Source organism: Platalea leucorodia (assembly GCF_965183815.1).
Source record: "Platalea leucorodia genome assembly, chromosome: 1".
NCBI lineage: Eukaryota > Metazoa > Chordata > Aves > Pelecaniformes > Threskiornithidae > Platalea > Platalea leucorodia.
The window spans coordinates 79360632-79431915 of record NC_138823.1 but is presented as its reverse complement, the minus strand read 5'-3'; the positions used below and the strand labels follow the sequence as shown (position 1 = coordinate 79431915).

Sequence of the window (71284 nt, the reverse complement as noted above, 5' to 3'; positions counted from 1 at the left end):
AAGCCTGAGAACGTGCTGCTTTTCGATCCTGAGTGTCGGCGCATCAAGCTGACTGACTTCGGGCTTACGCGGCCCAAGGGTACCAAGCTCAAGCTGGTGGCCGGGGTAATCCCCTACACCGCCCCTGAGCTGAGCAACACTGCTGATGCCCAGGGGGTGCCCATCGACACCAGCTTGGACGCCTGGGCCTTCGGCGTGCTGCTTTTCTGCCTGCTGACTGGCTATTTCCCCTGGGAGCAGAGCCTGCCAAACGACCCTTTCTTTGAGGACTTCATGCAGTGGCAGGAGACAGGCCTGGAGGAGGACCTGCCCCGCCACTGGAAACGCCTGACGGCCGAGGCCGCCCTGATGTTGCGGAGCCTGCTGGCCCTAGATCCCGCCAAGCGTGGCCCCGTCAGCGGGGCGCTGCGCTACGTTGATTGCCCTTGGCGGCTGGAGGACAGGCACAGCGAGGAGGCTGCAGTGAAGCCCTAGAGCCCGCTCCCCGTGGAGGGAGGGAAGGCAGGTCTCACCCTGCAAGGGACTTCGGGGTCTGGGACACTACGGTGGTCCGGGTGTGAGAGGCCATGGTGACCCAGATCGCAACTTCTCTGCTGCACTGTCCCTGCCACCATGGAGCCAGGCTCCTTCCCCAGCTGATGGTCCTCACCCCATGTCTCAGTGCTGCCCAATGTCACCTCCTTGTGCTTCGTTGGGGCTTGAAAACATCTCCTTTCTCTTGGAAACGACTGTCTGCGTGTGAAGCACCCACTCGCTTCCTGGCCACACAGACTCCAGGGTGTTATCTAGGGGCTGCAGCACCTGTCTTGTCTCAAAATAGAGCAAAATATGTACTTTTGTGTTTCTGTATGTGGCTCTTTTTCCCTCATAATAAAATGCCTGTGGGGGCCTGCTTGCTGTGGGAGAGCAGGGGCATGACAGACCCTGCAGCCATCTCAGGACAACCTGTGGAAGGCAGTGGCCACCCCGGATGCTGCCTGGACCTCCACCAGGACCCTTGAAGGGTGGCTTCAGGCCAGTGGGGTGGAGGTGCTGGGGACCCCCCAGCATGTGGCTCTGGATGGTAGCTGGGTACTGATGATGGCGTTGAGAAGGTGTTGGGAGCCATGGAGCTGGGGTGTTGGAGAAAGCCACAGGGAACTGCATGTTGTAACCTGCCCACTGCCATGCATTTCTTCCTGTTTCCTTGTGACCAGGTGACAGATGGGCTCTTCTGTGCAGAGGGTTGTTAGCAGCAGGAGTCTCAGTGTCTCAGTGTCAGTTTGCACAAGTGTCCCCCTCTAGTTCCCATCACTCAGGAAAATGGCCTTCTGCAAACACTGACAGCCCTGCTGAAGCACAATTCACCCCTCTCCCTCCTCAAGTGGCTTAGGTGCAAGTGGAAAGGTGAGCTCACTGCCACGAACGTCCACATGTATCATTCAGCGGAGAAGACAGTAGCACTGTGAGGGTGGTTGGCCTGGGCGTCACCGGGAAAGGTTGCATAAATTTATCCGTATGAATAATCCCTGCAAAATTCCCCTAGTGATACCTCCCAGCAGTCCTACAGCATTGCCTTGCTCTCACTCCTCATCCTCTTCCAGACTGACTGCTCCCTCCTCACAGAGCCAGCCCCTCTCTTTACAAAGCTCCACTACCACTTCTTCCCTGCTCCTATTCTCCTGAATCCTTAAGTCCCAAAGAAAGCATTTCCAAGACTATCCAACGCCATCCCAAGCATACCTCCTCCCTTGTACCGCCTTCAGGTCCTAAGAGAATGTCCTTCACACTCTTTTAGATGCCTGCTTACCCCTCTAGGAGACCTTCCTTCTCCCATTTCCTATCACCACTTTAATTTTAACCCTTCCCCAGCAACACACTACCCCTCCCCCCCCAAGTCTTCCAATGTCATTCTAGGTGCACATTTTAATCCTCAAAAGAGGTAGCAAGGAGAGAATTAGGAGTTAGAAGCTCTTCTTACTTTGCTACCTCTTTCCAGTCCCCAGGATTATGCTGTTGGTAATCCCTTCCAGCTCTTAGCCTGCCCCTATTGCTGGAAACATCCCCAGCTCACTTTCCATTCTCAGTGGCTTCGTAACTTCTAAAAATGCACTGTTCCAGCACCATACTTTCTAGCATCCCAGCTTTTCTTTCACCTCAGATCCTTTCCCACACACACTCTTCTGTAGTCCCCCAGCCTCCAGCTCTCTTTTTCCAGCTTCTTCTCACCCACTGGCATTTTACCATTACTTACCTTCCCTACTAACATTCCTTTTCTTCTACCCATCACCTGGTAAACACCTCATACTCTCATACTACTCTTTTGTACTTTTCCTGCTCCCTACATTGCTTATCCCTTGTGTCTTCCTTCCAACTCCCCAACCTACCGTATCTACAAACATCATGCTCACCCTGTTCAAGATACAGTTTTCTTCTGTCCACTTCCATCTCTTAGCATCTTTTGTTACCCAAAAACGTAATAAATGCTGCTCAAGCCTGGCCAGCTGAGATCTGGCTTTAATTACTGTTTGATTACTGTAGGAATAGCAAGAGGAGTGTTAAGGGGTGAACACAGTTCCTGTATTTAAAGTGGAGAAGCCCTAAGACCAACGGATCTATAGGCCAGGTAGCTGACAACTATCCAGTGAAAAATAATGAAAAATCTGATACAGATGCTTGCTAATAGAGAATTATAGAACAGGAACGTGGCTTTTTTGAATGTGGCACTCAGCGTTCTATATTTGATAATAAAGTTGTGTTTGCTAAAGTAAATTCATAGTGTTATGGTACACAATTCTTGTGAGGCATGACCCCATGATGTAAAGAAAATTACAGTATTCTGTATTAAGAAGATGCACTATGCAAAGTCAATAAAGCATACATTTAGTGAATTGAGAACTTTCATGGACAGAAGAAATAATTGTAGGTTGGGAATGGTCTTTGGTTATTTTCGTTGGTTTCTGCAGGGATCAATAGTTCAATGAAAATGGGTCAACATTTCCATCCATGATTTGAACGTAAATACAAAACCACTGCAGGTAAAACCCTGCAGATGACACAAACATGAATAGGGTGATAAATAGCACGAGGAACAGGCCACTCAAATAGATCTGGATACCTTGGTAAGTTGGGTGTATTCAAACAAAATACACTTTCTTACAGGAAGGAGAAATGTATTCAGGTAGGAAGATGTAGGAATAAAAGCCATCCTTACAGAAGGACCCCTGAAAAAACTTTGCAAGTCATAGAGGATACACAAGATCGAGTGAGTTCTCATTGTGTTACTCTGTCAAAAAAGGCTAATGGACTTCTTGCACGGCTAAAGAGGGGCAGACACTCAAGGTGGTAAAATCTCCAGCAAAGGCAGCTAACAAGATTCCTGCTGGTCTAAATAGGAGCATGGGAAGTAGGAGTGGGTGATCAGTGTTTGATGCCTCACAGGGCAATCCAGGGGATGGCACCACATTTACAGGCAAGCTGGAGAGCTGGAGATAACTCAAAAAAGAACCATGGTGGGTCTATGGTTTAAGGCTGTAAGAAAGTCTTCTTAAAGAAAGTAATGAGCTTAACTGTCTAAACCAGGAAGAATGAGTGGTGATTTTGTTATGGTATAGAATACTGGGAAGAAAATACCTACTACTAATGACCTATTTTAATTTGAGAGAGGTCCAAGAGCAACCATGAGAGGCTGGAGCCAAACACATTCAAGGAAGCCACAACATTGCAGTACTGAGGGTTCTTGCCTACTGAAAGAAACCATCATACGAGGAGAGGCTGAGAGAGCCGAGTTCAGCCTGCAGAAGAGAAGGGTCAGGGTGGATCTTATAATTCTTTATACTTCTGGGCACAAGTATAAACTGGGAGAAGGGTGGCCGGAGAGCAGCCCTGCAGAAAGGGATCTGGGGTTGCTGCTCGACAACAGGCTTGATACGAGCCAGCAGCATGCCCTGGCATCCAAGAGGGCAAACCGCATCCTGGGGTGCATCAAACACAGCATAACCAGCCGGTCAGAAGAGGTGATTATCCCGCTGTGTTCTGCGTTGGTGCGGCCTCACCTTGAGTACTGCGTGCAGTTCTGGGCCACACAATTTAGGAACACTGTTAAAGTCCTTGAATGCATCCAGAGGAGGGCAACAAAGCTGGTGACAGGGCTGGAAGGAATGTCCTATGAGAAGCAGCTAAATACTTTGGGCTTGTCTAGTCTGGAGAAAAGGAGGCTGAAGGGTGACCTCCTTGCTCTCTACAGCTTCCTGAGGAGGGGAAGTGGAGAGGGAGGTGCTGATCTCTTCTCCCTGGTATCCAGCAACAGGATGTGTGGGAATAGTTCAAAGCTGCACCTGGGGAGGTTCAGACTGGACATTAGGAAGCATTTCTTTACCGAGAGGGCGGTCAAACACTGAACAGGCTTCCTAGAGAGGTGGTCAATGCCCCAAGCCTGTCAGTGTTTAAGAGGCATTTGGACAATGCCTTTAACAACATGCTTTAGCTTGGTCAGCCCCAAATTGGTCAGGCAGTTCGACTGGATGATCGCTGTAGGACCCTTACAACTGAAATGTTCTGTTCTGTTCTATTCTATTCTTATCAATGTGTATAAATAACCAATGGGAGGGTATAAAAAAGACACAGCCAGAGTCTTCAGAGTGTTACTGGGTGACAGGACAAGAAGCAATGTCCACAAATTGAAATGAAGGAAATTCCATTTAAACATAAGAAAAATGGCTTTATGGTGACGGTGACCAAACATTGGAACATCAGTTGTGGTATCTCCATCTTTGGAGATATTCAAAAGCTGATTGGACAAGGCCCTGGTCAACCTGCTCTAGCAGGTTTGAGCAGGAGGTTGAGCAGGAGGTTGGACTAGGCAATCTCCAGAGGTCCTGTCCAGCATCAACCATGCTGTGATTCTGTGACATTTTTCATTTTGAGGACGCTCTGTGTTGCAGCTGGAGATATGTGGGGCTCCTAGTGTCTCTGCTTTGGAACTGCTCAGCATAGTGGGCCGTGGTCTCAGCAGAGCTGGGCACAAGATGCAAAACTGGTTTGACAAGAAAGGATTAACAAGATTTTAGGGTTTATTCCAAATTAAAGCTAATCTGAACTGGCGGAACACTGACATCTTTGGGGAAACAGATAAAACTCTCTAATTCCATTAGGAACAAGGCTGTTTTTTTGCAGGAACCAATCATGCTGATGAGGATCAGGGATTCAGTGCTGCCTGACAAAAACAATGTGACAGAGGCTATTGGCAGTGAGCAGTGGCAATGACCAGGATTGTTTCTCTGTCTCCTTTATTACAGAGCCTTGAGACTTTGGCAGAAGGGGTTTCTGCTGCCAGAAAGTTGTGTGATATGTGGCTAAGTGATGAAATCAACACTGTGACTGCATTGTGCATGTGATGGTGGTGCAGACAGGGTTACAATGAAGCAAGCACAGCAGTGAGCACAGTGGCAAAAGCCCTGGCCTGAGCCAAGTCCCCAGCCTGGGCTCCTTTTCTCAGTGGCTTAATCATAATTGCAGCTGGATTTCTTAAATCAATGAATAAACAGACCTGTTGAAGCCTTTCCCCAGGGGGTCTGAAAAGAGATCTGCTTGTCCCCATCACCCCCGCAGCAGCTGCTGGGAGAGGCTGAATGGAACGGAGCTGCGTGCAAACATGCTGGCCCTTCGCACGCGCGGCCGCTGGCTGCAGGAGGGCTGGCCAGGCGCCCAGCGCCGTAAAGGGCAACATTTCAGCTCATGTAGGCACAAGGTATGGGGTGGATCTGGTGTCATCCCCGAAGAGGCATCAGGTGGCTCCAAAGGGGAGGGAAAGACACGGTACTTCACTTCTCTCTGGGATGGAATGAAGAGATAAATTGGGTAATTACAGAGCTCACTGCACTATGTGACTGCGGTCCAAGAAGTGTGAATCCAGGCCCTAGTGCCCTGGTGCCTGCAGCACACTGCAAGCACAGGCTGGGAGCATGGATCCCGTGGCTTTTGGTAGGACACGTGGTCTATGTTTCTGGATCCCCTTGGGTACCTCACTATGGATTCTGCTCCTTCTTCTGCACCGCACACTCCACATGGCTCCTGAATAGTCACACTCAGCAGCAGCCTGGGGACCGCGATGCAGACCAGAGCCTGCAGGGTGTAGGGAAGGCACGGGCCACCACTTTGGTATTGCAGGAGCAAGGTTATGGGTCGAGCCTGGATCCATTAACTGGACAGATCCCTTGGCCATAACACTCCTTCCAGTTAGGAAGTGTTGGTAGCAAGAAGTGGAAATGGAAGCTGTTTGCTAGACACAGATGTGAAAATGCAGGCAGATATGAAAGTGATCACCCCAGGTCGTGATAATGGTCAAACAGGGCCACAGAGGAGTCATCTCAGAATTAAAAAAATGTTGATTGTTGAAGAGACCACTCAGGCAAGTTATTTGGGCTAACCACAGGTCAGCAATGTTCCCAACGTATAGACCGTGTTGTGATGCTGGCTGGATTCAGGGGACGGGAGGGTAGAACCAGGTTGGAAAAGACCTTTAAGATCATCAAGTCCAGCTGTCAACCTAACACTGCCAAGTCCACCACTAAACCATGTCCCTAAGCACCACATCTACCCATCTTTTAAATACTTCCAGGGATGGGGACTCAACCACTTCCTTGGGCAGCCTGTTCCAGTGCCTGACTACCCTTTCAGTGAAGTTTTTCCTAATATCCAACCTAAACCTCCTCTGGTGCAACTTGAGGACATTTCTTCTAGTCCTATCGCTTGTTACTTGGGAGAAGAGACCGACCCCCACCTCGCTACAACCTCCTTTCAGGTAGTTGAGTGATAAGGTCTCCCCTCAGCCTCCTCTTCTCCAGACTAAACAACCTCAGTTCCCTCAGCTGCTCCTCATAAGACAGGTGTGCCAGACCCTTCACCAGCTTTGTCACCCTTCTTTGGACACGCAAAGACTTCCACCCCTTTCCCACTTAAACCCTGTTAAGTATCATTACTAAGACTGTGACTGAAGTTTCTTAGGAAGGGTAGCAAAGGAGTAATTCTCCATATTCCCCAGAGTTCCCTCATAGCCTTGTCTCCTGAACAAGACTGCATGCTGACCATCCCGTGTGACCTTTCCCACTCTACACACAGATGTCAGTTCTTGCGACTGCAGAGGGATTGAGCATGAGATCCCAACAATGAGTGGGGGAAAGCATCTCAGGCCAGGGAATATGATAGGGCAGATGCAAGACTGCATAGTGCCTGTGCCTGCCTCCTCCCACACTGCTTGTTCTTGAGTTTTGACTTTCACTTCAAAGACAAAGCAGGCCAGAGCTTTGATAAAAAACACAAAATATGATCCTCTTCTGAACAACTGTCCTGAGCACAGGGATGGAAAAAGACAATAGCTGGGGGATAAAGATGGTGGGAATTTGTTACCTTTCATTCTTACTCACACAGGGGCATGTTGGCAACAACTGCAACCCAGCTGATGTCTTCTAGAGCTGCCTGTAGCTGAGAAGCCACGAGAAGTCATAAAGCCCCGTTGTCATGCCAAAGGACAAAGAGCTGCAGGACTGAAAGTGGCTGGATCAGAAGACACCTGCTGCCTGACTGGGAAACATGCAATGGCTCATGAAGTTTCAGCCGTTAGCCTTTTTTTCCTCTATCCCTGAGTGGAGATACATTAACCAGAGGGAAATGCCTTAGAGAGATCAAAGGAACTGCCTTGGTGTTTTCCACATCCTGTAGCTTGGGTTGCACAGTACCTTGCTACCCACAGAATAATTTTAATTCTCCTTGTGCTGCGTTGGGCTATCCGTGTCAGTGCTGACCACAAGAAGAGGACTAACCACTACTAAATCCCATAACGATTCTCCAGTATCCTAGACTTCCCTACTCACAACCCATTCAAGGTCTGACAGCCAGCTACGCCAGCCAATAGTCTGGGCTTGCCCATATACAGGCCTGCCTGTTGCTGTGGGTGTGTTTGTTTTTTTTTCCCTAGGCTGACAGGCAGCTGGGCATGTTTATAAGCCCTGTGCCTTGGCCCAGCTTTGTGCAGGAGAGGGAGGAATGGGGATTTGGCCTGGCCCAGGGTGGTGACAGAAGGTGGTCACAGTTGTCACATGGACTAATTGCACTTCTAACCCTTCTTTGCTGTTTACAAGCTGCCCCCCACCAAGGACTCGTGCCTCTGGCTGGCACCCGTGTCTCAGTGTGGAATCACACAAGGCTCCTGCTCCCACTCTGGGCCCTGGTAGCTACCTTCTGTGTGCTAGCTCTGACTGGGTGCAGCTTCCACCTGAGCTTTGCTGACAGATTTCTTAGGGGGTAGTGAGAAAGACGATCCGTGACCGAACAGATTTATTTAAGTAAGTAAGTGAGGTACTCAGGAGAAAATTTATCTTTTATCAAGCAATCTTTTTTTTTAGTTTCTATCTGACATCTAGCTATATAGACCTGGCTTCAGGCAAAGCAGTCCTGTTACTGTGATTAGAGACTGTCTGCAAACAGCCGCTTGAGCAGGCAGCTCTGAGTCCCCTGTCCTTGTCCCCAGCACCGCTCTGCGCCTGCCTCAGCCGGTTATCTTCCCTTCCACTGGCTGAGTAGGAGATGGAAGCAGAGCAAGGACAGCAATGTGTGGATGTTGGCTGACATCCACTGGACCTGCTCTCTCCAAAGCCAGGTAGGGAAAAAAAGAACAGCTTTCACATCCCCTTGTTCTGCCATTGACAGTTGTTGCAGCTGACGCTCTGCCTTGAGAAATTATTTCATCTTCCTCTTCAGGACAGTAAATCTTGCAGAGATTGCCAAATGCAGAGCTAACTCATAATTGTCTTCCCCAGGGCTATGCTGGGCAGGCTTAACTCCTGACAATTCCTTCTGCAGAGCCTCTCTCTGCTTTACCTTGCACCCCTTTCCAAAGCTACTGGAGAACTTCTGGCTGCTCAGCCCTCTTGGTAGGAACCAAAACACATTTAATTGCTTGTACCTTTATGATATGCTAAGCCCTGTTGTCACCTACAGGTCAGTTCCCTGAGGCCCGTGGGTGTGGATGTGCTTACATGCCCAGACCCCTGAAACTGAGCAGGATGAGCAGATGGTAAACCTCCATACCTTTGAACTGGTCAATACAGATCAAGTGCAGGAATTCCACTATACACCAGATGTATTTGATGGATCCGACCACAGACAGACACAAGACTGTCCTAGCCCAGGACTCACAGTGTTACTGCATGCAGCCACATGTGTATCATGGAGGCATGGCAGTCATAGTTGTGCTATGCTCAAGAGTACAGATTACCCTAGCTGGGTTGTGAGAGCTGCTCCATACATATGAGGCTTTAGTAGCATTACAGTGCTCACGCTGTTATGGACTAACATCCCTCACGCTGAAGAAAGGCACTTACCGGGGACTTCTTTCCTCCTTTAGCTCCTGAGGAGCTCTCAGGGGTCTTCCTTGTGTGGTACTGTTTCTTTTCTCTCCCTTTCTTGCTCTTTACTCCATATTTCTCACTCCTTCAGCCCTGTTTCTGTATGACTTGCCCATCCACTATTTCACCTTCATGGGGGTCATCCAGCTGCAAAGACGTATCCCTTGATACAAAACCCTGGAAGACTTTATGTTGTCAAGAAGCAATACAGGGTGCTCAGTGTACAACTCAATGGCTCTTTTCACCTGGCTGGGAGAGGTGCTACTCTCTTTCACTCATGACTCATATGAATCAGTTAATTTCCTTGCACCACCGATCTGGGGAGCTGTAGTAAGAAGAGGCATGCACTTATGTCCTCAGGTTCCCCTCCCTCATACCCATACTGCTCATAGTACTTCAGAGAAGACCACAGCACCTTTATGCCATGAGGACTGTATCGCTCAGCTAGAAACATAAGAAAACACTTGCACGAAGAGCAGCTGCTGTGCTGGTAGCAGGGTAGGAGTGGACTTCAGCAGGCAGGTTGGGTGGCTTCTATTCCCAGAGCTGGAGGAGGTTAGGGCAGAGGGAAGCTGGACGTCCTGGTGACTCTCTACGTGTCTTTGAAGGTAGCCATTGCCAATCTCTGTTTGAGTTTACTGTTGCTCGGCTACCCCAGGAACTGCTGAACTGGTTGGTCTCTTCTGTGTTGCTTCATAATGGAAATCTGGGGATTAAGCGGGAGCCATGATAGGCAGCGATTCTGCCCTGCCCCTGAGCAGCCTGCCACCCTCCCACTGGTTCCTGGCTGTACAAGGGCATGTCAGGAATTGGATAGGGCTGGCAGAGACCTGGCTGTAACAGGATGCCCCTGTCCTTTCCTTTTCTTCCATCACTGTGGGAGAGAGATGAGTTTATGGCACGTGGTATGTGAGGGCTGCCAGGTGGGGCTGGCCAAAGGAATGATGGGACCTCAAGAGGGGAAGGTATCTGGCTACCCACCACCAAGAATCAGTTTGGTTCAATGGGTGGAAACCTCACTGATGAGAAATTTGGACACAAACTCAGATCACCCAGCAGGCAGAAGCTGGGAACCATATTCAGTAATCCTGATTTCAGGTCTCCTTAACCAGCAGACATATCACTGCTCTCCCAGAGTTAAACAAAGAATTGGAAGTCCTGACCCTGAGTTCTCATTTTCCTTTCCACCCCTTCCCTTCTTACCATTAGCTCCCACCCCTTGGACTTCAGCTTGGGACTATGTTCTTTGAAACAAAAGCCTTGAATTCCTTCCACCTTGTCTTCAGTTTACAATTCACTGCACTCCTCGCTCTGCCTGCACTGTGGTCGCTATCGCTTTCCTGTTGTGTGTGCCAACACCCCACCGCCTCCAGAGGTCAGAACCAATATTTCTTGTTTGCTCTCACTACTGTGTGATTTCAACCAACATATGAAGAATTTCAATAGGGCTTTTTGTGTTTCACCACCTCAGTCCAGCAGCAGACTGTAGCCCTCCTCAGAGCTCAGCCATAAGAAACCTGGCATTAGTCTCTTCCAAGAGATGGCTGCAATGAGTCTCACAGCTCAGGAAGACAATTCCTTTAGTCCCTAAGTAGGACTTATGTACACCTTGATCAACGCTGTATCAGAACCACCCTGGAAGTCTCTGGGATGGTCATATTCTCCACCCAGGATATTAATCTAGATGCTGAAACATTATCAGTTGGTCTGGGCACAGCAGGAGCTGTCTGGCAGGATCTCCAGGGCAGTCCAAAATTCCTATCTGGAGACTCCTGCAGCAATTAATTAGTCAAACATTTAATTGTGAAGGTGGCTAGGAGTTCAGTCGATTGCTTGGTCTCAAGTTGGTTCACTGTCTCAGATCCGTCCATTGCCTCATCTATGCAGCTGAATAGCCAGGGAGTTCCTGGACTACCAGGGGAGTTAATGGTTTAATTATGCTTGATGTGGATACAGACAGAGCCCTGCCACTCAGTTACACAACAGTTATAACTCTAGGACAAACCTGAGTTTCATACTTGCAACTTAAATTACGTATCTCTTGCCACAGACCAAATCACTATAGAAAGAATGACACGGAAGTTTAAGTTGGTCTCATTCAAAGAAATTAGCATTTTGCTGCAGCTGCAATCATTTTTGCTAGGCTGGTTGGCTGATAATTCATGAAGTCTGACAAAGATATCTATCTATCTATCTGCACAACCCCACACAGTATTTCCACAGAAGAAAATATTTGGGGCATTTCTGTTGCTGGAGTTGCATTCCCAATGAAAGAAAGGCGCCAAAACCAATACTTCTCTGTTTAGTCAAAACAATTTCCTCTGAACAGCTCTGGTAGTTCCTTTCCGGGTCACTTAAGGATTCATTTCTCTTGTCTTGATTAAAATAGACCAGTCTATAGTCATGCAGTTTGGATCTTATATCACCGATGTTAAGCACATACCTCACCAGAATCCATATAGGCTCTAAATTCCTAATGCTGGGGAAAGCAGGGGCAATAATGCCTGTACGGACCCAGGTCCTGTTTCCTGCGTTCCCAGTTTTTGGCACGGCTACTCATTTTGCCAAGCTCTGATACAGGTTTTGTTGTTCTTCAGTGACTCTTGGAACTGTTTTTGGCTTGCTAGTGGAGGATAGCTGGGTAGCATCCACGTGTTGTTAGAACTATGCAGGGGAGAGTAGCAGGTCAGGACCAGTGCTCAGGTTGGATTAGGTTGGATTTCACATCCCTGCTTCTAAACTTTCACCTTGTTCTTAAGGTCTGAGGACAATGGCATGGGGAAATCGCTATTTTCCCCTAGGTAATCCTAATCAGATGATGGTAAATAAAAAGAAAGAGAAATGGGAAACCCTTTGCTAGAGGTGAGGAACCTTTCCTTAGCAAGAGCAAAACCAGATCATTTGCAAAGCAGGCTCACTTTAGGGTGGATAGGGTTCAGCCCCTTTTTCTGGCTCTTCCCTTTATTCTAGGGTTCCATGGGATGCTGGCAGAGATTTCCATGCTCATTCACAAAGCTGTTGCTTTGCAAATCTCCCTCATTAGCCTTAGCTTCATTGTCTTTGTGATTAGAACATGTATTTACTTCAGTGATAAATCTGCTCACCATTTCATTACCAGATCCTTTTGTTGCAATTAGGAGTCAAGGGCTATTACCTGTCAGCCTCCAGACAAAGGAAGAGCTTGTGTACACACATATTGCTTAGATTAAAAGACTAAAACTCACCCTTCGGTATAGCTTGTCAGGCAAGCACTAACACACCAGTCATGTCTGGGCAGTCACTAAAGAAGGTAATTTCTTGCCTGTGTCCTGGGGCTGAAAAGAAGCATTTAAGAACAGAAAATCAGCCAATACGTGTCTTGAGACAGATTTCTCAGCCTCAGAGCTGAGGAATCAATTGGACTGTCTTCACATCCCCACATTTTCTTTCCTTATAGTGCTGTTGAGTAGGCTAATGATTAGGGAATAGCTATGAATAGTTCCTGAGAAAGGGCTTTATAGACTTCTCAAACCCACTTTTTCAGGCCTGCAGATTCGTCATGAGATTCAGTTGTGTTAGCATGCAGAGGGGGTAAAGGTACACATTTTCTGTCAGTGAGTAAACTGTACACAAGATAAATTCAACACGCCTGGATTAATGGCTGGTAAACTTTGGCAGCATGCAAACTGGGATAGGTGCAAACCATTTCCTTCACACTGTTTCTGTATCCCTGCTCCATGATGGAGCACAGCCTGGGTGTGCACTGCTACCGGTCACTCAGGTCCTGTCTTCCACAGAAATCCTGGCACGTAGACCAGAAGCCAACAGGACCAGGTCTCTGATTTGGACAATCAGGACATCAAAGCCACTGAATTACCTTCTCTGTGTGCTCAACAAGACCTCTGCTGTCTCATCTGTGGCACTACTTAAACCCTCATAGGAGCTAGCCCATCCTCCATAAATGCCCTGGAGCAGAGCCTACAGCTCAGGCCTGGAGGTAAGGATTATAATCCCGCACTGCACTACTGCTGGCGTGCAAAGATCCTGTCCCCATTCTGCTGCATCTGCAGAGCAATTTCTTGAAGCAAAATGGGATATGGTTTTTGCAATACCTTAAAGGGACTGTTTCACTACAGGGATTCTCATTACCACATCTCAGTCCCTCGGATGCTCGCACTGCTGCGTTGCAGTAGCTGAAGCTCCCAGTGCTGGGAGCGCGCCAAGGATTCAAGCACCCATACCCACTAACCCCTGCCTCAGGAATCCAGATTTGCCTGCGACTTAGTAACATGACCTGTTTTCCACCAGCTCTAAACTGCTCCCTCCATAACTGAGTTTCATCTTCTCCCATGCTTAGTTTCAGCCAAGAAATGAAATCACTGCTAAACATCCACTGAACTTTGTTGGCCCTGTTAGCTTCTGCACTTCTACTCAAAAGCAATAATACTCAGTGCTCAGTTTTGAAAAAGGCACATCTCTGCTTATGTTCTCTGCTCTTCCTAAACAAACAGGAGCTGGAGGATACATGCTTTTTGTATTAGTGAAAGGGAAGAAATTGCTGCAAACTTTCTTTGTCAAGGAAGAGAAGACAAGTTTGTGCTGATCTGTCCATCTCCTGGGCACTCGCATGGTCCCAGCACGAAGGAGCGAGAGAGAGAGAGCCTGACCCAGATCCTGAGGAGTCAGAAATGGAGCTCCCATGGGACTTGTAGCAGTAGCTTTTCTTAGGGAGTGAGTCAACATAGCTGAAAAGCAAGGTAGTGCGACAAGTATTAAGAGGATGTGCCATTGAAACCTTGTGCCAAAGTTACTCAGCAAAGGCTCTTTCCTAAGTGGGTTTTCAGTCATTTCAGTCACTCCTGCTTCCCCAGCACTCACCACACATCACCTTCTGTCGCTCTGAGCTCATTCCCAGTCACTAGCACTCGCACTCACTTAACCTTAACTATTAACGCTGCCGTTAAATCAAAGGCAGTGCTGGAAACTTGCCTTTCCCAGCCTTTGGCCTTCTTCCAATTACAAGAGACGTGTTAATGAGAAGACCTCATATCTAACCGTCTAGTCAAGGCACTTGCAAAATGCCAGCCAGCACAGTAGCTGGATGTGAAAAACAGGAAACCAGCTAATGTCAGCTCAGACTGGGACTTGAATTCAAGCAGCAGCAGAGAGCAGGGAGAATCGACAACCAACTGGGGCGAGCACATCAAGAGATGGTTCAAGGGTCTGTGGAGAACTGTTATGTTCACTGGAAAACCCAGCTGAGTGTGAGGACCATAAGTTCCTTCCAGTGGGTTATGGGGACACATAGCTGGCAGCAGGCAGCAGAGGAGTCAGTGGTGTACACGTGGGAGAAAGGTCAGGAGATTGCAAAGGGCTTTTCACTTGCGAGTTGGGTGATGGGAACGGTCAGTGAGTGATGAATATGAGCAGCTGGCAGAGAAGTTCACCATGAGACAGTCCGGTTAGAGAGCGGGAACTCAGCAATTTTAATGTTGGGTGGTTTTCGTATGATACTCTGAGAACTAGGTGCCATAGGGCACATAAATCAAAGCAGCTTCTTGAAACCGAGACAGTCTGAGGCCCTGATGCCCTGAGATCAGAGTAGCTGAGGTGACACTAGATAGTCCCTGGTGTACATGGGCTCTGTTTGTGCCAGCAGGGAAACCAGTCCCTGCTGATCTGGAGTGAAAAAATAAACGACTTTTTTGAGGAATCAGCTTGGTTACTTATGAGTTGTAGAGAAACAGACGATTTTCTTCGCATGGTGTAAAAAGGCACTATATATCAGAAATCACAAAATCTTTAAATTCAAACAAGACTTTTAAATATTTGGGTTATATCTATTTTTCTTTAAAAAAAATCAAATTAAATGTGAATTCAAGAAAATATTTTCAAGACTGTTAATTTAATATCCAACTAATAAAAAGATTTAAAGAGGGAAAGCAATGCTGCTTCAGTGGCATCTCTAAATTTTAATGCGTTAAAGCTTTTTTGCTTATTGAAGTGGTACAATATTGACCCAAATATAAAACGATTTTATTTGTTTTCTGCCAAAAATTAGCGTATGGGAAGAATGTACTTTTCCTGTAACTTTTGACTATGTTCCAGGAAAAGAGGTACATTTAAAGGCCTCTTTAAAAGTCTTAGGCAGCTACATACCCCGGCGACAGGCACTGCGGCTACTCCAACCCCGTTGACAGGCACTGCGGCTGAACCAGAGAACCAACCTGCACTGGTATCAGTCACCCCTATACACAAGAAGAAAATTAACCCTACCCCAGCCAAAACCCCAGTTTTCCAGGTATGGAAACCCGTGTTCCATACCATTTATATCATGCTCAGGTCTATCCAATACGGTCTCATTAACTACCACCCCGCTTCCTATCCTTCGATACAATACACAGATATCGTTCTCTTAGTCTGTGGACCACCCCTGTGAAATGTCTATAAAACATCCATAAATGTCCACTGAGTTCATTTAGTCCATGACTTTGGGCTCCATCTGTGATGGTGGTCACTCAGGACAGGAGAGGTGGTGTGTTGCGTGGAGTTATTGGGCACCAAAGCCAGCTCAGGTCGGGTCACTGCTGCACTTGCGCTGCTTCTTGGAAGACTTGTCCTCCATTGGTTCAGGTGGTTCCTGCTGTAGTAATTCCTATAACATGCAACTCAAATCACAGGTTACAACAATTTAAAGGTCTATCCATTACAATCTCCACCCCTGGCCCCTTTGGGCCAGGTTATAGGGTTTAACGTTGCAATGAACTCCTCCCCTTGCCCCTGCCCTGGCTTGGACTTATTCACAGACTGCAGTCCCTTAGGGGAGTACCTGCTCCAAGTGGAGCCTTATCTGTGCGCCACAGTCTCTCCAGGGGTATAACTGCTGCGGCATAGACTTATCCACAGCCACAGTCGCTTTGAGGTGCACCTGTTCCAGCATTGCCTTACCCACAGCCACAGTCCCTTCAGAAATAAACCTGCTCCAACATGGCCTTACCCATGGCTGCAGTCCCTCCAGGGGTGTACCTGCTCTGTCGTGGGCTTATTCACAGCCACACGCTTTGAGGTGCTCCAGCATGACCTCATGCACAGCCACTGATGCTTCAAGGTGTACCTGCTGCAGCATGGACTTATCCACAGCCACAGATGCTTCAAGGTGTACTTTCTCCAGCATGGACTTATCCTTGGGCCGCAATCCCTTCAGAGATATACCTGCTGTGGCACAGACATAACCACAGCCACAGACGCTTCGAGAGGTACCTGCTCTGGGATGGGCTTATCCATGGCCACAGATGCTTCGGGGTGTCCTGCTCCCGTGTGGACTCATCCACAGGTCACAGTCCCTTCGACTTGAGTTCACACTGGAGTTCCAGCCCGTCCAGTACAGCAGCACAGAAACAGCAGCACAGAAACAGCAGCGATGCCCTGGCCATCTGCCAGCCCAGGCGCATGGCCATTGCTGTTATTAAAATGTTCCCAGGCACAGCAGAGTAAGATGATAAGCAGTACAGCAGCACAGCAAGCAGCAAAAGCAAAAGCAAAAAGCAGCCACTAACGAGCACAAGACTCTAATGTACAGTAAGGCAAGCAAACCCCATGGCAAGCACAGAAGCCTACCGATTAATAGCTAAACAGCAATAACAGCTATAAATTCGATCTAGCACATTCCAATCAAATCTGTGGTTACCTTGAACCCTTCGAGTCCCTGTTTGGGCACCAAAAAGGGCTGCAGTGGTTTAACCCTGGCCAGAAACTAAGCATCACACAGTGTGCTCACTCAGTCTGCCCTGGTGGGATGGGGGAGAGAAATGGAAGGGTAAAAGTGAGAACTTGGAGGTTGAGGTAAAGACAGTTTAAGTAAAGCAAAAGCTGCGCTTGCAAGCAAAGCAAAACAAGGAATTCATTCACTGCTTCCCATCGGCAGGCAGGTGTTCAGCCATCCCCAGGAAAGCAGGGCTCCATCACACGTAACGGTTACTTGGGAAGACAAACGCCATCACGCCCAATGTCCCCCCTTTCCTTTTCCTTCTCCCAGCTTTATCTGCTGAGCGTGACGTCATACGGTACGGCATAGCCCTTGGGTCAGCTGGGGTCAGCTGTCCCGGCTGTGCCCCCTCCCAGCTTCTTGTGCACCCCCAGCCTCCTCGCTGGTGGGGTGGGGTGAGAAGCAGAAAAGGCCTTGACTCTGTGTGAGCACTGCTCAGCAGTAATGGAAACATCCCTGTATTATCAACACTGTTTCCAGCACAAATCCAAAACATAGCCCCATACTAGCTACTATGAAGAAAATTAACTCTACCCTGGCCAAACTCAGAACATTTTGACAATTGCTTTATGAGAATCAGAAACAATCTGCCAGTTCACCAGTGTTAGCCAGTTATTCCTTGTTCTTTAAATCAGCTAGTTTTATCTATAACACAAAGTTTGAAAAGTTTGCCTCACCATAGTTGTACTTAGATAATAAGCATGCCTGTACCACATCAGACTAAAGGTCTAATATAATCCAATATCCTGTCTCTTAAAAAAATGAAGATAAGAACAGGGCAAGTATATGGTGATAATTCCTCAAAGACACTTCCCAGCTTTCAGCAGATTTTGACTTAAGAGAAGCCTGCAGATAGATGGAAACTTTAAATTTAGTGGTCCTTGATAGTTTATTTCCCCCGTGGATTTGAGAATCAAACTACACATTTGAGTTCAGGGAAGGGAATATACAGTCCTTGGCAGCACAGCCAGTTGGTGCAGAGAAGGAAGAAAGAAATCTCCTTTGATTTTGATGGAGGCAGAGAAGCGAAGCTCCAGCCAAGTAGAATGGGAATCCCTGAGATATGACCGCAGTACAGATGAGTAACCAAAAGTCCAGCGTCTTAGTTCATTCCTAGCATTTTGAAGTTCTCTGTTGCTGCTCTCTGTTTAACCTCTGCATTGGGATACTTTGAAGATGAAGCTGATGCAGTTGTGATCTTTTCCTGTTGGCAGAAAACACTGTATCCCATTATGGGCCCTACTACAAACAGAAAAAGAGTTAGAATCCATGCCGAGCATTTATAATCCTGTGTTACTCAGCTGCTTGACATTTCTGAGAGGGAGAGAGGGCTTGTGGTAGTACCCTATCCCACAGAGCTGATGCCTTCAGCAATCCTTGGTAACATTACTCACACTGACCTCTCTTTTCCTAATTCTAATATTTTATTCTTCTTTCCCTGACTAAAGTCCCAAGTGCCCACCATTCACTGTAAGCAAGTGATCAGATTGTGCTGATTTCCTTGAGGGTCCCCAGCATTCCTTTGCTCACTCCACCATTGCTTGCACAGCCCTTCTTGCTCGTACACTGCAGGAGAGCTGTCTTCCCACTGCCTGTCCCAAAGAGTAAGGACTCCTTCAATGGCCTTCTGAGATGCTCCTTCCAGACAGCTTCTGGCGACTGTTCTCCTCCAGAGCTCCTTGACATCACTGTTCCCAAGCAAGAAAAGCAGAGCAGGTCCACCCACGGTGACCAGGGTCAGTGAAGAGTCAAGATCACCAGGCAAGTCCAAGTTGACAAGGCAAGGCTAAGGACAAGCCAGGAGGGAAGTCAAACCAGCATCAGTATCAGCAAGGCACAGGCATAGCTGAAACATGGCTCAGGCAAGGAGCAGGGCATGGGCCTGAGCTCAACTGCAGCTCTGGAGCAAAAGTGGGAGGGCTTCTCCCAGCTCTTTCTCACCTCCAGCATTTTCCCCAGCAGTCTGATTCAAGGTGACACAGGTGTGCCATGCCAGAGCTGGCCTTGAGCACAGGTAGCCAAACCCCTGGGGGGGAGCAAGGGAAGCGCACTCAGGGCCCTGACAGCAGTGTCCCATGTTTGGTGAGCCCCCAGACACCAGAGAGCTGGCAGAGACCTGTTTCTCTCAGTGCCCGTGCTGCTGCCATTCAGCCCTGTGGGGCAGGAGCCTCACCATAACACAATTGCTGGTCCCAAACAGCTCAGGAAGGAATCTCGCGAGGATGCGGATTCTAGTGCACGTACACCAGGCAGGTATTGCAGGGTCCACGTCTTACAGAGAACGTACTAAAACTTTACCCCTTAGTCACTGGAGTTTAGCAAACTGTCTCTCTTGTATCACAGAGATGAGTTGTTTACAAAGCAAACACTGTCAGTCCATTTAATTGGCTCTTTAACATGGTGAGAAATGTTCCCTGGCAGAGTTCCTGGGAAACCCTCCAAGATGTGAAATGGAGAGGTACTTCTCTGCAGGGAGCACAAACAAGGCTACAGACCCAAACCTCACAACGGAATCATCCCTACTTGGCTGATGGTAAGAGTCGGGGGGGGGGGGGTAACAACCATCCCCATGGCCAGCAGAAGAGTGATTTTTAACAGTGCAAGGGACGGCTGTGCCATTCTGCCACAGAGGAGAGCAGCTCCCACGGTGCCCTCCTTTCTGTACAGCCTCAGCACAAAGACATACAGCCCGGGCAGGTTCTGGAGCCAGTCAGCTTAGTTTAGGTAGGTCTGGATCTAGGCATCCTAATATCCAGGTGTCTTGGTATTACAGAGGGTGCTAGCAGACCCGCATGTTAGCAAGACCGCCTGACTTGCTCCATTTACGACCCTATCTGTGGTTGCCTGTAAGCTTGTCAGATCGGATCATTCGGAGAGAAACTGCTCATGTTATGAGGCATCTTTCCCCATGCAGAACACAGTCAGAAATGATCAAACAGCAGTTTTTTTTCCTAAGCTAAGGAAAAATACTTTTGTATGAAATAGTGTCAGTTTGTAGAGAAACAAGAATGTTGTTCCACGGCTCTGCTTAATCCTATTCCTGAAAAAAATCCACTCAGACCTGATTTCTCTGAATCACTGCGGCGCACCCGAAGTCAGAAGCCCAGCCCTGGGTGCATGGCACCCCGCAGCTGCCGCGGGCCGGGTGTGACCGGGAGGGATGGAGAGGGAGAGGAATCTGCGTGCTGTGCTCCTGGCAGCCTTGCAAAGACGGGCGTTGTGTCAGCGGGGAGATGCGAGAGACTGGAGAAAGAAAGGAGCCCAGGCCTGGGAACGCAGCAGGATTGACCAAGAAACGAGGCTGGGAAAAGCCGGCTGGTAACAGGGGAACTAGAAGCAGCGGGACAAAGAGGCAGGGCCACAGCGAGCATCCTAGGAAGACGTGAAAACTTGGATTTAAGAGGGCACGTGGAGCCAGTCATGAAACTAGCTCAAGTAACAGAGCCCTTGAGGGGAATTTGGAAGGATTCAGGTCTTGCTGATGACATATGTGTGCCACGTCAGCGATGCTGGGACAGACCTGCCGGGCTGCTTCAGCTGGCTTTTAAAAAAATCTGGATGGAGCCTGCAAGGGCAGTGACACGCGTGTGTTGCCCTCCAGTGGTGAACCTCCCATTTTCCCTAGAGTAACGGAGTCGCACTTGAAGGGGGCCTGTGGCCCTCAGCCCCAAATACACGGCTAGGCAAGGCTTTTATTTCCTGATGGTTACAAACACACCATGATTAATTTGAATAGCAGTGTTTGTCTCCCACAACCTTATCGTTATTCAGATACATTTGTTCTGTTTTATTTGACCAAAGGCAGACCACAGCACAAAATCGCAATACTGGTATTCCCACTGCTCTGTCAAAGCACAAATTCAATTACTCCTGCTGTCAAAGTGTACCAGTTTGAGCTGCACTGGTTTCATTAATTTGGTTTAATGCTTTCAGTTGCGTGTTGCATGCTGTGATGAAAGTCATTTATCCTCCAGTTGCCTCTATGCAACAATTATTGACAATGCTAACGCTGTACATTTGTTACGTTGAAGAGCAGAAGTACAAGCCTCTGATAAAATTGCAAGAAAAGGAAGTCTTTTTTTTTAAAGTTCCACCATCAAGCTTCAGACTTTCCATACTACGATCTGGTTGAATATTAAAAAATATTTATATACAGAGCACAAAACCTTTATTGCCCTAAGTCAGATCGGCAAAACCACATGATTTCACAATTTTTAAAATTAATTGTCCCGTGTTTCTAGAGGCTTCTGAATTAGGCAGCAGTTTACAGTCAAAACCCGCCCTTGGAAGAAAAAAAACCCCAAACCCAACACACCACCACCTAGTTCTGACCAGGTCTCAGCTCACACATCCTTAGAAACTACCAGCACGTCATGCTGAAGATATTCCGACGTCACTGACTGTAAGCTCCAAGTTGCTGTGGACCAACCCCAGGCGCCGTCTGCAGAGCACAGTCGCAGCTCTCCTTCCCTCCAGCTCTGGCGTTGCCTGCGCGGAGCCCTCCCTCCTCTGCCCTCCCTCCTCTGCCGCCTCCACCTCCCCGGTCAGGACGTCCAGAGGCAGAGCAATGGAAGCGGTGTGCGGTACTGCCCCTTTCTTCTTGGCATCTCACGTTTTAAAGGAGTCACGATTTCTAAGCCATGCCGAAACAAAATGTAACTGAGGAAGAGTTGATAGGTGAAGCTTTGAAGTGGGCAGGACAGGTGTGCTGGCTCTGGCTGGCACAGAGTTAATTTTCTTCACAGTAGCCGGCGTGGTGCCGTGCTTCAGGTTCGTGACCAAAACAATGCTGAAAACAAACTAATGCTTTAGCTATTGCTGAACAGTGCTGGCACAGCATCAAGGCCGCCTCTGCTTCTCACTGCATCCCCGCACCCAACAAGTCGGCCGGGGGCGCGCAAGAGGTCGGGGAGGGCACAACCAGGCACTTGGCCTCAACTGAGCACAGCGACAGCCCTGCCACCGACACCCTGCTCGGCAGGTAACGCTGGGGGAGAGGAGGAGGGCGGAAAGGTTCAGAGCCATGGAGCCTGTCTTCCCAAGTCACCCTGACGCGTGATGGAGCCCTGCTTTCCTGGGGATGGCTGAACGCCTGCCTGCCCATGGGAAGCAGTGAATGAATTCCTTGTTTTGCTTGCGTGTGGGGTTTTTGCTTTCCCTATTAAACTGTCCTTATCTCAACCCACGAGTTTTCTCACTTTTACCCTTCCAATCCTCTCCCCCATCCCACTGAGGTGGTGGGAGCGAGCGAGCGAGCGAGCGGCTGTGTGGTGCTTAGTTGCCAGCTGGGGTTAAACTGCAACAACAGTGGACAGGACTTGAAGGGAAAAACTCATAAAATGTAACTGTTTGCTCACTTCCTTTCTAGCACATGTACAACTTCACTATCAGATGGAAGGGGTACATCAGCACAATTAAATTACTCTCTGTTAAGTTCTAACTACACTCGTTTTCTTTTTGTGTTACCGAACAAAGTAAGAGATGGCTCTCCGTGCGCCAATGTATTTATGGGATTTTAGATGCACAATTACAACTGTGAATCGATTCAGAATGCCAGACTTCAGCAGCGGTAAAACTGATTAACTGTTGCTGTCCACTGAACTGCATGTAAACAAAGCCAATTTGGGAAAAGGCAAGAGAGTTACAATGAAACACCCAGTACTCATTTCCTAGCAATGAAAATAAAGCTTTGCAGGATTCTTCCTCAAACAGTTCTGGAAATGCACCTTACCCTAACCAGTCCTGGACCTCTCCCACCATAGAAGTCCTTCTTCCTCTACCAACACTCACTGAAGGATTTTGTTTGACTCAAGTGATGCATAAGCACAGCAAATGATGATTAGGACAAGACCTGCTGGCTAACAGTGGCCAGTAAAAAAGAAAGTTTCCTCTGTACTACTATACTCTGAAACTTTCAAACTATGCACATGTAACGGAACTCAACTAATGCTGAGTTGGTATTTTCAATACTTCCCTCTCTTTTGAAATCTGCAAAAAAAAAAAATTGCACCTTAGTTCTGGTCTACCCCTTCTCTTGCTAATAATTTCACAAGTAAGGCATGTTATTAGTAAATTTTACTCTACCATTCTAAAATCATACTTGGGACTTACAAAGTCCTTGCACTCAATTGTGGTAGTATAGACAAAAGTCTTGGCTGAATGCGTATACTCCTGAAAAAACTCCTCCTTGCACACAGATCAGGAACACACTTAAAGGATTCCACAAACGAAAAAATGGAAGCATGAAACACAGGTCCTCTCTATCTTCAGACTGAAACTTCATACTTGATATATTTAACACATGAGCATTACTGGAGGCTACAATAATTCTCTGCTTGCTGCCCCGAAGAGTGACAGACCTCTTAAAACGACTATCTGTGGGCTTTCCTCACAAGCAGCTAACGGAGTCAGCTGCAGCAGCAATGGAAAAGGACCCATGGAATTCTATTACTGCGTAATCAGTGTTTTTCTCCTATACATTTCCTATGAATATTCACACCTCTCTAAGAAAAGATGCAACAATACTGCTGAAACAAGTCTTGAAACCACCAGTGCTAAATTGTGTTTTATTTCCAACAATTAGCCGTTACAGTATCTGAAACAAAAAGTGTCCAAAATAAATAGCTGAAGATGAAGCATCAGAGTACTACCGTCTTCGCTACTGCTGTGGCCCCCTTAATGTTTCTTGCTTTTCAACCTTCACTCTTCAGATTCTCCAGGCCTACGGATATCATCAATCTTCAGAATCATTCTAACAACCTGCGTCGCCAGAGAAATCTGCTGTTTCTTGCCAATCAAGGTTTCTATAACATGCTGCTGCTTCATATCTGCCAAAAAGAAGCAGAAGAATTAAGATACCCTCCTCAAATCTAGATATAACATTTAACCCGAAATAGTCATTTCCATGTCATTTTAAAGAACGGTTTAAAATTATTACTCTTGGCCACCACAGCTGACAATTTGTACAAACTAGAGTTTTATGCCTGGGTTCTTACCAAACATCTTGGAACATTAAGATCCAAACTCTTTTCCCAACTAAGTCTTCCCCAATTGTAGCTTTTCACCTCTCTGTGTTATTTTTTGAAGTGTACAGTTTTCATATGCAAATACTAGAAGTGTCCTAAGGGCTGAGCAACCACTAAAGAAGTGGAAGTTCACACCTCATCAAGGAAAGGTTATGAATTTATATAAACACTATATCTTACATTGTGTTCCAAGATTTACCACCTTCTTTTCTGAAAAAAGCAACAGAATAAGAGTGTGAGAAGTCTACGTCCAGATGAAAATAAGTTTTCACACATTGGTTTCCTAGTCTTCACATGCTCGTTACAGGTCTCTACATGCGTATGTGCTGGTGTGAACAACACTACCTAAAGACATTTCTAACCTTCTGTTTACTTCTTCACAAGCTGTTTCTCAAAACAACTGTTTGTAGGGCTGCAGCATAAATTGGATCACTAAAACTGCAGTACTTAAAACGCAGCCTGCTCTTGCCTCATAGCGAGTAGCTTTTATGCCTGTACCACAAGGTCAGCCAACATATTCAACTAATCTTGCCACCAAATAAAGGTTTTCAAGCAATTATACATTTTCTACCTGGTAGACATGCATGTAATCTCCCCACCTGCATTCCCATTTATTATGACCCTGTGATGCACAGGGTAAAAAAAAAAAAAAAGGCAGGCTGAGAGGCAAACTAGTAAGTGTTTTGACCTTCTGAGACAGAAAACCCTGCTATGCTCCTCCTTCTCCACACAGCAGTTCTTACCATTTGTTCCTTTCTGCAAACAATCAATGCCGAGGGCAGGATTATTTTCTTTCACTTGCCGAGCCCGCACTTCGGTCATCGTCTGTATTGGATTCATACCACTGTTCTCCGCAAGTGCCATGGGAATCACCTCCAGGGCGTCTGCAAAAGCTCTCATAGCGTACTGCTCCAGAGATGGGCACTAGGGGAAAAGAAATTGAAATTCATGCAGCTATTAACTCCAATGTTAGCAAAAGCAGATTTTCACACTAGCTATAGAATGTATACATGATATGCAGATTTTCTAAGGAATTTGCATCTCAATAACTGAATGAATACCTTTGGATGATAACTACTTGCTAAACATAAAAACTACTTGCTACCATAAAAGGAAAAAGGTACTGGTAACCACTTTTTACACAGAGGGAAAGGAAAACTTTTAACACTAGTTATCAGCAAATATCAGGAAGTTCCGTAATACGAACTTTCTGGAAGCTCTTTGAAGTTTTTTTTGGAATCTCTTAGGATGGACTTGATCCTTATTTTCCCTTCATAAATTAAAGAAAGTTGTAACTGTTCCTTTCTTACCTTATCTGCTGCTTCACTGACTGCCAAGGCACAAGAAATTTCAGCTGCACCACCACCGTATACAATACGATTATCACGAACAAGATTCCGGATTACACACAATGCATCATGAAGAGATCGCTTTGCTTCTTCAATAATCTGGAATTATAAAATAGCGTATATTTTACAATATACACAACTGAAGGCTGTGAAGATATATTTCCTAATATAGAAATGGAAACTGAAAATAAACTGTAGGATCTTTTCATGGCTTTAATGTAGCTCTACCACTGCTATGTTATACTATTTCAAAATATAAAATGTTAGACATTCAGTGGGAGAGAGGGAATAAAAAAAAAAGCACACCTTTTCAATGTTATTTGTTAAATCTATAAATTGAAATGACAAAAACTTATCATGTAAGTTTTTCAATCTTGCATATTTCCAAGACACAAAACCCTTAAATTTAAATGCCAACATTATTTTCAAACTGCCATTTGTGTCAACTCCCAACTTCAACAGATGTACAAGGATTTAACAAGTTATGCTAACCTTTAAAGCAGTATTTTTGCTTTCTTAAAGAACTCTTCAGACTAAGGGTTATGTTCTTTTCTGCCTAAGGTTTTTCACTCAAAGTAGGATGTGACCTATACTAAATATAATTTAACACTAACAGTACAACCAAGAACCAGGTTAAGTACATAAGCATTTAAAATAGTCGCATTCTGTGGGGGGGGAAGTTTTGATTTCATTTATTTTTATTTTTTTTAAATTGGACTAAATCAGAAGTGACATACCTAGCTCTATAATAAAACCAAATCTTTCAAAAATGCTATTATGTCTTTACTCATAAAAGTGACCCTACCGTGAGAAAATACAAATTAGAGCATCCACAGGTGAAATGATTTCTATATTCAGGAACTATACGGTCTAACAGTGAGAAAACGAAGTTTTCATTCAAAAACACAGGATGTGAATTTAACAAGTGACTTCTAACACATAATCACGACTGCCTACAACCCTTCCCCCCCCCTTCTATTTGTCCACAGTGCAAGGAAAATTTAGACAAAACCAAGAAGAATTAATATGCTTTTGAAAGAAGCTGCACATTCTGCAACTTATGTATCGAACATTTGTAACAAACCAAGCATCTTACCATTTTATTTCCTCCTCTAATGAAAATGGTCACAGCTCTGGAATTCTGACACTGTTCAATGACAAGCATTCTGTCCTTCGTTGTTCCAAAGGAGATCTCTCGGACGATACCCGCAAAACCCAGCTTCTCTGCCGTGAGTTCACAGAAGCGAGGAACGATGCGTCCTCCAGTTGCAATGGCAATTAACTGAAATTAAACAACCATCAATTATTCTGAGAAGACTTTTCTGTCTTTTATAGTTTTCATAACATAAAACTAGTGGGAGAGAATCTGCCAAATGCCTACTCCAAAAGGTTATCTCGCCATCACTTCAAAGTATTTCAGGCAATGCCTTGTTTCTGCAGACAGCGAGACTAAAGCAGAAACATTCCTAGCCACATAAAACTTTTAACAAGTAATATGTGCATACACTCCAATTATAAGCCATAATCCCATTCATTGTAGGTTCTTCCCACAGATGCCCAATGACTTTTTACCTACCCATACGCATGATTACACAATTCTACCCAGAAAGCCTGAACTTTTAGTTGGTACCGCGTATTACTTAACAAACGTTTGAGAACTGGTACAAAGCCCAGTTTTAGAAGATTTTACTTACTTCTATTTCAGGTCCACCAACCCAACGAACAGCAGGCAGCTCATTCTGGAGCAGCAAGTGATTTGCCTCATCATCAAAACCCCACTGGCAAATAGCAAGGTTTGCACCAGTGTCTTTTATCTAAAAGCAACACACAACATCAATCTTCTGATCGGAAGTAACACAGGAATGAAAAATAATGTCTTCGTGGTTTTAGTTATCCTAATTTTCTCAAAACACAAGTCTGAAAAAGAACCACCTGGCATACATAGAGATCAAAGCAAATTTCAAACCAGGGTGGTATCTCTTTCTTACATAAACTTTTATTCATAGCCTTGTAATTGCTTGTATGTTGCCTCCTATCCAGATTATTAGCACATTTCCAGAAACAAATCAACACACTATGCTATTTTGTGTAAAGACTACGAAAAAACATAGAAAACGGAGAAATAATCTTAAAGACTACCTGTTTCACCATCTCTTCAAACTTCTCCTTTTCATATTTCTGCAGTGCCTTGTAATCTTCCACAGATGTAACATCAAGCTTATGCTTAGTTTTAGGTTTAGGTGGTTCGAACGGACAAGTAAGGATTGCAATTTTAACATCTTTAAGCTCCTGTACAATTTAAAAAAAAACAAAAACAAAACAAAACAACAAAAACAATTGAGCTTTTGCTTCAGTAACACCTCTTTCTTATATTTGCAAAACATACAGACATATCTTCAAAACACAGGGACAGGAGGAAACTTGAAGATCATTTGACTTATTCTAAAGTGAAACTAACTATACCCAAGTAATTCCATCAGAAGTCTCTGTAACCCACTTAGAACAAATTCCACAGCTTCAAGACACTGTTTAAGCCCTTAACAGTCTTGTCTTTTTACAGTTTAATGTTTAAAAGAACAGAAAAAAAAAAAAACCACCTTTAATGAAACCATTATTTGCCCTATCCACTGTGACCATGGAGACTACACGCTCATCTTTACAGTCACCTTTTATATATTACACGACTGGTATTTTCCACCAGTCTTCCTTTTTATAGGATAAACAGTGTCACCTACTAGAAAAAGATTTTAGAACAGTAGAAATTTTAAATTGCCTCCATCTTTCTTGAAGTATGCTACACAAAGACTTGGAGACCTTACCAAACATAATAAAAGAACAGCTTCTGGGGTGTTCCAAACAGGACAAAATGGCAACTCATAAAGCTTAAGAAGCATTTCTTGATACTGAGATGCATTAAGTATCTTAAGCATATTACACACTATGGATGATTATTTCTGCTTCAACATAGAACTCTGCACCTGCCCTCACTCAGTTGTACAGTAATGCCCGCCGCCCCATTCCTCAAGACTGTTGTAAATTCTAACTTGATCTCTTCCAACATGAAGAATTTAATGCTCCCCTCCCCTTTCTCTGTTGATATATGGGTGAAAAACCAAGACAAACCACAACACTGTTTAGACAGTTAAAAAATGCTAGGACAGCATTTGAAGTGGGCTGGACAATCTTATTTAAGCCTTTACAGATGAGACACACACACAGGGACATCACTTACTTTAGGCATCTGTGGATGACTGAAATCTTTATCCACAATCACTCCTTTAACCAACTGTGTATCTTCCAGTCTACCTCCCACTTTGCCTTGTACTTTGATCAGCTCAAAATCAACATCTTTACGTTCCATATCTGCTACTGTCAGTACAGCATTTACAGCAATTTCTGCCATTTGTCTGTGACAACGGTTAACTCTAGGTTTAAAAAAATACAACAAAGTTGCATTACATTTCCACAATTGGGAAGAAAAAAGTGATTCTATCAATCTCGAACAGAAAAAAGGTATCACTATAGCTAACAACTTTTGTACGCTCCACTAAAAGAGGGGGTCCTGCTTGTTTGTTCACAGAAATGAAAGTTGTTAAATATGGCAGAAGATAGAACACACACTATGATTTGCCTAAGTAGTCTCTGTGGACATAGTCTCAAGATACATATTTGAAACAAGCGAGGAGAATTAACTACTAAGAAACATTCAAGTCACAGAAATGACTGTTAAGACAGGTCTGCAAAGGAAGCCCTTACAATGTCTGAATTTATATACTACACATAGAACCTATAATGAAAAATGTACTTATGGAACTATCCTACAAAAATTTGGTTTTAGGAAAAAAAAAAACAAACAAAACCAAGACAAAGCTTTGAAATATAACACACAATTATTTTTAAAAGGTTTGCATTACTCTGGGAATTTGCTTTGATACAGAAATCTAGAGCTAATAGGTTAGAATGAAATTGATCTTGCAGCTGTTCAACCTCATGGAATTGACTCTTTAGAGAAAAAAGACTGACAATTTCTTATCCTGAGACACGAGTCCATTGAGAAATTAGCCAAAATCAAACATAAAAGAGCCTTCAGCAGCCACTCAACAATTTAACAATCCATCAATGCACCAGGATTTCTCCTTTCAACTCGAAGTGTTTTTAAGGGAAATGTAAATATTCTTCTGAAGTTTTTGTGACTTACACTTTAGAGCCTAGCGTTGTCTTTGCTGTCTGGATCAGAGGTTCAGTGTTCTGCGGATCAACTGGAAAGCTGTCACTGATTTTGTCTAGATGCTCAATAGCAATGCGGGCTGCCTGCTCATAACCGTCTGCTATTCTGATAGGGTGAATACCACGATCTAGTAATTGCTCAGCCTGTTCCAATAATGCCCCAGCCAGAACTATAAAACAAAATTTTAAAATAATGTTTACTCTTCCACAGATTGAAGCATCATTTTTAATACATTATCAAAAGATTAAAAAGTACGCCTTCTGATTTTTTTTCTGTAATATTTTAACAGTTTGAGGTTTCTTAAGTGACAAAATAACCCTAAACAATCCCCTACTTGCTATGCTTAGGAAGAAAACTGCATTATGTTAGACCAAAAAGAAGCATGGGCACCAAGGCAGGACAGGTAGAAGATTATGGAAGAAAATCATGCAGAAAAATTTTGAAAGAACAAAAACAACTCTCAACACTAACTTAAAATGTAACCACATGTAGAAAAGACACAGAAGCGTCTTTCTGATTAAAAACACAACAATACTGAAGCAGTAAATACTCTAAAAACACGCTACAGAAAAGCTACTGTTACTTCACACAAAATTTCTTAAAATAGCTGAAGCAGCTTGATTTTAAAGGTGGAAAACATAAGTTAAACTTAAAATATTTTCTTACCAACGACTCCAGTCGTTCCATCCCCAATCTCATCATCTTGAGATTTAGACAGCTCCACCATAAGTTTGGCTATCTGGTGATCCACATCCATCATATTCAGGATGGTAGCACCATCATTTGTCACAGTCACCTCACCATCTTTGTCCACCATCATTTTATCCAAGCCTAAAAAAATATGTTCACAGCATGAAGGAAAATCTAGAAAATCCCAAAAAACAATTACTGAGAAAGAACCATTATTTCATTATTACCATTGGGCCCAAGGGATGTTCTCAGAGTACTTGCTACAGCCTTTGCTGCCATTATGTGAGACTATAAAACAAAGAAGAAATAAGTTAAATCATTATCATGCATCCCGGAATCATAATATTAAGCTAAGAAAAATACATGAAAAAAGCTAACGTGAATACTGTAATTTAACTGACAACAGCCAATTACGACTGAAGAAAAAAAATCAATATACGCATACTGCTTTTATGCCAGAAACATTACCGTGTCTTTTCTTGCACAGCTTGTACTTGCACCGCCAAAGCATGCAAAAGCGAAGCAACTAAAATGACAGCCCCGAGGTTTAAAGCAGGGGAGCAACAGAAGCAAGCAACGCTAAAAGAAGCAGTCCGTATAATTTTGCTCCACTCTTCCATCAGTGTTTAAATCACATTCACCCAAGGCCGCCTGCCCGCTCGGCCGCGGCCTGTCTCGGGAACAACGACCGAGCTTCAGCCGGGGGAGGGGGAGCGGGGACCAAGGGAGGGGGCTGCGGGGCGCCTCCCTGCCCGCGGCGACCAGCAGCCGCCGGGAGCGGCACGCCGCCCCTACGGGCGAGACGACCCCGAAGCACACGCACTCACCCCAGGGAGACCCCACAGACCCATGCCGCGGGTGGCGGACTCCCAGCCCCGGGGGCGATGCCTTCTCTCTCCCTCCACCCCTCCCACAGCCGCGGGCCTAGACCAGACTTCAGGCGCCCTGCACCTGACACGGGGCAGGAGACAGCGCAGGGCCGCCACCTCCTCCCAACGGGCTCCATCCTCCCGCCGAGGCCTAACGGCGCCCGCCCCTAACGGCAGCATGGCGCGGCGCGGCCCGCCCAGCGAGGGCCCGCGGAACGGCCAGCGGCCCCGGCGGCCGCCCGCTCACCTTGAGCGCCTCCAGCCCCATGAGGCGCGTCTTGCGCTCCTGGTCCTTGAGGATGAGGAAGGGGCGCCCATACTCATCAAACGCCAGCGTCCCCATGGCCGACATGGCTGCCGCTACTCCCGCACACCGGGCAAGCACGAGCCGGATGCAGGCGCGCCCGCCGCGCCGTGACGCAGCACGCTCGCCCGCGCACGGCTCCGCGCCTGCGCAGCCAGCAGCCGCGCGACACATTTCGCGGGCGGGACCTATCTGGCGCCTCCAGCGGACCTTTCTGGAAGCATCCGGCACGGTGGGAGTTGCGCGTCCCTCACCGCGTCGTCCCCCAGCTGGGGGGGGGGAGGCGGGGGAAGGGTACTATATTAGGTAGAACACGGGCGCCAAGCACGGTAGCAGTGGCCTGCACCGGGTGACGTGAAGGAGCAGGGACAGACAGACGGCAGAAGAGTGCGCGCTGCTCCTCCCCGAAGCGCCTTCAGAAAGGTTCCCGTCCCCCATCTCCCCCCCCCGCCACATAGCGAAGTGGTATTGCCCTCCCCTATAAATACTGCCGACGGGGAGCGGCTGCCTGCTGGTGCTGAGGGAGCTGGCGTGTGGGGTGTGCGGCCGGCTGGCTGACCGACCGGCGGCCTTGCAGCTGGGGGTGTTGTGCTCCGGAGAAAAGTTCCTCCTGAAGGGAAGGACGGGAGCTGCTCAGGGCCGTTTCCCGGAGCGTGGGCTCTCCGGGCGGCGGGGAGGTCTCTGCCTGCGCCGCCCTTGAGCTGTTGGGGCGCGCTGCTGCCCGGCCCGGCCGGAAGAGCGAGGGGCTTAAATAAATGGCAATTGCTTGCCTGCCCTGAAAAGCTAACCTAGCGCTTCAGCTTCTTGAAAGCAGTAATAGTAACAGTCCCCTAGGGTCTAGGAATCAGCTAAAGGTATATAAGGTTTTTTTTTTCGTGATGTCCTCTCTCTTCGATATAATATAGAGCTTTGTCTTAAGTGAGCATGTAATAAAGCTATTAGAGAAAATACTCTTTAACCTCTGTCTCTAGGTGCGATGTCCAAGGCACTAGCGGACGAGAGCCACGCAGCAGGCCCGCGAGAGGATGGCGAGGGTGGCCCCAGGAGGAGGAGCTGGGGGCTGTTGGTCACTGCTGGTGTCGGTGGGACCTTGGTGGCACTCTATGCTGTGGCCACCCCCTTTGTCACCCCGGCTCTGAGGAAAGTGTGCCTGCCCTTCGTTCCTGCAACTGCCACCCAGATCCAGAATGTGCTGAAAATGTTAGAAAACAGAAGCGGCTCCCTAGTTGACATTGGTAGCGGGGATGGCCGTATTGTAAGTTATGGACATCGCCTCTCAAAAATGGGCCAAATGCTCTAGCCGTGGCTGCTGTTTTCTTGTATTTATGAATGTGTTGTCTTTGGCATCCGGTGTTTTTGTTTGAGTCTTACGAAAAGGCTCAAAGCTGAGAAAGGTTTACATTCAGTTTAGGTGTGTAATCAATATTTTTTTGCTTTAGTCTTACCTGCAGCTTGACAAGGTAGTGTGCAAAATGATAACCTCACCCTGTTGGCTGGAGGGAATTGCACTGCATTCACGTGAGAAGATGTGATTGAAGTATTGGTATGGTGATTACCAAAGAGCTGTGATTCCACATAGGTTTAGCACTGCAGCACGTGAGGCTGTGAGATTAAATAGCACTATGCCTTTGGAGCTGCAGCTCTATGCTTATTGTATAAAGGTGATAGAAGAACAAAAGCAAATGAGGGATGAGTGATGGATTACAAAAATAAGACTCCTGGTATTGTTAGAACTGTAGTCTTTACAACTTTGTGCAGTGCTGGCTGCCCCGCTTCAAAATCGATGTAGTGAAACCAGAATAATTACCAAGAGAAATGGTGAGAATCATCAAAGCCGAAATGATACTGTGTTTCCAGGACATTGTCTGAACCCCAATTTGTGAAATGTGGTGGTGAGGGTACAGTGGAGAACGGTGTGGGGTTTTTCCTAGTTGTGATGTTTTGTGTACTATGTCATAACCATCTGCTTCAAGTCAGTTTTAGCAACGGAATGGCACACTAAGTTGTTTTTTTGATGGTAACAAGTCAGTTCTTGAATGCTACCTTTGTCCATATTTCATGGGAATGAGTCAACCGTTTGTCCACGCTAAAAAATTTGGTTTGGAAATCCAAATCTGCGAAGGTACCTTAGAAGGAATTGTGCCAGAGTAGGAAACAGAAAAACACGTAGGTACAAGAGAACTGCAGTTTCTGATGCCCTTTCTGGTCAGCATTCTGGCTGTTGACCCTCATCTGAGGCATCTAATTTGATTAGGTACTGCGTGTTTGATTCTGATTTTATAAATATAGATAGATAAATATATATGTAGGTGCCTAAATGGAGACTGAAGACTGCTTGGAGAGCCAGGTGCCTAAAATTGTATTCGTGGTGTTGCCTTAATGTATCTGTCCTGAAAAAAGTTGAGCTTGTGTTCAGATGCTTATAAATATTTAGCACTTTACACTCAGGTGTAATCAGTGGATAAATGTGACCATATTTTTATTTCCAAGCATGGTAAACATGTCAGATTTTTTTAGTATATTTGCAAATGCTGTGTGCATGATGGAAGATGCATTATTTTAATAGTGCGAAACACTGTCCAGGTAATGCTGTTTGAGAAATTCTGTTAAGAAATGTGTACTTCTTCCTGATTTCACCTTGCCTGTTCTGTAATTCATAGCTCATTAGGCTTTTCCTCATTAAAACTTGGCAGTAACCTTTTAAATTATGGCTTAAACCTTAATTCTAGAAACTGGTGTCTTTTTGTATTTTCCTTAATTTTTTTTTTCTTTTTCTAAAAAATCAGTAGGCTGTGATCTTGTTTGAAGACACTTGCAATACAGTTTAACAATTCTAAATCTTAGGGTCTAATTTAGAGGAATGTCTTTGAAAAATCTTATTATCTGAATTACTGTTTGCCTTTTAAAATGATATATGAAGCTTAGCATTGGATGAAAGCTATACTGTGAGATTTGTGTGGGGTTTTTTCAACGTTTTAAGCTACATTTAAATTTTTGACCTACATTTGTTTTTTAAATATAGGTCAACAGATTGCTTTCATACTCTTTCTATCGGTAGGTCATTTTGACTCTGATTCCGGGGTCTCTCAAATGCCTACCCATCGCCGCTTTTCAAATAAGCGCTCTACTTTTGAGCATTTCCGCTTGTGTATTTCACTGTTCTCTCCATGGTCAGTTTTGGTACTGTTTAATTCCAAGGTAGTGTCATGACTATGTTAAATTAAACTTTAATGTAAGTCATAGAGGTACTACAAGCTTACAGCTTTGCCCTGTTGTGGTTTAACCCCAGCTGGCAACTAAGCACCACACAGCTGCTTGCTCACTGCTCCCCCCACCCTCCCCCCAGTGGGATGGGGGAGAGAATTGGGAAAAAAAAAAAAGTAAAACCTGTGGGTTGAGATAAAGACAGTTTAATGATTGAAATAAAATAATAATAATAAATTGTAATGAAAAGGAAGACAACAAAAAGAGAGAGAGAGAAACAAAACCCAGGAAAAACAAGTGATGCAAATGCTCACCACCTGCCAACTGATGCCCAGCCTGTCCCCGAGCAGCGATTGCTGCCCCTGGCCAACTCCCCCCAGTTTATATGCTGAGCATGAGGCCATACGGTACGGCATAGCCCTTTGGCCAGTCTGGGACAGCCCCCCTGGCTGTGCCCCCTCCCAGCTTCTTGTGCACCTGGCAGAGCAGGGGAAGCTGAAAAGTCCTTGACTGGTGTAAGCACTGCTTAGCAACAACTAAAACACCAGTGTGTTATTCTCATCCTAAATCCAAAACACAGCACTATGCCAGCTACTAGGAAGAAAATTTACTCTATCCCAGCTGAAACCAGGACACCCTGTGAATGTTTGTGTTTCACTTGGTCTGAATATATCTATTAATTTCAGTGGGACTAGTCATAATAGTAAAATGTAGTTTGAGTTTTTGTTCACTATGCTACTAATCTGTTGGGGATTAAAACCTGAGTGATTTACAAAAGTGCATTCCTTTCATTTATATTGTAAATAAAACTATGTGCTCCTGTTTAGATGAATACACTTTCTCTGTTTCTAAGTGAAGATTTATTTTCTTCCCTGTAGGTGATAGCAGCTGCAAAAAGGGGATTCAAAGCTGTTGGTTATGAATTAAATCCCTGGCTAGTCTGGTACTCCAGATACCGTGCCTGGAGAGATGGGGTACATCAGAACACCAAATTTTATATTTCAGACTTATGGAAGGTACGTGGTAAAGTATGTAAGAATGAATCTGGGATGTTTGAGAGATTTCCGTAATTTGGAAATACTTTCTTGAAAGAACTGGAATGCTGACTGGCCACAAGGAGCTGTGTTGGGCTTTGAGAAAAGTACTTGAGCCTATAGAAACTAGACTCAGAGCACAATACAGTGCTCTGCTGGTTTTGTGCTTCCATGAAGTGCTGTCCTTTTTCATACAGGCTCCTTGAGCGTACTGTGTCATGCTTGTGCCTGACGAATGATGTGGGGTGCTGTAACGTCAGGCTTCACTGAGAGCTGATTCTGTGGAGTCAGTAACAAGACTCTTATTCACCTAATGTGCGTGATCACAATCTTATCTGACACTTCATTAGACGTGTTCTTTTCTAGCTATGCAATGTGTTACCTGGTTTTGAGTGTTGCTTTAAGGTAACTTAAATACATGTGACTGAGATTTTTTCATAATTATCAATCATTTGAATCACAATTGCTTCTTTAATGAGGAGTGCTTTTTTGGGTCCTATTTATGTGGGCCTGTCCCCTAGTATTCCTGTCAAAGTTGTGGGGTTTTCTTGTTTGTTTGGGGGTTTTTTTGTGTGTGGTTTTTGTTTTTTTTTTTTTTTTTAAGAATGGCACTTTATAATGGGTAAAGTGGTTACCAGGAATTTTGGGGAAAAGTGTGAATGTATTGTTTTTATCTTTTTTCAGAGAGGAACATAGGAAAACTTCATGGTGCTGACTGCAAGAACGCAGGCATTGGAATGCCTGGCAAGTTTTTATAGCTAGCTAACATTTAACAAAAGTGGGGGAAAACTTAAAACATACGTCATTTGACATACACAGGAGTTGTGGAAAAACTTAGCCATGAGTAAAATCATGTAGGGGTTTTCTAAATTAATATTTTCTGTGCTATTAGAATTGGTGCCATATTCTTCGCCAGGCAGTAGAAGTTATTTGCTGTTCAGCAATATGAAGTTATCTTTATGTGGAAGTTTGTGTGATGAAAAGTTGATACAGGATCTCCTTCCTTATTTTTGGTCTAAATTCCTGTTGAAAGGAGTGCAGCTAGAGGGATTAGGGGAAGAGAATGGTGAGAACTTCTCCAAATATAAATGCCATTTTCATTAAGACTTGTCCTCAAATTTTATTTTAGGTTTCTTTTTCCCGTTATACGAATGTCGTTGTTTTTGGGGTACCTCAAATGGTAAGTTTACTATTTTTGCATTGTTTAATTATTTTAATAGAAAGGCATTCAGTGTTAGTATATTTATCTGCAAAATGAATCAACCTGCAGAATGTCAAAGGTAGTTAGTACTAATATTTTGATATTTCATTGTTGCTTATTAATGTCCATGACAAAACCTGGTAAAACTTGTGACCGTATGCAGACTGGAGCTCTGAAAATATATGTGGCTTTTTGAGAAGTATTTTCTGTCCATTAGTTCAGAACCAAAATGAAAACTGCTGTGCTCATGTTGCTTGAGGGGGAAGGTGATAGATTGGTTCTTGAAAATTTCAGTTTTTCATACTGAAAAAATGAGGAGTTTGCAGGGAGAGGATGGAGTAGGAAATTGTCTACAGATGATTTTTGGGAACCTTGTTAGAGGAAAGTATTGAACTTTGCTTATGTTCTTCTCCAAAAACTGGATCACCTCAAATAGGCCAGCAGCTGCTATATTGAAATAATCCCTTGCCCATGTTAGACTGTGAAGGTTTAGGAAGGGAGACAAATACTTCAAGAGTGATTGCTAGAGTACAAGTCCAAAAATTCTTTGCCTTTTAGGAAGGCTTTGTAGGCTATGCTCATCATGTCCCCAGGGCAAATGCATTCTTCAAAACTGGTGTAGAAATTGAGTTGCATAGTGGCTGCTTTAGCGATATATTTGATAAATTCGGTCAGACTTTACATTCACTTTGGCTTTTGGCTTGATCTAGTTTTCTTTTTCTCTTTTTATTAGAAAAGAGAAAAAAACCTTGAATATTTAAATATTCTTGATATTTTGATTTATTATTAGAATCTTCTATATAAGTTGAATGCATATGGAGGAGTGAAACAGAAATATCCTATAAATGCTTCTGTATTGCTTCTTCCTCTGCTAAGGCAGATGTGGGATGAAAGGAGTGAAGAGCTTTATGTGATGCTATACCATACGACATACCCTGATAATATTTCTGTAGTAGTAACAGGAAGATGCAACAAGGAGGATAATAAAGCTTCCCTGTTCTCTGCTTTTTCTTTAACAGCATTGGAATTAAATACCTACTTCAGATTCAAATTCTAACTCATGTTGGAAACTGAAGTGAAAATGCATTCCCCCCGCCCCGCCCCTACTTCTGTGGGTGGCATCTTAGTGAGAACTATGTTGCTTGTGCTACAGATGTTGCCAGGTTTGGATGTTACGTGCTCTCTAGCTTGAGTTCCGGGAGGGGGCAGTATAAATATTTGAATTTGCAGTCAGAAATTCTGCAGTTGCACTGAGGAGAAAAGTGCAGGTGAAGAAAGATTTCAGTAAGCTAGAAATAAACAAATGCCCTGGGAAAATGTGAGTAAACCTAGCAGAAATGCTGGCTTAACTTTAAATGTAGTAGTATAAAGTGGAATAAATTAGTAACAGCTATGATAGAAAGAGTAGCTATAGCACTCAGAATAACTTCAGTAAATTCAGTAAATACTAGGCTAAATTCTTCCAATAAAAATACTGTCATAAATGTAACAGATCCAAACATATGAACTACTGTTTCCTGAGTATTCGTTTGCTCATGATCCCCTTTAAATTTACTTTGGAAGTTGTGAATGCTTAGCCTCCAGAATGACTAAATTGATCTTCTAGAAACTTGAATGCATTTTTCTCTCTTTTTTTACCAAGGGCAATAGATCTCTCTAGCTTTTTTAATAATACTGGTCTGATTTGATGCTGTCACACAGTGCTTTTATTTCATATCCAAGATTAGCTTACAGAACTTGGATTTATTGATCTTCAGGGAAGACTAAGACCTTACTGTTCTTGCAAGTGTCTGGGGGAAGGTGTGTTTATCTATAAGTCATTGCAGAGAGACTTTTACTTGTTCAGGGTAGGATGACAGAATTCTTACCAGGTGTTCATGTTCACAGCTTCTGTGTATTTTAACTGATTATATACTGTACAAAAGGTTTACTAAACTGTATATCTATGTAGACATGCCAAAAAACCCCAAACCTGGCTTGATATAAAATACAGTATGATTATAACACCTAATGTTACTGAGAAATTTAGTAGTTTGACTGTTTGGTTCAAGGATACAATTGTTTTTGGCTGAACTATTAATGAACTTTTCTAATTTGAGCTAATATAGACATGAGATATCACTAATTTTTATAATTACTCATTAAAAATTAGGCTATGTCTATATTTGTAATTTCTGTAACAACTTAGTTCTTCCTTTTCTGGTGTCTCAGCTCAGTCTGAGATACCAAAGTGGGCTTGTTTTTCTAGTTTAACATGCGGTAGCAAAAATGTTCAAAAGCATTTGCTGTACGGATGAAATCAGAGCATAGAATGTTTAAAAATATTCAGAGGTAACTCTTTGATATATTAGATCTATGACTATAATTTTCCTAAAATATTCCATTGTAAGCTTAAATGTAGCTATAATAGGATGTTACATCAAAGGCACACCCTGCGTGTATTTGATAGTGGAAGCTATCTGCAGCCTTTGGAAATACATTTTCTTCAGTCAGTCTTGTTTTCTAATAATGTTCTGTTGTGGGTTTTTTCTTTTTTGTGTATTTTTTAATATATTTTCTGTCCTTCGTGACTTAAATTGAGCTGTATTTGTAAATAATTACTGTCCTTTTAACATCTAAATGTTATGTCATGATATCAAAGTAAATAGATTTTTACATGTAATAGAAGTAACATCTGGAGCTTGCTGTTACAATTACTCCCTGAGATAGATACAGTATGTAAGAATAAAAGGAATTCCAAATGGATGTGTACTGATCTGCTTAAGCATAACATCAAACTTTTCCAAAGGACAAAAATGGCTAAATCTATCAAGTTTCATTTTTTTCCAGAACATAATCACTGTCTGGGATGTGAAAGAAATTTCTTTGAAGTCTAGATGTGTTAATTCATTTCTCACTTAATCCATAGCAGAATTTGCAAAGTACTTATTGGAGACAGTGTGACTGACTGGCCAGGGTGTTGCTGTGTTCTGGAAGAGTAAAGATATTTCCCTTCACTTTCATATCTGCTCAGTTTTTGCAAATGGAGGAAAGCTAGGCTGTAGGTCTTCAGCCAAGGAAAGTTGCATAGTGGTATTCGAGACAGTCCCCCACAACATCCTTCTCTTTAAATTGGAGAGATATGGATTTGATGGATGGGCTGTTCGGTGGATGAGGAATTGGCTAAATGGTTGCATCCAGAGAGTAGTGGTAAATGGCTCGATGTCCAGATGGAGATCAGTCACGAGTGGTGTCCCTCAGGGGTCCGTATTAGGACCAGGACTGTTTAATTTAATCTTCATCAATGCCATAGACAGTGGGATCGAGTGCACCCTCAGCAAATTTGCAGACAACACCAAGCTGAGTGGTGCGGTTGACAGGCCTGAGGGACGGGATGCTATCCAGAGGGACCTGGCCAAGCTTGAGAAGTGTGCCCGTGTGAGCCACATGAGGCCAAGTGCAGGGTCCTGCACCTGGGTTGGGGAAACCCCCAGTATCAGTACAGGCTGGGGGATGAAGGGATTGAGAGCAGCCCTGCCGAGAAGGACTTGGGGGTGCTGGTGGATGAAAAGCTGCACGTGACCCGGTAATGTGCTCTCGCAGCCCAGAAAGCCAACCATATCCTGGGCTGCATCAAAAGCAGCGTGGCCAGCAGGTCAAGGGAGGTGATTCTGCCCCTCTGCTCTGGTGAGACCCCCCCCCCCCCCCCGCAGTACTGCATCCAGCTCTGGGGTCCTCAGCACAGGAAGGACATGGACCTGTTGGAGCGGGTCCAGAGGAGGCCACAAAAATGATCAGAGGGATGGAGCACCTCCCCTGTGAAGAAAGGTTGAGAGAGTTGGGGTTGTTCAGCCTGGAGAAGAGAAGGCTGCAGGGAAACGTTATAGCAGCCTTCTAGTACCTGAAGGGGGCCTACAAGAAAGCTGGAGAGGGACTTTTTACGAGGACATGTAGTGGTAAGACAAGGAGTAATGGCTTTAAACTGAAAGAGTGTAGATTTAGATTAGATACAAAGAAGAATTTTTTTACTCTGAGGGTGGTGAGGCACTGGAACAGGTTGCCCCGAGAAGCTGTGGATGCCCCATCCCTGGAAATGTTCAAGGTCAGGCTGTATGGGGCTCTGAGCAACTTGGTCTAGTTGAAGGTGTCCTTGCTCATTGCAGGGGGGTTGGACTGGATGACCTTTAAAAGTCCCTTCCAACACAAACTATTCTATGATTCTATATGCTGTTTCATACAGTAGTGCTGTAGGGACTTACATGCATCTGTTAACAGGCTGAAGCCAACAAAGCTCAGTTTCAGTAGTATTTAACGTACCAGTACTTTACCATACAGTGACAGCAGAATGTTTGCTTTGGGTTGTTGGCTGTATGATGTTTTGAGTGTCCCAGGATCTGTCTTGGGGTTAGACTGGAAATGATGAGAGGCATTGGCCTTTGAGTATCACGTAAGAGTTCATGCGGCTTGGGGTGTCATAAATAGCATAAATTCAGGGGGCTGAACTTTCATTCTCTACAGAGAAGAATCCCACTGAGGAGAATCATGAATTGGAACATGCAAAATCTTTTCTTAATTTGTGTGGTTTTGTTTGGTTTTTTTTTTTAATCTAAGGGATTATCTGCAGTTTTTGACTGCATTTTTAGAACTTCGAGTTAAGATTTTCTTGATCTCGCCAGTCAGGGCACAATAACCATTTTCTAGTTTTAGATATTCTTTGTCAATGCATCAAAGCCAAAATGTATATCATGAATATTTTCCTAAATTTTTTTCCGAAAATTCCTCAAACCTTGGACTTCTCTTGAACCATTGAATTAGATTCTAAAGAGAATAATTCTGTTTTTTACTGCTTCTGAAAGCTTTTTATTGTTGCTCAACAGATGCCACAGTTGGAGAAGAAGCTGCAAGAAGAACTTGAATGTAATGCCAGAATCATTGCTTGTCGTTTTCCTTTCCCTTGCTGGATCCCAGATTATACTACTGGAGAGGGAATAGACACTGTGTGGGCATATGATTTGAAACATTCTAGAGGATGTGAAACAAAAAGCTTGGAAATTACACCAGAGACAGAAACCTAAACATCTGATTTGTTTTTGTACTGAAATTTTTGGCTTTGACTTCACCTGTTAAGATTAATGTGAACAGAGCTGCAGGATATGGAGATACATATTCGCTAAAATAACTGAAGTACACTGGTTATCTGAAAGCACACAAAGGTTAGTGAAAGGTGTAGTTAAATGGCTTAATGTAGTTAGTAAAAATTATGAGAAAGCTTTATAGAAGCGGAAAACTTTAATATGGAAAATGGGATAAAACACAGTTCACTACTGTTAAGGGAAATATATGTGTAAGTTAAAATGCTCAAATCGGCGAACTTAATACGTGCATTCTTTCTGAGCCTACATAGTGTTTGTTACTGGTGTTGAAAGAGATGTGCAAGTGGCTTCTCAAACGAGCCATGGTTCCTAAATTTCTTCATTATGTATGCCAAGTAGGCATAATGCTGCATACATCAAACTGATGCAGATGGAGTACGATGATGATACCAATGTTTTACACCTCAGCCTTGAATGTGTACTTTTTAAGGTTGAATGACACAACAAGCAAATATAGCAAGTTGCTTATTCATTAACACAAGTGTAGCCCTTGATTATATTAATGTATTTTTATTTAGCTTGTTATGTGAAGGCAAAACTGCAGAAATGTGCTCTTACTGAACACTTGTTGATATAAGCCTTTGCAAATGACCATGATTTTTCCTAACCTCTCTGATTTAGGAAGGATTTCAAAGGTTATTTACTTCGCAGTGAAGTGTCACCACTTCCGTGTGCTCAAACCTTGGATAAGGTATGGGTGAGAGCTGCTTACTTGAATGTGTGGTGAAGACTGTCTCTGATTCCAGACCTAGCTGGTCTGGCTAGCTTGGTTAAATCTGATTAGACCTCATTTAATTTATAGTGAGGTGGGAGGGGATGTTTTCAGTCAGGCTTCTTTTCCCCTCTGCTTTTCTATGCCATTTGATGAGATCTCAGAAACTCATGGAATCGCTGCATGGCTTTTCCTTGGAAGTGAAGCAAGTTCTCCTTGTCTTTTTGCTGATACTGGTTTGCAGTGGGATACTGTCACTGCCGCGACATTTTCCTTTTCTAACATGGTTACAGCACTTTTCTATTTTATAACAGTCTGCTTATTTGGCCTTTCTTTTGGTTCCCAGGTAAAGTTTTACTGTTTTCACCCATTAACAATTAGTCAAAGTTCATAGTTAGCCTCCCCTGGCCCCAGTTAACATATAGACTGTTTGTTAAGCAGTGACTACACAAGTTTGTCAGACCTTTGCATATATGATACCCATAGAACGAAGCTAAAACAGGGTAGGGAATTGTCACCTGGCTTCTAGGCAGTCATTACCACAACTAAAATTAGCTCAGGCCAAGAGAAGTGCTGAGACTCTGCAATTTCAGGTAAATACAAAGCCTGTGACATTTTATTAGGCATTGGGAAGGCACATTTGCTGGACTGTAGTATCTGACTTGGAGAAGTTAGATGTTATTTGGGATGTGTAGTTACACCTGTACCCAGGCTTTTTATTTTTGGTGTGAGGGGAGGAGGAAGGAGAATTTAAAATACAAATCTGCACTGAGGATTTGAAATGGAGCAGTAGAATGGTTTTGTCCTGATAATGTATACAAAGCAGGAGAAGAAAGGGGCAAATGTATCTGCTCTGGAGTCTGCAAAGGAGAGGTGATTTCAGTCTCACATGGCAAGGCACAGCTGTAAACGTGGAGACTGTATGTGTTGAAGAACACTGATTTCTGGAAAGCAGTCTTTTACAGCCTTTCACTGCAGTGCAACATAATGCATCTTGTAAAACTACACTAAACTTTTTCTACTATGATTTAAGTGTTATGATTATTACACAGTGACAGGACAGGGCTACAGTGGCTTATCTAAAATGGCTGAATTTACTTTAATATCCCAAGGCCATAAAACTGGAACCTCAGACAAAGGAAATCTGAAATTATTTCTATTGTAAAAAGACCATACAAAAGGGAAATTAGCTAATTAAGAAGAGTCCTTCCTTGAATGATTATGAAGGAGAAGAGGAGGCAAAAGGTGTTGATCAAGTGAATTGTGACTCATCTGCAGTGCAGTGCTTTGACCCAAGTTTCTACTGGCTACTTTCACCAAAGTTACTTTGCAGGGAATGAAGTGGATATTTACTTTTTCTGCTGTGTTTGGCTATATATTTGTCTATTGCATTATCGTTTGCCTGTTAAAAGGTAAAACTCAATTTCTCAATTCTGCCTGTGGTAAAGGCTTTGGGGCGTGTACTTCTTAGTTACCACCTATTGCTCCAGAAATATTTGTTGAGGAGGGTGAGATAGTTAATGATGTGATGGCCTGAGCTTTAGGAGCACTAAGTGCTGTCCTCAAGGCAAGGAGAGATTTATGAATGCTTTTAAAGTAAAGCAGAGGGCTGTTTCTTGCTCTGGCCAGTTACTTTTGGGGGTCTACACTGAGATAGACAGTGGGCTGAAGGTTTGGAATTCGTTACTACGTAAGGAAATGTGCTGTGTTCCCTTGATTCCATGGCTGAAGTGTGAAATGGAAAGCAAATTGCTCTAATTTACACAGGGGGACTGGGAAAGCATTTTCTTGTCATGTTGTCCTCAATTTTTCTATCACTTGCTATGTTCATTTGATAGTTTACAAGATTAAATACTTAACTGTGACTTCAGTCATCACTGTATGGGTTATTAAGTTGATACACTTCCAGTTGCTACGGTAATGTATTATGATTTCATTGATACGCTACTTCAGAGCACAAATCTGTTTCTTCTGAAAACCAGGAAGGCCTTAGAGAACTGGCTTAATCAAATTGTAGTGTACGTCTGAAGCCAAAAGAAGGAAATGTTCAAGCTACACATGCTGTTCAATACCAAAGTAATTCAGATACACAGAAAAACCTATATTTTATCTTTGTTTACGTCTTCTAGTAGAATCACTTGCCTTTTGGGAGTTACTTGTTTTGTTCCTTCCTTGCCCTGCCAGATCTTAGCAAAAAAAGTTGCTACATTGCTGAATGAGTAATGCTTTCCTGAAATATTGTAGAATTTGATCTGTTTGAAAATAATACGGGTCAGAGTTCTCCAGGAGTCAGACTTCCAAATTTTTTTTTATTTTTTTTTTTTCACATTGAGACACATTATGTCCCTGCAGGCTTTGTGATGCAAGATCAATTGTACCAATGCAGCTACAATTCTAATTTTGTAGTTTTCTATTTTGTATAAATTAGCTTTTTAGGGAGAAGGAGAGGGGTATGGCTGCAAGAGAGCCATCTGATATGCAGGTTGCTCAGTATACCGCACAGTCACTACAGCTACACAGCAATGTCAGCTAAGCTTGTCCAGATTTGTTCGTGAAATGTGCACATATTTTGTGAGCTTTAGGCATTTCTGTATTACTGGGTATATTGAAGTTCTTGACTTATCCTCTGGTCTGATTATATGCTGCCACTTAATCTAATATTGCTCCAAGGAAGTGAATCCTCTGTCTCTGAGGTGCTGTTTATTTCTGACTCATGAGTTATAGCCAGGCAAGGAGGTAGAGAGTCAAGTTTAAAATAACGTACCACATTACAGGAGCCAGTTGAATGAGTACGGTCTGTGGAAAAAAAGTTCCAATGCCCAGGCTTTGGGAAAGTCTTTCACATTTAATGAAGGACACAGCTCAGGAGGTGATAGAGATCTCCTGAAATCTGCATAAATTTTTAAGAAAGACTTGAGCTTTGCTTTTCTCTTACGTGCTTTAAAAATTTTTACCACTGTAATACCATTCTAAGGTCTGCAGGGGAAGTAAGCAGAGGTAGTGTTTTGTTTAGCTTTTATATTTTGAGCTATGGGAGGGAAGGAGGAAGGGAATCTTATGGCCCAAGTATGGCAGTTTGAACTATTTCAAAAGCAGTTTGACAGACTTACACATCAGCTGTGCGTATTTCTCATTGGATAGGAGCATCCATACTAAGAATGGGCTGTGATGAGCAGTCACTCAGAAATGGGTTCATGTCTGATACCATTACACGTGAATGAACACTAATTATTGGTAGATCACCTCGTACTTCTGTAGTTTCACTTTTTATGATGGTTCACAAATACTGAAGCATTTATTCAAGAAAGGACATGAATCCTTCAAATTCATGATTGAAGAGGGCAGCCTAACATCAGATTTAATGCCAGTAAATTCTGCTTTGAGTGACTTATTTTTCTTTTGTATTTGCCAACTTTGCAGTTCTCTAGTTTTACAATGTAGCCCCAACTTGTTTTTCAGAAGTAACATGTTTCTTCTAGAGGACTTCTTGAGTTCTTAATAAGACAGCGTGGCATCTATGTTTAACTTAAAAATCACCCTTGAGTGAGATAGCTGCAGAATTAGTATTTTCAGTATTTTTCTTTGTATGATAGTCTTTCAATTCATCCTTGTATGCTTTACTGAGGGAGACTTATACATGGATAGTTACAATTTTTTTTTCTTCATTCTTTTCCTGAATTCTTCCTCTTATTTCAGTATTTGCTTTTGTTTTTCGTACTGTCTTTTTACAATTTGACTGTTTGACTTCATAAATTAATCAATCTTCTAATTTCCTTTAATTTTTTTTTTTTTCCTGTAAACTAGTTGCCTTTTTTTTTTTTTCCCCAGCAACTTTGCAGGAAGACTAAGTATGTTAAGGAACGTCCTTTTTCTCTCTAACATTTTAACATGTATTTAACTAACCTCCTTGATTTATTTAGCAGTCTGTATGCTGACATAGCATGACTTTTGTTTCCAGTAAATTAAAGAAAAACACATCCACCCGTATGGGATTTAGACTGAAAAATAGCCTCAGTCTACAACAATTCTAACTATTTAGTAGTTTTAAGTACTTAATTTCACAATTTTATTGTATTTCATCACTTGGCAAATGAATACAGGCCTTTTATCCATTCAGTAGTTCTTTGGATTTGGGTTATTTGTTCAGGTGGGACTTTTGCTGATTTCTTTTTCTTAGTATAATATTGTGGTTTCTATTAGAGGCTTTGGTTGAAATGTCGGACTGATGTTTTTCCTGCCAATTGCTGTGTAGTCCTTGAAGAATCAATGTAATACAATCCAGTGAACTGCTAGCATTGGTAAAAATTAAGTAAAACCTGCTTACCAGTAAATGTGCAGGGATATTTTTCAGCTTACGGTATATGTTGTGGTTTTTAAAAATAAATTAGGTTTTTGAAGACCCATATAAAGCTTGTGGCATAAAGTTTTGAGGTGAGCAGAGGTCTTTGCAAGGTCAGAAACAGTAAATTAATGGCTTTCAGCCTGAGGTTTGTGGGCACCTTCTGAGGAGTCCACAAAAAGTAATTTAAAAAACAGATCTACTATCAGTAGGTTTATATTTGCTACCTGTGGTAGTGTCCTTCCATTGCAAAATTTTAATGTGTCTGAAATGATCATTTGAGAATCCCTGAACTAAAAATATGGGTTTACATAAGACATTAGCTAAATAGAAATGAGTTTATCAAGGTGAGGAGTTGTTTTTTTTTTTCTTCTGCTTGCATGGACTGTTGAGCCTTGAACCTATGCAGTACACAAGTATATGAGCCTCTGTGTCTCTTCTGGTAAGCATGTAACTTCATATTTCGCTATGTGAGGGCAGCCGCATGGTTTTGCACATTCCCATTGCATTCTAATAATTCTAGATTTTTAGTTAATCTATGATAGATCTGGTTTAAGAGTCTAATTGCTTTTTTTAGGAATTACTTAAATATGAAATTTACTTTTTCAAAACACCTGATCAGCTGCCACTGAAGCCTGTCTAAAAAGCTGGCGGACCCTGTAAAACTCCTTAATGCTGTAATGTCTGCAGCTGTCCATGCCAGAACTCTGGTTCAGATGAGCAGAAATGTGCCTAGCTCTTGCATAAGCTCTCTTGATTCTTGATTTCTTGATTGAAAATGGAAGTGTGAGGAGAGGACACAAAATGAATGATTAAAAAACTTGAGGATCAGCGTAAGTTCTGGGAGAGAAAAATGTGAGTGGTGTGGGATATAGCCATAATCTAAGGGGCCTTCTCTGTCACTATCACTCTAGCCCCAAAGGTTTGATGCTGTCTTTTTTTCCCCTAAGATTATGTAGCTCTTCTTGAAAGTATACTTCTTTTTCTTTCCCGTTGTTTTTTCAAGCTTTTCAGAATGTATACAAATCAAAATAATATATATGTCCAAATGTACCAGTCTCTAAATTGTCTACAGGGACCCTCATCATCTGTGTTCATGTATATTTTATTGCTTCTTCCTTTTTTTTTCAGCACACACAGAAGCCAGATTTATACTCTGACTACCTTTGTGCTCAATGCATAAAGAAGCTTTGTGGGTGTGATCAATGCCAATTAAGTTTATTTGCAAGCACAGATCTCACACTGAAGCAATTCTAAAAAGATTTTGAGCAGATACGGGACAAGTAATGGTCATGATGTGAAAATACTAATGTTACTTAGTGACAGGGATGGTAGAGTCTCCTACCATTGAGGTACTTTTAATTTCAGTTGCCAGTCTGGTGTGTCAAGCAAAGCCAGGGAATGAAAGGCTAGTAGCAAAGCAGAAGTGCAGTGTGGTATTTTAAAAGAAATTTATTATCTGACAGTATCATCAGAGGCTGCCTTCTGGTTTCATCTAACCTGTTAAGTACTGTTATTGTTCTGATAAAGAGTATGTTGGTGGGAGAATATGATTAGCTGAGCTAATACAACTAATGAGCATCTTGAAGTGTTTATTCTATAGTACTTTCAGATAATTTCTTTACCCTTTCCTCTTCTGCCCCCCAAAAAATACATTTAGAGTGACAAATTACAGATTTAAAATGGAAACTACATTTATCACGCCTTAGAAATGAAAGATTAGGAAACAGCTTCTAACAGGAAAAAAGTTGCCAGCTTCAGCAGCTGGGTCTTATTTACCAGAGCATGTTAAGTATGGTGTAGGTCAGATCCAGACTGACTTAGCGAATGATTTAAGTTTCTTAGAGAAAGTTAGCATTTCTTGTGAGTCTCCTGGACATGCAACCTGAATTAAGTTGTTTGTTTATTCTGATAAAAATGCTGATCAAACAGCACTCAGGATTATTTGTCTACTGCATGAAAATTAGGTAGTCTAAGCACTTTCCAGGAAATAGAAAACCTGGATGCTGGATCTTTCATGAGACTTTGTCTATAGCTTTTTTTCTTCGTGTTTGTCTGTACTTTGGGTGATTGTGAACATCAGATGATTGGAGCGAGGACTTTTGCCCGCTTGGGTGATACTTGTATGTGTAAGGACATACTTATATGTGTAAGGACAAAGGACAAATGAGAGGTTGAAGCATACCTTTAATCCCTTTCAGGGTAACTAATCAAAAGTGATCCTTTCTCTGGTATTGTTTTAATCTGACTCTGGTAGAATTTTCATTTCCACAGGCACAAAACTAGATGTTGTTTATGATTCATTTATCTTTATGTTCTGTTGTATGCCTGAAGAATCTATGTTGGCAATACAAGTCTCTCTCCATTTCTGTCCAAAATACACAGCGGATGTTTTATTGGCCCTGAGTGCCTTTATTACCGTGGTGAGGCAGTGTTTCCTCCTGGTGTTGGATATGCAGGTCATTCACTGTCTGAACTTGTAAGTACCAGGGTTGTGAATGATGCAGCTTTCTTGTTAGGGTGCTCCAAGCAGTGCTGAACCCAAGGATATTGGAGCTCAAGCTCCACAGCAGATAACCCAATCAAAAGCATTGAGCCTCACTTTGCATTTATTATTGTTAGCAACCTCCTCCTCCCTGATCACTACCCCCCCCCCCCCCCCCCAAAAAAAACCCCAGAAAACCAAACAAAAAAAACCCCACCCCAAAACCCAAACAAACAAACCCCCCCCATACCAAACAGCCCCCCCAACCCTCATACATCAGAATATGTTCTTTGGTTTTCAGCTGCTGGTGCAAATGACCGCATTACTTGCCAACTTTGTCTAGGCCATGGGCCTAGTGAGGCCTTCTCAGCTTATGTTTCAGTGTAAGCAGACTCAATTTTAGCTTCAGCTGTCTGTCAAGGGTCTACCTAAGAAGTCCTCATAGTCTCTGAAGGCACCGAAACAAGCAGGCTGTGGATGCCAAAGACTTCCTGAAGCTTGCTGTCTTAGCATGGTGGGACACAGCATCAACATTTTTGTCAGGTTTTTATAAAGACTGCTTTAGTGCTGCTGAATTTGATCTCTCCCTCAACGTAGGAACCCTGCAAAGCAGAGAATAAATTCACTCCAATTTTCCCTCTGCCTAATAGTAGTAGAACATTGTTCTTCAGTTTTACACTGCTGCTTGTTTCTGGTACAGCTTAATCATAAACTTTCCTTCACTGGAGGGAAAGAACTAACACCAGAGTCCTTCCTCTCCAGCATAAACTTAAGAGCAAGGCTCTTTAACTGAGGGGCTTCCCCTTTGTAAATTCTCTCAGCAGCACAAAGATCCTGTACCAGTAGAGATGGGAAGGCTTTCTGTCAAATTCCTGTTGCTGATACAGATGCTATTTGTCAGGACCACTACTAGGAACATCTTAGTTTTCCACCAAGACTTGGTATAATTACCTATGGCTTAAGGTTAGTTCAAGGGGGTTTATACTGGGTCTGGTATGGAGGGTTGGAGTAGCAGGACTCAGTCTGTTTGCCTTTTTGGGGAATTTCAAAAATCAAGTTTTGCTCCTTACAGTAGTATGATTTCTTTTATATGCCAGTAAAAATATCACAACGTATTAATATAATGGAAATGTAAGGATAATCATCTGATGCTAATACTGTGGCAATAGACTAAGCTGAATGTTACTGAATGGAGATTTCTAGGTTGGAGAAAGATACAAGTCTGTTCTCCCTTCAGTAAGCATGTGTTTTTCCTATTAATTTTGAGGGAATTTGTTTGCATGTGTTTAAAAAAAAAAAATAGATGTAGAAGATCGCAGTTGGAATGCTAGTTATTAGTTTGCATTCAGCCTTGCAGTAAAATGCAATGTTTATACAGCAGTATTCATTTTCAAACTGCTACTGAATAATAAATTGAGCAACACTTTTGTAGGGTTGGTTGGTATTATTTTCACCCTTTACAACTGCAAAAACTGTAGCAAAGAGCTAATTTATTCAAGACCACAAAAATAATTGGTTGCAATGCTGTGATTAAAATGATTAAGACTGCAATTGCATGGCTGTGTCTACAGCTGGAGGAATGTATTTCTTAAATGGCTGCTCCTGAGGGTGGCAGTACCTGTGCACTTTTGCAACTGATTGAGCTGGAGATATAAAGGTCAGATGCTTACAGATGCCATTTAGTGCCTTCTTACCGCTTATGACTCTAAGACGTAGCACCTACAGTGGTTGTGTCTGTCAGGTTCATGATCTTGGTTTTGTTTCGTTCAGTCTTACCTTTGTTAGCTATTACTACATTTGATGTCTCATGGTTACTGCTTTTAACTGCATTTGGATCCTTCTGTCGCTGTTTATATGTGCTACTTTGTAGTAAAACTTATTAGTTCTATTGAAGTATTATGACTGCATTGTGTACTACATCTTGGTCTATTTTTGTGTGAGAGTCAGTCTGGTTCTTCTCTGCTTTGATGATTTCTATTTTTTATGGCAGAAATGTTCAAATCTTTGAACAACTTAAATCTGTTTCTAATGGGAGTATTAAATATAAATTGGCTGCAATCCAGCATAGGTATTGTGACTTTCATATCTTATTGTTTTACTTGCCTTATTTTTTTTAAACTTTTTTGCATGGTCTGTGTCTTAATTCCCTGAGGACACTTCTCTAAACATAAATGAAACTTGATTTTTATGAAGTCATCAGATTGATCTGTCATGGCCTATGTTAGTAAGCCTACATGTTCTCATTTCTCATTTCTATTTCTATATTTGTTCATGGGTACAAATGAGATGAACTGAGAGAAGAACTATTTTCCTTAGGCCTTAATAACTTTATCCTTCATCAAAATGGAATGTAAACTTGAATGAAAAAATTTTCTGTTGGTGTCACTCGTCAACAGCTCTTGCTGTTCAACTTTCTGTCCTGAGAAGCCCAAACTCATTTTACCCTGACATAACCATCAGTTTTAAGTACAGTTACTGTCTTGATCTTCTGGTTCAGAAGCTATTTGATAGTGATCAGCTTAACCAGCTCAAAACCAGCACTGATGCATGTTATATTTGTCTGCTTGGAAAACAGGCTGCTGAAATCATGTGTGGAATCTTACTAGATTAGTTGCTTTGACTAATTTTTCTAAAATAAGAGGCAACAACGTGATATCATCTCTAAATATGAACAAACCCATGACAAAATACTTTCTCTACCATGTGCAGGAGAATGCATATTGAGAAATGTATGAACAAATACACTACCTCCACCATGGCAATCAAATCGCTTATCTACCAGTTCAGTAAATATAGTCAAAGTTTGTTAGTCCAGGAACAATGCATAAACAACATTGGTTTCTGTCTCTTACGACTGAATCACAAAAATCAATAGCAAAATCAGACCAGTCTTGCCAAATAAAAAAGCAATTCAGAACGGGTATACAGAAAAGGCTTGTTTGAGACAGTTTTCTACACAGCAACATGAATTATTTGGTGGGTGGGGTTTTTTTGTTGTTTTGGTGGGGTTTTTTTGTGTGGGTTGGTTTTTTTTTGTTTGTTTGTTTGTTTTTTGCCTCTAGTGGAAAGATTAGCAATCACCCTTCCCTGGCCCCAAAACTGACAGACTTTCCTCTGCATCACCTTACATAGAATACTACTGTGCTTCAGTATGTTGATACATGTAATTCATACCAGTAGAATTACATAAAATAGGAAAAGGTGCTATGGAGAACAGTAGTTACCAATTAGGTAGTGTTATCCAGCCATAGTAACGCTCGGATATTCGACCTGCACGACTTCTGTCATGCCACGTTGATGGTACAGCAAGGGCCATAAGATCAGGTAAAAATCAATACTCTTTTTCAGCTAGGGCCAAGAAGGGAATGAACAACGCAGAAAGGCCGACTGAATTGAAAAAGATTAAATCTGCTTCTGAGGAGCAAGAAGTCTATATGCTACCTGCTTTCAAAATGTTTATTGAAAAATGATAGAGAGGAAATTTAAATTGTTTTCCGTATTATGGAGTTGTTACACCATCTATTATATCCATATGCGTTAGGGAGCATCTGTTCCATAGACTGTTTTAGTATTAATGGATTATGCTGATAAAAACTATTTGAAAAAACATTTGTCCTGCAGTTTGTATTAAAAAGAAAAATGAGACCTGTTCATTAAGGGTGAAAAGAATGTAAGAAATTGGTAAAAACTCTGCGTGTAGTGTAGTTTTGCCATAAAGAAAGCTGTCTTTTTTCTTGAGCAATTGTACAACAGAACTTTAATTTTGAAGGATCAAATATCTGTACTGCAAATGCCAATTTTCAACATGTTTAGATGGATAATCTGCTGGAATACATTGCAATCCTTATCTTTTAAATTTGTTTACTTCACAGAGCACTCTGAATTTATACCATATGCTAATAAGTCTCAATAAAAATATACTTTCTTCAATGTTGCGGGCTAGGCATGTCATTGGTACCTGGTACCAATAGACACCAAAGATTTCAGAAACAGATTTCAGCTCTAATATTTCATAATACTTAAGGCACTAAGATTTCAGAAACTATGCCATTAATGCACCTGTTCTTTAAGAATAACTTGATACCATCTCATTTTAAAATCAAATGTTTCAAAATCTTGGCATGTTCCATGAATGATCTATTTATGATTGATTGATATGTTATAATTATAGGGGAGCTGTAAGTTGCAGGACCTGCAAAGACTCTAATCCTTATTTTGCATCTTTCAAATTGATTTTGCTGCTTTCACTTGCCTTCCAATTTCTGGGTCAAATTCTGTTAGTTGCTCTCCAGATAGAGATCAGATTTGTCTGCCCTCCCCCCCTCCCTTTTTTTTTTTTTTTTTTTCCTTCCTAGGTGCTACGTTTATGGAGTTCTAGCTAAATTGGTACAGATTTTATTTCTACATTAGATACAATTTCTTAGTTTAGAAGATACCAATAGGAGGATTTAAGTCAGTGCCATCACCAAATAGGTTAAAGTGTATTTTAAAGCAGCCTTATTCCTGGATAGAAAAGCCTCTTAGGGCAAATATTCTTCAAAGTGCCAGACTGAAAAAGCAGTAAAGTAGACAGTATTTTCTAGAGAACAAAGTTTATGAAGAACTATCTTAATGCTTGACCAAAATGAATCTTTAAAATATCCTCCAGGCTGCAGTTCCTGATTGCCTCAATTAAAGAAGGTGTGGGGGAAAATCACAGACTGTAAATCAGATGATGGCTATCCTGAATATTGCTACACCAGATGTCCATCAAAAATATGCAAAGAAAGAAATATTGAATATACAAGTTTTAGTGAATGGTCTTCATGTTAATGCTGCTCTTTCTTAAACAGTCTTCCTCTGCTGAATGCGAGGATCAGAGACCATCTGCAAAACAGACTGACAAGGTGGCATTTCTTCCTTTGCCAGAGGTCCGAGTTGCACCTGTGCACTGGCAGAGCCACAGCTAGAGCAGCTGAAAGCCCCAGTTCAGTGCATGTCCAGCAAGCAGGGAGAACCTGGGTGCTCACACAGGGGAGTTTTCACATGGCCGCCTGCCTCTTGTGGAAGGGCCAGGTTCTTTTACTTGCTGTCTCCTGGTATTTTCTGAAACGAACTGGGTAAGTGCATGCTAGCAGGCCAAATCCAAACATGAGACCTAGTTAAATGATTGAAATACTACTAGAGGTGAAGAGAAGGTGCAGCGTTCTCTGAAGTGCGTGCTGCAGAGGTGGCTAGCAATGGCACGTTACAGTGAGAAGCTCAGAGCTTTTTTCTTGCTATTGGCAAGACACTAATAGTTGGTAGTGTTCTTGTGACTTACAAAGTAGAATTAACTTTCTGTCTCCTAAAATAAATGTAGATAGAGGGAATAAAGATATTAATTAGCCTTTCCTAGTGATAAATCCCTCTGAAGTGTAGTTGGTCTGGATCTACTACACTTTTATATTTGCTGGCTTTTAGCTGATTGAACAGTTCCTTGTCCTTTGGCCTATGGAAAATGAAGCTGATCTCAACACCAAGGTTGCAGACACCTTCTGCAGGTGGGGATTTATATGATCATAGGCAGTTATGCTGAATCCTACTGAGCTACTCTGAATTCTTTAAATTACTCTGACAGAATTTAATGAAACTGTAACAAAAACAAAACCTGAATTAGTTTTACTCTGGCCACTACACTATGTCTAGTTTTTACATGCATTTAGATCCTTTAGAAGCCTCATTTTGGTTATTCTGCTTATCTGGTTGCTGATGTAACTTACACAGTCTCCTTTACTAGTATTCATTCAGTATGGAAAATATATAGGAAATAAATAACTTTTCAGTGAGTTGCAGCCCTCATTTTGTACATGAATCTTAGTGGAGGTCACTTGGAAACAGTGACATTTGAACCTGTTGGAAAGAAAATTGAAAGAACAATTGTGACTTTTAAATTGTATTGTAGACTTTTAAATCAATAGTAAACCTTGTATCTAGAAGACTATCTTTTTATTGATATCCAATTAAACAGCAGCAAAGCAATCCTTAGCCTTTTACTGGTCGGTATTATATGTCACAATATTTGTAATGCAACATATGTTTTACACTATAATCCTTGTGGAGCATGTTCAGTTTGTTGCTTCTAAGCCTTTCAAGATGTAGTTGAATCTCTTCCTAGGCAAATTGTTAATGATAAGGTAGCCAAATAATAATTTTCTTGTAGTATGCAATTCTGTCTTCTTGAATAGGGGACTCTGTGAGATATTGAAAGTAATTGAATACAAGGCAGATGTAACACTTCGGTCACAGAATTCTCTAGATAAATGCCCATAGTTAAATTATTTTATCCACTGTAACTTGTATTTCAGTAACAATTCAAAGACTGAACTGTGACTGAAGCCTGTTGTACTCTTTAGTCTTTACCTATAACTGTATGTGAAAAGACTTTGTTGGCATAACTAAGTTGGGTGTGAGTGTTTGCCTGCTGTAGTAAGCACAGAGGCCCTCAGTGTCCACTTTGGCTACTTTCAGCGAAAAGTCGTAATTCAGTCAGTGAACTTCCCTGGGCAGACAGAATATGCATCATCTTTTATAATGCAGTAGGCTTCTAATCATATCTCCAAATGGTTGAAGGAAACTAGTGCTGGCAGGGGCAGGACTCAGCAGTCACGGGAGTATCACCTGTTTCCCATCCCGACCTGCATCTGAGGGCCCAAGCATCACTAGCTGGAAATGGGGCTGTGGGCCTGACAGGTAGTTTTATTTTATGCATTCTGTAAGTAAGAGATTCCTGCTTCTTGATGCTCACTGCGCTGGACTGCGGATGCGCTCCATGGGGGCTCCCACGTTCTGGTTGTCTGCTCCTTGTGACCTGACTCCTGGTTTGTCTAATGTAGGCTCTGGTTCTCAGTCCTGATGCCTGTTCGTTATCAGCCTCCATCTGCCTTGCCTGCTTCCCTCCTGGCCCTGGAATTTCGTCTGTCCTGTGATCTCCTTGCCAGACTGACCTCTGTCAGCACTGGTTGGTTGATGAGGACTTGGAAGTTTATTCTGTTTATTGAGACTTGGTGTTTCAGCATTGTTTTTGCAAGCCATTGGTTTCTCAGATGGAACAAAAGCTAATGATAAGGCACAGCCCTGTGTTCACTTCGAGTCAGGTTTTAAGCTTTTCATTAGTTTGAGCTGTTCAGGGTGTTACTATTATCTCTGGAGAAAAAAAGGATGTAAGTTTTTTCTTACCTAAACCATGTTCTGCAAAAGATTTAAATTCCAAAACTCTGTTTTGTTTAGCTGGGTTTTTTTGTGTGTGTCCATGTTTTCACACTTTTGGGTACGTTTCCTACTGTTTGTCATGATAACCAGATAGGTTGAGGCTTTTGTGCTCGAAACCCTGACCATAATTTGACTGTTTAATGTTGCAAAATAAAAGTTGTCCGTTAATATATTTGACTCTGAAACCATTATTCCAATGCAATTACCACAACAAACCCTTGTACTATTATTTATTTTATATTTTAGATGAGATGCTGTGTTTTTTCTGTTTTTGCAATGAACTGTTTTCTCTTTTTCCTATTCAGTGCATAGGCCTGATGTTTTCTGCCATTGCTTTATATATTCAGAACTTGCTGGCTTCATGTTGGTGTTTTATCAATGTAATGAAGATTAAGCAATGGAGAAAGCTTACTGTAATGCTGCTCCTCCGCACAGTGACTGACTTCCTGGCATCTTCACAGTCTTTGTTTCTGCAGCATTTGCTCCTTCTACCAATTCCTGGTAAATCTGATATTGGAGCTGGTGCTTGTCTTACATGGATTTCAACTATTTTTCTTGATTATTTATCTAATAATTAATTTGTTACCTTAATTATGAGAATGGTAGCAAGTCTGTGAAAGGCAGAATTGTTTGTGATATATGTTAAGTGTTTAGCTTTTGCCTCTTCCTGTGTATTTTTTGTGTCTTCCTGTATATTCCTGTTTTGTTCATAGTCACTGCATGGAGGCTAACACCAATGTGCTAGGACCTGATCCACAAAAAAAGACAGAATGTGTTTTGCTTCCTGCAAATGTTCTTAATGATATTTATTGTTATTAAGACAATATGTGTCTGAAATTACTCTTATTTGTGAAGGATATTTTTAAAAGGTGAATTTAGGGCAGAGATATTTATGTGCCCTTTGCTAAAGGTATGCATTAGGGACAAATTATGTTGATGCAATGAGATCTAAATCTTTGATCACCAAGTATTATAAAGGCTATGAAAATGGCAGACCAAAAATGGCTTTATATAGCAAAATGAACAAAGTGTAGGTATTCTGAGAATAGTGCAGAATACTTAGCTTGCCTGCAAACGAGATGTTCTTGGATTTTAAATTTTTGAAGGAAAATGTTGAAGGAAAACATTCTGGCTTCTGTATTTTTTTCTTTCTTAAAGCTATTCACTGAATTGTGACCTAATTCACAAATAGCTTTGACCCTGGAACTGTATTTTCTGTAAGTAAATGAGCTTTGATAAATATTGCACAGGTCTCTCTGCAACATCCCATACAAAGCTGTATATAGATAATTCTGCTCTGGCTGGGTTCTATTTAATTTCTAAAATATGTGGATGATGCTGCTAGTTTTACAAAAGTTGAGAACTCCTGCATTATATGGCTATTTTTGTCCAGGTAATATATTATTTGGGAGAATACCATTTGATATAATGGGAATAATAGTGTCTCATTTATGTAAATGTCAAATTTTTTTCGTTACGTTGTGTAATTTTCCAAATTTTGGGCAAGGACACTATTTGAATTTATATTGGATATAACCGAATTTAACTGAATTGAAATATTTTTCCTTGTTGAAATTAAATATAACAAAGTGTTGTGTTTTTCAGTGGAAAATACTCTGGGTTCCTGGATTGTAATCCTTTCTCTGCCTGAGGGAATTTGAAGTCTGTGCCCCTTAGTGGTAGGGCACAGAACTCTCTCATTCTGTATGAATAATTAAGCAACCCCTGCTGCAGGGGCTGCAAGTTGGGAGTCCCACATCTCACTAACCAGTACTGAAGGACAGCCTTGGCATTAAGATCCTAACAATGACGAAGCAATTTCTCTACGACCAGAAGAAAAGACCAAGCAGAAACTCCTTTAAACGTCTCTTACCTCTCATGTCCCTTGTGTTCCCCATATTTTCAGCAAATCTGTGCTGTCCATGCATTATTGTGGTGTGGAGGTGACATGGAAACTTTTCTGTCCTGTGGAGGCTTTGCCCCAGCGTTTCCCCACTGAGGAACTGCTGTCTGCTCCGCTGTCGTCTCTTTCACCCGAATGAAGAGTGAGGGGTGCAGGAAAGGGTCGCTGCCAACATCGGGCATGGTTCTCCTTGCTTTGCCCAGCCCCCAGGTTTTGATGATGCCATTGGTGATGAGGACAAACCTGTACATTTTCTGTCTGTAAACACTTCAGGCAACACCAAGGCTTCCTTTCCTGTCATCATAAATCTTTTTTTGGACTTAAATGACAAATAAGAGACAGATACCTGTGTTGCTATCCAGTAAAGTGTCACTTTGGATCATGCCCTAAATCCTTAGCTCTGACTGCTAATTCTGTGGTATGTGTAAACTGGAAAGGCTTTCTTGATTTCCTGATCTTGTTATGTGTAAACTAATTGATATAAAAACTTAAATATGGAGTATAATTAACAGCTTCTTTATATGCAGTCCTTTATGATGTGTTTAATTTTATAGTCTCTTGCAATGCATAATTCAGTAAAGCATTCTGTTGTAGCACTGTGAAAACATGTATTATACCATGTTAATATACTTACTGTAGTCCACTATATCTTAAATACGTGGAATTTTTTCTTTCGCTTTTGAAATACTTTATTTTTTTTTAATGTGCTTTGGGATGACAAAAACTAAAAACCTGACAAATCTTTAACTACTACAGTGTTGCAACTGAAAACATTATAATTTGTGGTAATTAATGGAAAAGCTTTTGTTTATTTATCTTCAAAATGATTTGAAATTTTAACAAATTTCCAACCAGTCTTTTTTTAAGACAAGAGTGTGATGTATTTTACTCAAGCATACTTGATCAGTAGATGCAACTAGGGTGGCTGTTTTGTTATTTATACAAGTTTGCATCTTACATTCACACCAAGGTGGTGAATAAGGTATTTCGTATTTAATGTAATTTACTTGAAAACTTTCAACAGTCAGTCATCAATTCCTTTCCATAAATGGAATTCAAAATCTGTGATTGAATGACACTCAAAACTATGATGTCACTTTGTGAAAATGGGTGTTATTTGGAAATCAATAAACCTAGATGCTAAAGAGAAGGAAGAATTTGAGGTAAAAATTGAAAGAAAGTATGCTAAGATTTCAAGTTACAATTCTTGTAGCAATAAAGTGATTTTTGTAAAGCAAACAGTATTCCAGAGTGCAGTAAATTTGCTAGTCACATCAAGCTAAATGATAAGAAAACAAGAATGGAATAATACCAAGAATGTTATGATTTGAAAGTAAATCTTGCAGCTCGGTTCCTGTGCGCTGTAGTGCTTGCTTTTTGTTGTGAAGGATTCCTATATAAATCCATTCGTAGCATATCTATTTTTGTGTCATTTGCTCATCTGACAAAGACTTTCTCGTTGAAGTGTTTGCACATCATGAAAAAGAAATGATGGTTTGTTTACAGAGTCATGATTTTCCTGTAGTTGTTGATAAAAGTCTGTAGTTGGAGGGTTTTCAAGCAGTTACTGTTCTTGGATTGTTTTTCTTTAAATGGGAACTCAGTGAGTGAAGGCGTTTCTAAAATCAGAAGTTTTCATGTAGTATATCACCTCATGTTTTAGTCTTACAGTAAATAGCTTTTCAAAAAATGAGCTGTTTAGGAAACCTTTGCCTTAACAACAATGATTTGAGGTCATGCGTGCAAAAAATCGATATCAAGCATTCCCTAACTACTTGCCTGCTTATCTACATCTTTAGTAGTTGATTTCCCATGAAAGAGTGAAACCATGTTGACATTGAACGAAATCGTAATTTACCAACTGTGTTCAAATCTGTTGCATAGCAAAAATTCTCTGTTTTGATGTTGGTACAGGGAAACAAAGTATTTTTATTACTGAAGAGCAATTTTGGCAAGGTGATTTTGCTGGCTAGAGTTAAGTTGTCATGTAAGCACAACAATTGGAAGAGTTGTTGGTTTCCTTACTGCAGAAAAACTGATGGATGCATTGTAAAAAAAGGTGAAGTTTTAAATATCAGCTTCCACATTAGATTTCTTTGAATTTTTGTCAAGTTACCTTTTGAAAAAGTACAAAATTTATGTTCAGTCCTAAAAAAATGAATGGACAATAACTGTAGAAAATATGGATGACATTATTATGAGGGAAAAATAAGAACTCCTAAGGTTTTTTCCCTGAGATGATGGAAGCTTATCACAGGATCTTCTAAAGAATGCAAATTATACAGAAGCTGTTGTTTTCTTGAAGATAAACTTTGATATAACCAGAAATTAAATCTTTTAGTAATATTTTGGAGATATGAGCTTAGCCAGTGAGAGATATCATCTGCTTTCAGAAAACTGGATGTCAGAAGACAGTTGTATCTGCATTAATGTTCTATATTTTCATGCAATCATCAGAAAACTTGAAGCATGTTTAATCTTTGAATGGAAAAATGCATATAGGTAAATAAAGAGATAACTGCATGAGATTATTGGAAAAGTGGGTAGAGGTCATTACCTGAACTCAGTAAGCTGCCAATAATGTGTATGAATATTGAGTTTGTGTTCAGTTTATTTTAAAAGTTGAAGATAAAAGATTACTTCATGTTACTTCAGGCAGGTGAATGCGCTTCAAAAAAGCCATTAAAAGTATTCAGGTGATTACTGAGATAGCATTATGTCTGGCAATTTGTAGTCTGGGAGAAGAGTAATGAGTTACTAATTTAAAATAAATATAATTACTATTCATGTATCTTGAATGTATGGATAAAAGTATACTGAAGTTCTTAAGTCAATTATTTTTTAAAGGCTGAGATTTCAGTTATGGGGAGGGCAAATACTTAATTACTTGCATAATTTTTATTTTTTTAAGTTTGTCTTAGAAATAGTTCTATAAAAATCCCGGGTATTTCTTATGCATTCACAAATTTTTTACTTTGACATCTGTCAGGACTGTTGGCAGTTCTTTGGACATTGTAAACTCTAGATGTACTTGCAGAAAACTGTGGAGACCACAAAGGGTTATGAAAGGTCAAGCGTCCTCTTCAGTGGTTGTAAGCATCAAAGGAGATTTTGCAGTAGCTGTAAACCCTTCCTGATTCCTTCCGACTGCTGTAAAAAATCTGGATAGCATATCCAACACGAATTACACTTATTTGCAGGTATGTTTTAGGCTACAGTTGGTTTGCAATGTGTTTGCGGTGCGGGTCCTGCCAATCTCCTCTGTGGAAAGCCTTTTCTTTGGTCGTTTTTGAATCTGCTCACAAGTTTCTGCTGCCCACTCTTTGGTACCATTGTGTTGCCAACAGATTGAGTATGCAACCCGTGACACACAGATTTGAAAACAGGAGCACTTTGGGACCCTGGGCTTAGTGTAGCATTAAATGGTCTGTTGTTTATATTTAGACAAGCTTCTTCCCACGTTCATTTTGGTATATGTTAAATGTTGTGCTTTGCTTAATCTCCCATACCACCTTGAGCTAATATGCTTTGTCAAGGACTTAGAAAAGATGGAAGTACTCCTCACCTTCTATTGAGAGCTATATTTGAAGAGCTTTGAGGGGATGAGAGTACCCCAGCTCCTGCTGATATCAACTGAAACTGTGAAAACCAAAACTCAGGCTTAAATCTGACTTATTTTAGAAATTTTAAATTCCCATTGGAACCAGGTTCAGGACTAATTTGTGTAGTCAAGGGGAAAGAACTGCCTTACCAGACAAACTTTCAAGCTCAATAAAAACATGGGTTTCTGAAAAATATTCATTTGTGAAAGCAAAACCCATTGCCTCAATTTAAGATTATTCCATGAAACGTACAGAAGATAAACTTTGATCTGTTACCAGCAAATTCTGATGACAGAAGTCTTTAAATAGTTCATGCATTTACAGTTTTTGTTTAATTCCTTTCTTTTTTTTTTTTTTTGTTCAGATGGCTTTTCTAACCACCATTTCATTGATGTTTTATTAAATTACAGATAATAGGAATTCAACTGCAAAGCGTCTACCCTTCCTTTCTTGCATGTTTCTTCATTGTTTCATTTCTTGGTTTTCCTCCTTTACAGAGTTTGCCTTTTATTACGGAAGCCCCTAGCTCTGCCAGTCGGTCACAGGGTGTCTTGTGGCATTGCTGTGCTTCTTGGGACAGTGGGACAGCTAAAACCAGGCCAGGCACAGTCTGAGGGCAGTGCCCGTTTGCCAGGTCTTGAAGTCACCGATAAGTGTGTGCTATGTCCAGCAATGAATTTGAGTGAGCCAGCACCAAAGATTGCCAAATGCCTTTTTTTGGTAGTTTTACTACTCTTTTGTGTATAGTCTTGTGTTAAGAAAAATGGTTCAGATTTTATCAGGAGCTTTAGCCCAGCTCAGCTAATGTTTTTTCTTTTGAAGATTGTCATGGGGATGGGAAAAGTTCTTGAAATGCCTTGCAGCTGAAAGCTGTGCTGTTGAAATGTTAAGTTAGGTTTTAATTTTAAACCTGAAATGTTCTAGCTGTGTTTTCTTTATTTACCAGTGGTAGTTGGCATGAGACAAAGCAGATGCACTCAGCTCTTTGAACCAGAGTTAACTGCTTAGGACTGGAGAATGACAGGATCTTGCTGGTATCATTGACTCTCTGAGCTTATCTATTTCATGGTAATTAATACGACACTTAGTTTCCTGTCAGTGCAGTTCCACGGCCTGAGGCTTCATTTGCCCTGCTGCTCAGTGTTGAGAGCAGCTGCAGCCCAGCCTACAGCTTTCTTGATGGACTTTCTCTAATCACTGTGAGTTTGTGGGACAGGAGAGGGATTGCAGAAACCTCAGTATTCCTGAGCTGCTGAGAAGAGGTAAATTTGTACTTGGGGAAACCCATTTGCCTGATTTAGCTTCCCTATTTCCCATATTCTCATTTTCCTTGGATCCAGCATTTAGATGAAAGAAAAGGGGCTTGTCCCTTTCTTCATGCTTTGCCTTTCCTAGAACCCTTTTTAATCCTACTGATTCTTTACAGTATGTATCTGTGTCCTTGTAATTTCTGTTCCTACCTATTTGTGGGTTCGTTGCTTAGATTCTATATCTTGGTGTTCCAAAATGCCTTGGTTACTCAAAACCACATATATTTTAATCTAAAAATATCTCTTGAATGTTTTCCAGTCTTCCGCTTTCTCTTACACCTACTGTGTGTCTGTGGAGACAATTCCCTCAGGTGTTTGAAGAGCTCATATTTCTTGGTCATCTTTGCTTCAAGGAAGATTATGAAACCAGTAGGAATTTGGCTCATAAGTTCCTGTATATTTCAAAATCATGTCTGTGACGCGCACTCTTGCAAGCCAAATCAGGAGCTGCCATTGTCTCGGACACCATGAGCTGGATTCTGAGAAGCATAACGTGTTGGCACTGCTGGTATAAACTATAACATTAGGGGAAGAGAATGTGCTTTCATAACTTAAACTTCTAAATTTCACAAAAGGTTATGTTTGGTCTGAGAGTCATCATATGTGGTTTCAGACTGGTGCCCTGTTTCTTTTACAGTTTAACGAAAATTTGTTCATCTTTCTTTTCTCTAAGTAGTTGCATGAATATGGATATATAGGAAGAGCTCGGCAAGATGCACCTGAAGTTTTTATGCTCAGGTAATTTAAAAACAGATTTGTTTGAAAAGATTAAACGTTTTATAACTTGAGCAGAGAAAGATTGGATCATTGTATCACCACATTGTATACTGTGAAAACAATGTCTTTCAATAATGGCTAATAGCTGTTCTGCAATAATATATTACTGGCATAATACAAAGGCAACACGCATAGCTTTCCAATAAGATTAACACATAGAAGCCTTATTCTAGCATATTTTTGCATTATTTTAAAAAAATAGATTATTTGAATATTGCACTACCTTCCAGATTTCCCATAATTCTTCCATTTCTGAAGAGACAGCTCTAAGCTAGGTCATACAAATACATCAAGCTGATTGTATACTGAATAATTGCTCTGCCTGCTTGAGTATGATGCTTCTTTGAGCTATCTTTCTGTTGTATGTCTCTATATTGGATCGAACTTAATGCGTAGTGGGTCAAGCCAAATAAATGGATTTGTGAAAGGCATACAGTCAATTATGTTTGCCACAACAGTGTTGATGTGGAACATAGCCTTTGTGTCGTGCGGCATGTTGTGGCAGCTGATGGATCAGAAGAATAAGTATCAAAACATCATGCAGGTATCGGAATACAAACCAGTAGCTGTGATGAACGCGTTTTCTGGCATCTTCTGATTATTTTAGCTTGTAGTAGTAGATTTGATTGGCTTGTAGTTCATAACAGTAGTTAACTTCGTAAGAAGAAAGTTCTTGTGTAAGACAGTCTGAAAGTTCTGAAGACTGAAGAAAATGTAATTTCTAAAAAAAAAACCCACAAAAATTTTCCGAATCACAGTTAAGCCCCATGGGCAGATATTGAACTTTTGATACTGTCCCTGTGGGGAGAATGTGATGAACGTGATTATAACCTACACTATTTCACGTTAGACTCCTTAGAAAACTCTGTCACCTCAGCCATTGAAATCCACCAACAGCCCTGAGATGGTGAAAGTGCTTTCTGTAATAAATACAGTAAAATAAGCAAAGCTTTAACTTCTTCATTTCTGTAGCATTTTTCCAACCTAAAGCTTGTGTCAATTAAAACTAAATTACAATTCAAACCTTTAAGTTAATTATTAAACATAAGAAATGTGACTAGTACCTGTATTAGTGGTAGTTATATAGGTTTATATTATGGGCTTTTTGCTTATTTGTCTAAAAAGTTCAGGTTTCAACTTGTCATGGATATTCGTGTTTGCAGCCCATAACTACATTGTAGGAGTCAGTGTGGGGAAAAGCCGTAGGCTTCTGTAATTGTCTGGTGAACAGTACGTGTGATCGCTGGGACCCGTTTGGGATCTTGCCTTCTCAAGTTCAGTTAAGGCTTTTGGCACAGGCAGTGCCCTTTTCCTTTTCCCTTGGGAACGAACATAGGGGCGTTTTATGACCTCAGGGGACTCTGAACTCGGTTTCCCATTCTGTAAAGTTTTAAGTGCACCCGCTTGCCTGTTCTGCTATTGGCTAACGTAACAAATGGATGTGTTAGTTGTTCGAGCTGAATTGTCAGCCATAAATTTAATAGCACTGAAGAGCACTGTTGGTGCTGTAAAATTAGCAGTGGAATACAAAGTTAACATTAAAGTCTGTGCAAAGATGATCACGGCTATTCAAATCTTGTACTACCCTCACTCCCCAATGTATTTGCAGGCTGAAGAAGTTACTGTTTTCTTTTATGTTCTGTGCTACATTTGCAAGGTTATGTGTGCAGTCACGAAGCTGAAACCTTTAGCTCAGCATCCTTTTTAGAGTGCCGCTTATAATGGGACAGACACATGCCCAGACTACTACTAGTGGCATTGATGGGGATTCTGCGTGTCTGCCCATTTCCTTTCAGAAAGCTGTCGCGTTACTTCGTAAGAGACCAGTATGTTGTTATTGTTGATCACTACTCAATTATGTTGTATTTTAAAAGAATCTGGTACACAGATAAATATTCTCACAGCTCAAATAATATTCCACTCTAATTATTGTCTTGAGTACAAATATTAGAAGGAAATCATGCTTTATGCAGTAAGGGAGCAAAAAACCTGATATGTCAGATGTGAACCGTAACATGGCACAATGATACCTGTGAAGTGGAGATCCTGGACATTTTTAGTTTGTTCAGTAAAATGCTTCCTTTGCTTTTGAGTTATCCCAAGAGACTTTTGAGCTATCTGAAGAGACCATTACACTGATGAGCAACCCAGGGCACTTGTTACATGCTGATATGAAAGGTGGAGAATATGGTGGAAAGGGAAGATTAAGGTCTATGTAAAACCCCATAAGCTTTACTTCATGAGCTGCTTCAATTTTTTTCTAGTTGAGACAAACAAACAAAAAAACCCCAGCTTGTAGCTGGACATCTTTTATTGCAGCATTAGCCTTGCCTTCCAGCTATGGGGAGATAAATACAACTCCATGCTGAAGGTGGAATACTAACCCATGCTTTGAGGAAGATATAACCAATTTTCCTGAGCCTATACACTGTAAAACAAAATCTGCGTGTATCTGAGAAAGCTAAGGAGAACTTTAGGACATGGTTCGTGGGCAGGAAATAGGAATGACTTCCCCAGTTCTCCAATTCACTGTAAAGGTAGGGCCAGACTTGGACATACACGTTGCAGCCAAGCAGTTTGTGTTTGATCATTGGTTTCTTGTATAATGGGAAATGCACTAGAAATGTCCTTTATTGCTTTTTCTTTTGAAATTTCCTCTTCTCCATTCATATAAGCAGGTGGCAACAGTTCTAGATCAAAGTTTAACTGCTTAATTAATTCTTTCTCTTGAGGTACGAGTAGAAAATGGATGTAAGATTAAGTTTAATTCTTTATGTTTCTGTGCTAAAGTTGGCAAAGAACGTTCATTCAATCAGGTATTCAAAAATGCTGTGGTGTAGTATAAGGCTTATATTGGTCTAGGTCTATATTAAGAACCTTGTCACATGTTCTTAAACAAATTTCAGTGCCTGGCATTTGATTTCAGTGGGAGCTAGACATCTAAGGCACTGAGATCTAGGTCCGGTTAAGCATCTTACTTCTCCTACTGATGCTTCTCTTGATGATTCTGCCATTAACAGTTCCTTTCCATTATCTGGATTTGTCTGTAAAAACATAGAGATATAAGAAGACATATTTGAAAAATGCTAAAACACAAATGGTAGTAATGAGTAAAGTTTTATTTTGAGATGTTAGCCACTTATACTCTGGGAAATCTCATTTTTTGCCTTTTTGCAAAAGTGTGATCTTTTATTTGGATAACATGTCGAAGGAATTTGGGATTGGCTTTTTTGTTTGGTTGGTTTTTTTAAACAGAACAATAAGCATATTTTTATGATATGTTAACTTTTTCCTTAAAGGACTGGGAATATGTATTTATTAGAAGATGGTAGTGCATTTTGACTTTTCCTGGAGTATTCTCCAGGAGAAAGCATCAGATCTATTTTGATGAAAAGAATTTTTTCAAAATATGTAGGACATAAAAACAATAATTAAAAGAGTATTATTTCTATATGCTCACTTTTTGCACGTTTATATTTACCTGCAAGGACATGTTTTTGAATATCCGGAGATACTGTTGGCAGTAAGTTAGGAGGAGTTTGTTTGTTTATCTGTACTTGAAGAACTTCTAGAAATAACAAGAGGTTTTTTTTGTGCTATTCCAGAAGAAATAACAGTCCATATGGTCTTTAAAAGGCTTGACTGACTCAAAGGACTGATGATTCATTTTTCTATAGAGAAATGGCATGTATTTACTGATCCATGGCTGAAACCTCCACTCCTCAAATAGGAAAACCATTGGTTTTTTGTTACTCTAGGATTAAGGTCTCATTATTTTCTGAGCTCAAAAACCTTAACCCAACCACACCCACATGAATGTGGTTCATTTGCCTGTTGCATGCTACCAGTGGTTTTCATGTTACCAGAAAGACCTTTTTGTTGACTGGGAAACACAGAAATATCATATAGTTTCAAGAAGGAAAATGAGTTAGGAGGAACCTCTGTCTCTCCAAAGCCAACATAAAAATCTTGAAGAAACTTCTAATGGGGAAAGGATTTAGAGTGTTATGTTTCATTTTTATTTGCTTACTGAAGTGGGTATTTAGAGAAGGAACAATTCACTCCGTAGGAATTTTCTTTGGACGTCTCAGTTCCACCTTGGGGTCTGAATTCCAGCTACAATTTGTAACTGCAGTTTTACTTTTCCTATGACTTTGTATTTCTCCTTTGCTCAAAACCATTACAGTTTGGTTAATTTGTGAATTGTTGCTGAGATGGAAGTTTGGTTTGAGATGTATTGATCAAACTACATGGCAGAAAAATTTTCCCTCCTCCTTCCTCCCTGCTGGTTTTGCGTAGAGTGTTTAAAAGCTGATTAAACTCCGAGGCTGCAGGAATTCTGAGACTTCCTTTGCAAAAAGGAGATCCAAGACAAGCCTCTACACCTTTTCTATCAGGCTGCTTAGTCCAACTTTTAAGAGGTGGTTGGGCATCCGAATAAAGTATAAGAATCTGCTAGAGACTGCAGAATAAAGGTAAGAGGGGACTGGTATAGAAAGAGATATTTAAATCTAATCTATACTGGGTTTACCAGCAAAGTCTGCTGGCTGTAGATGCAGTTCACTCTTGCCAAAAGATACTTTTTCCACATTGTTAAATAACTAAGTCACTTGTCTACATACACCATTATACAGTGGCTGGCTGGGCTGAAAAGCAGGGGGACTTTGGGGTGCTTGTCTTCCTTCCCAGCTTCTTTGGATCCAGGTGCTTGGTTTCCTTCATCTCGTAACTTGGAGGGGAGAGGAAGGAAGGGCCAGATAACTGTACTCGGGTCTCAGCTTGACATGGAATTAAGGACATGGCAATTGCATCTGCAGTATAGTCATAGTCAGTATTTGTCCCCAGGACTGGCGTATAAATATTTGAGTACTTTCACACTGATGTTACGCCAAAACTTTCACCAGTATAGTAAACGTAGTTTTAACTCCTGAGCGTGAAGGTGGATAACGAATGCTTTATGGGTAGATGAAAAAAGAGCAAGACTGGAAACGTATAATTAAACCAGTGACTAAATAATCTAACATTGCCATATGTTATTTAACAAACAAACAAAAAATCCTTTCACCAGAAATAAATCCCTAAAAACCATGATAAATGAGCATTTTTTTTTCACAGTTTGTTACTAAGCCAGGGCCATGCAGTAGTGTCCATACAGTACTAGAAGGTGGTAGCAGAGAACAACTATCAAATTATGCATTTTCCTAACCAATTGCAGGATATAAAATAGTTCTCTTGGGAAAAAATCCCAAATGAACACGCAACTAAAGACAGAGAAAAGCTTTCATATAAGCACACCTTTCTTACTTGTAGTTTCTGTACTGCCTCCTTTAAGCGGTCTATGATTGTGAGCTGATTACCAAAATGTCATGAGCCTCATTTAAAAATCAGGAATTTCTAATTGGATGCCTTTCAGCTGTCTTCCATAGCTATTATTGCCACGTAACTTTCCTAGTGTGCTATTTCCACATGCTTACTTATGCAGGCAGAAACTTTAGTGAAGCCATGAGCAGCTTTGCTAAGTATAGGAAACTGAGGGTGTAAGTCAGAAAATGTCTATTTGAATAATAATATAAAAACATGCCTGAGATGTGCACTTTCTTGGCTGAGTGTATTTTATTCTCTCCTGGTACCTCTACAGTGGGGAAAAAAAAAAGAACAAAATAAAGCATTTTTCATTCAGGACATTTATTTACAAATACCTTGAGAGGTTTCCCTGAACAGGTTGCGTGAATGCTCCTAATCTTCTAGGGCTTCATTTTATCCTGGAGACTCTCTTGGAGAGTCAGATGTATTTCTTTGATTTCTCATCTTTGCTTAAGTGTTCCAGTCATTGTAGTTTGAGTTTTTGCCAAAGTGGATGAAAGGCTTATATTCTTTAAGATGTGCTGTGCAGCTGTTTAAGGCGTGATTGACTTCAACAACAACAACAAAAAAAAAAACAAACCCCAAAACAACAAACCAACCAAAAAACCAAACCCAACCAAAAAAAACCCCAACCAAAAATACCAAAACCTCAAGCGGACTAAGTAAGGCTAAAAGATTTTAAATCTAGCTCTTGCAAATAAGAAGGACGAGTAGTTCGCAGCTGAGCACTGAATCCTCCGCAGCAAGCAAGCACATTCAGACTACTTTATCAGTATGATCGCGGGAATGCCTGCCCCTGCAGCACTCCATCTTGTTTCCCTTACACGTTAATTCCTTGCTCCCTGCCATCTCTTTCTGTGATGGAATGGATCACAGGATGGATCACAGGATTTGTGTTCAGCAGGCCAAGCTTTTCATAGCCTCAGTTTTGTCAGTGCAAGTGCATCTGTCTTGTTGGAAAATACTTCCATCTTAAGATATAAAAACTTTGCTATATTTCAGCACACCACTTTCATGGCACTAGATCCAATCCTTCCTCCTTTTAAATGCTTTTATCATAGTTGTCACTGGCAACAGAAACCATGGTCTTTAATCAATCCTTCCAACACTGCTGTGTGGTAAGTAGCTGGAATGGGCATATGATTTAGAAATGAGTAACTCAAGCAAACGTGTTAAATGAACTGCTGATCTCTAAATCTTTGTTGGCAAACGTACAAGTTTTAATTGAGAAGGGATGAGCAGGAGCACATAAAACGTGAATTACTGTGAAAGTTCAATCTGAACTTGAAACCAAACTCAGTAGTTTTTAATATTCAAAAAATAGTTCTCGTTTCCATGCCCTTTTGTGTATTTTTTTCCTGTGATATAAAGCTTGCTGAGCTTTGGGACAGCAGAGAGG

The 71284-nt window shown here is 41.8% G+C and overlaps 3 protein-coding genes across 8 annotated transcripts in view; 2 read left to right on the top strand and 1 right to left on the bottom strand.

The window, feature by feature from the left end:
• The window catches only part of LOC309598521 (serine/threonine-protein kinase SBK2-like), a gene marked incomplete at both ends in the record, with an annotated part of 4996 nt that extends 4522 nt beyond the window's left edge, over positions 1-474 (top strand). Inside the window, one exon of the mRNA XM_082329201.1 lies at positions 1-474. This exon is cut by the window's left edge and continues 96 nt beyond it. Coding sequence (XP_082185327.1) covers positions 1-474 — 474 coding nt within the window.
• A 23190-nt stretch (positions 475-23664) lies between these two features.
• Positions 23665-31735, bottom strand: CCT5 (chaperonin containing TCP1 subunit 5). The gene is made up of 11 exons (XM_082328586.1): positions 31536-31735; positions 30647-30707; positions 30396-30560; positions 29700-29898; positions 28734-28926; positions 27641-27790; positions 27196-27315; positions 26598-26783; positions 25463-25600; positions 24896-25076; positions 23665-23954 (listed from the first exon to the last, which is right to left on the bottom strand). The coding sequence occupies exons 1-11, from the start codon at positions 31638-31640 to the stop codon at positions 23827-23829; spliced, it is 1626 nt and encodes a 541-aa protein (XP_082184712.1). The 5' UTR covers positions 31641-31735; the 3' UTR covers positions 23665-23826.
• Positions 31736-32115: 380 nt separating this feature from the next.
• Positions 32116-58130, top strand: ATPSCKMT (ATP synthase c subunit lysine N-methyltransferase). 6 transcript variants are annotated; one of them, XR_014227859.1, is made up of 8 exons: positions 32116-32446; positions 32564-32847; positions 35675-35812; positions 36960-37010; positions 41888-42223; positions 42785-42854; positions 57235-57430; positions 58088-58130. XR_014227859.1 is itself a non-coding variant. In XM_082308975.1 (5 exons), the coding sequence occupies exons 2-5, from the start codon at positions 32569-32571 to the stop codon at positions 42083-42085; spliced, it is 666 nt and encodes a 221-aa protein (XP_082165101.1). In that variant the 5' UTR covers positions 32116-32446; positions 32564-32568; the 3' UTR covers positions 42086-42766. The 6 variants fall into 6 exon arrangements, 1 of the variants encoding a protein (XP_082165101.1); XR_014227861.1 differs by lacking the exon at positions 58088-58130 and adding an exon at positions 54532-54798 and having other exon boundaries at positions 57235-57936; XR_014227860.1 differs by lacking the exon at positions 58088-58130 and having other exon boundaries at positions 57235-57936.
• The last annotated feature ends 13154 nt before the right edge of the window (positions 58131-71284 follow it).

Bases quoted from the DNA above. Each gene is read 5' to 3' on its own strand.
- CCT5 (XM_082328586.1), bottom strand. From the start codon at position 31,640: ATGTCGGCCATGGGGACGCTGGCGTTTGATGAGTATGGGCGCCCCTTC. The intron at 27,791-28,733 runs GTAAGTGATGTC...TAAATTGTACAG, and splicing joins GTCATCCACAGATGCCTAAA to GAGCTTAAAGATGTTAAAAT. The intron at 27,316-27,640 runs GTAGTCTTTAAG...TGTTGCTTTTAG, and splicing joins TTGAAGAGATGGTGAAACAG to ATAAAAGACACTGGTGCAAA.
- ATPSCKMT (XM_082308975.1), top strand. From the start codon at position 32,569: ATGTCCAAGGCACTAGCGGACGAGAGCCACGCAGCAGGCCCGCGAGAG. The intron at 32,848-35,674 runs GTAAGTTATGGA...TCTTCCCTGTAG, and splicing joins GTAGCGGGGATGGCCGTATT to GTGATAGCAGCTGCAAAAAG. The intron at 35,813-36,959 runs GTACGTGGTAAA...ATTTTATTTTAG, and splicing joins ATATTTCAGACTTATGGAAG to GTTTCTTTTTCCCGTTATAC.